The sequence below is a fragment of the Solanum stenotomum genome, chromosome 11 (assembly GCF_019186545.1).
Source record: "Solanum stenotomum isolate F172 chromosome 11, ASM1918654v1, whole genome shotgun sequence".
Taxonomy (NCBI): Eukaryota; Viridiplantae; Streptophyta; class Magnoliopsida; order Solanales; family Solanaceae; genus Solanum; species Solanum stenotomum.
In genome coordinates, this window is record NC_064292.1 from 43,501,821 (window position 1) to 43,569,725 (window position 67,905).

At 35.8% G+C, this 67,905-nt stretch overlaps 3 protein-coding genes across 3 annotated transcripts; all 3 read left to right on the top strand.

Annotated features, from left to right (window-relative positions):
* The first annotated feature begins 30,390 nt into the window (after nt 1–30,390).
* Nucleotides 30,391–50,630, top strand: LOC125843574 (uncharacterized). The gene is made up of 19 exons (XM_049522704.1): nt 30,391–32,004; nt 35,573–35,658; nt 35,872–36,255; nt 36,660–36,743; nt 36,896–37,276; nt 41,397–41,457; nt 44,031–44,157; nt 44,265–44,350; nt 44,431–44,676; nt 44,857–45,104; nt 45,236–45,454; nt 45,527–45,754; nt 45,852–45,905; nt 46,025–46,090; nt 46,176–46,316; nt 46,408–46,461; nt 48,137–48,196; nt 49,531–49,923; nt 50,069–50,630. Exons 1-19 carry the CDS (start codon nt 30,675–30,677, stop codon nt 50,234–50,236), a joined length of 4,416 nt encoding a protein of 1,471 aa, XP_049378661.1. The 5' UTR covers nt 30,391–30,674; the 3' UTR covers nt 50,237–50,630.
* A 1,152-nt stretch (nt 50,631–51,782) lies between these two features.
* LOC125845427 (uncharacterized) lies at nt 51,783–60,405 on the top strand. The gene is made up of 4 exons (XM_049524930.1): nt 51,783–52,040; nt 52,250–52,337; nt 59,460–59,612; nt 60,180–60,405. Exons 1-4 carry the CDS (start codon nt 51,908–51,910, stop codon nt 60,214–60,216), a joined length of 411 nt encoding a protein of 136 aa, XP_049380887.1. The 5' UTR covers nt 51,783–51,907; the 3' UTR covers nt 60,217–60,405.
* A 1,535-nt stretch (nt 60,406–61,940) lies between these two features.
* LOC125845947 (probable transcription factor At5g61620) lies at nt 61,941–62,591 on the top strand. Its single transcript, XM_049525430.1, has one exon. It carries the CDS (start codon nt 61,941–61,943, stop codon nt 62,589–62,591), a length of 651 nt encoding a protein of 216 aa, XP_049381387.1.
* The last annotated feature ends 5,314 nt before the right edge of the window (nt 62,592–67,905 follow it).

Here is a 67,905-nt window from a genome sequence, read left to right on the forward strand (position 1 = left end):
CATTACACCACCATTTGATATGCTCATAAGACGAACTCCTATGCGATGAAGTCTGTGAACATCCTTTGCTAGCTCTCTTCTTTCTTCCTCAACATGCACTACACTACCCATGGATAATCTGCTAAGAGCATCTGCTACTACATTCGCCTTACCCGGATGGTAATGCACACTCATATCATAATCTTTGAGGAACTCAAGCACCTTCTCTGGCGAAGATTAAACTCTTTCTGGGTGAATACATACTGGAGGCTCTTATGGTCTGTGAACACATCTACATGAACACCATACAAGTAGTGTCTCCAAATCTTGAGTGCAAACACCACTGCTGCAAGCTCGAGGTCATGAGTCGGGTAATTCTTCTCGTGTACCTTAAGTTGTCTAGAAGCATAAGCTATAACCTTAGCACGCTGCATCAACACACAACCAAGGCCGACTGGATGCATCACAATAGATCACATAACCATCTGAACCCTCTGGTAGAGTCAAGACAGAGCTGTAGTCAACCTAGTTTTCAATTCTGCGAAGCTTTTCTCACAATTATCTAACCATCTTCTGAGTCAACCTAGTCAATGGTAAGGTTATGGATGAAAATCCTTCCACAAACCGTCTGTAATAGCCCGCTAGACCTAAGAAACTTCTGATATCTATAGCAGAGGTAAGTCTGGGCCATTGTTTCACTGCTTTTATCTTCTGGGAATCTACTCGAATTCCTTCACTAGACACGATATGCCCAAGGAAGGCAACTGATTGTAACCAAAATTCGCATTTGTTAAATTTTGCAAAAAACTAGCGATCTTTGAGAGTTTGCAGAACAACTCTCAAATGACCCGCATGTTCTTCCTCATTCCTAGAGTAAATGCGGATATCACCAATAAAGACGATAACGAACAAGTCCAAGTACTGCTTGAACACTCTATTCATCAAATACATGAAAGCTCTAGCTTTAGCGCGCACCCTTTCTCCTATGAGAAAAGTTACTCTTTATCCATTATTTCCATTATAGAGCCAATCACACTGCACTCTCTCTTTACGGACGGTATGTAGAATTGTCGGAGCGAGCAAGAGCATTGGTTAGTCCAAATGACATGACTACAAATTTATAATGACCATACCGAGTTCTTTGATAACCCGATCTAAGGTCAATCTTTGAGAAATGACTAGCACCCTGAAGTTGGTCAAACAAGTCATCAATCCTAGGGATGGGATACTTATTCTTGATTGTGACCTTGTTCAACTACCTATAGTTAATGCATATTCTGAGAGAACCATCTTTCTTCTTTATGAACAATATTGGTGCAATCCATGGCAAAATACTAGGTCTGATAAAGCCCTTATCTAGAAGGTCTTTCAGCTACCTTTTCAATTCATTAAGCTCCGCTGGATCCATTTTGTAAGGAGGAATAGAGATAGGTTGGGTATCTGGAATGAGATCAATTCCAAAGTTGATTCCCCTATCGGGAGGGACTCTGGGAAGATCATCTGGAAACTCATTGACTATCGGGACTGACTCAAGAGTTGGGGATTCAGAACTATAATCCTTAACCTGAACTAGATGATAGAGATAACCCTTAGAGATCATCTTTCTAGCCTTAAGGTAAGAAATGAATCGACCCATAGGCGTTAAACTACTACCCTTCCATTCTAGGATTGGTTCGTCTGGAAACTAAAAACGAACAATCCTAGTTCTACAATTGATTGAGGCATAACAAAAATGTAACCAATCCATGTCTAGAATGACATCGAAGTCTGCCATTTCTAAGTCTATAAGATCTGCTGAGGTGACTTTCTGGGAGACTGTGACAGGGCAATTTATGTATACCTGTCTAGCTGTAACTGGGTCACCGACTGGAGTAGAGACTAAGAAGGGTTCTGAAAGAGTTTCTGGACTAACACTGAATTGGACTGCTATGTAAGGAGTTACAAAAGACAAAGTAGCCCATGGATCTAACAATGCATAAACATCAAGATCAAAGACTCGTAACGTACCAGTGACTACATCAGGAGTATCTTCCTGATCTTGACGAGCCTGAAGAGCATAGAGTCTGTTTTGGCGTTGTCCGCCACCTGTACCAGATGAGTTACCTTGCTGAGTCGGGCGACCTGTTGGTGTTGCTGAAGTTGTAGACTGAGCTCTACCATTATTTCTTCTTTGACCCTGTTTAGAAGGAAAATGCTTCAATCTATGACCAGACTGACCATACCCAAAACATCCTTCCTTACCTACAAGGCACTCGCCTGGATGGTTCTTGTTACATTTCGGGTAAGTTGGGTAAGTTTTGGTGCTTGAAACACTACCTTAAGACTTAGAGCCTGACGCCCTACCTTTCTGATCGTTACGAAACCTGCGGGATGGAACACTAGCTGATGAAGGGCTGGAGTCGAAGACTTCTGCTGAAACTGCGAGCGATTTCCACCACCCAATTTCTGTTGGGAATACTTGTAGTTACCTATTCTTGCTTTTTTAGTCTCCTTAGCATGTTCCCTAAGATTATCACCCTCAACCTGCCGAGCATGAGTTATGAGCCTAGAGATGTTCATGTCTCCCAACAACATAGCATTCCTGCCCTCTGTTTTCACTAAGTCTGACACCCCATAAAGAAACTTATTCATCTGAGCCTGGAATCAGCAACCATATGAGAAGCATACATGGAGAGTTGGTTAAACTTGAGCCCATACTCTTGGACATTCATATTACCCTGCCTTAAGTTTATAAATTCCTGGGCCCTTGCTTCTATCAACTTTATGGGGAAAAACCTATCTAGAAAGGTTTCGCTGAATCAATCCCAAGTAATAAGAGTTGCATTTGTACCCCTATTCTTATTCAACTGAGTATACCAGATATGAGCCACATCCTTAAGTTGGTAAGACGCTAACTCAACCCGATAATTCATAGTTACCTCTATCACTTCAAAGATCTTCTCGATCTCATCCAAAAAATTCTAGGGATCCTCACAAGTCTGCGATACTAAGAACCCAAGCGGATTCATCTTAACAAAGTCACGGACCCTCGTTGTTGCTGATCCACCATTTGTATTCACAGGAGCTTGAACTCGCTGATTGTTCTTGTTGGCCACACTCTGAGCCAACATATCTGAATGGCGTTCTTGAACTCTTCATTCGACACTTCTTGATCAGGGACTTGAGGAGCTGCGTTTGCATTCCTAGCATTCGCATTCCTGGCGTTAGCTATACGAGGAGGCATGATCACTGAAACGTAGAACGTCGAGTTAGAATGGATTTTAGATAATACCTTACGCACGATAAGTGTAACGAGAAAATAAAGATTTCCTAAAACACTATGTAGCCTCCCTCTCATTAGATGTGGTTCACTTCACACCCATGAAAAAGACTTTACTTAAAGCGACTTTTCAGACATCCTAGGACATTTAAACCTAGTGCTCTGATACCAAATTTGTCACTCCCCGAGACTACCCCCGAGAAGCGGACACGGGACTTAGGACCACAAGTAATCCCAAGCTAACCCTGCTGGCCTGATCATAAGCATACTAAATATATTAAAATTATGCGGAAGCCAAATCATGAATAAATCTGAAAAGATAGGGAATACCCATATACTATAACTAAGATAAACGATAACTGATGAGTTTAATACAAAGATGATATCAACTCAATACTAAGTTGAATCTAACTATGTCTGAAAATAGCCTCTAATTGATTAGAAATATTGGGACAGACCCTAGCTAAGTCTAGCAAAACTGAAACTAAATGACTAAAAATAATACTGAAAAGAGACTCATGACTATTGTCCTCAGAGAATGAGGACTCACCACTGATTTTGCTGAACTAGAGATCGGAAACTGATCTAAGCGTGATTTGGATGCTGAGAACCTGAACCTACATCACGAGAAGATGTAGCATAGAGTCTACGTCAGTACTTGAAAGTACTGAGCATGCGTGATAGAATACAGTTAAAATAACATATAGCTGAACAAAGCAAATAAGCAATGACATAATCTAAACATGATATATATACTGAATGCTGAGATAACTGAATACAATGACCAATTTATAACATGTTGAAACTAAATATTGGATATACTGATAAATGGTCAATGTAATAGAATCTGACTGAACTGTGGGAGATACTAATAACCGATAATAAAATCACATTAACTAAATGTGGAGTCCGATATATACGCACCATCGAGAGGAACCAATATACCCTTCCAGAGGTATAGAGGCATGCTGGCGTGATCACTGAAATGATGCCCACATAGGGGACTAACAACCTACGTGGCTAGTAGTTCTGGGACTATTAGGGTACGCTGAACCCTATTCCAACTCGGTATTATTCTACTCCCAATGGATTAGGTAATTAACACATTATGACTGAATTTATGAAAGTTACTGGATAGCTCAAAATTGAACATGCAAATTGAGAATGCAATAATTAATCTGATAATGATGCATTCATAAACTAAGGCATGTATAACTGAATACTGAAATATCTGACCTAACATGTGTAATTCAAGAACTAAAGAAATACATAGCTAGGGTTTTGGAATTCATGCAATAAACTGAATATTAACATATTAATCTGATTTGGAACATTTAAATAAATAATTCATGATGATCTGTTGAAATTCTAGAAACTCTAGGTCTGTTCATAATCATGGAATCAAGAATTTGACTGAATTCTCGGGACCTAATGGGCGAAAGGAACCCACTAGTGAAATCCCACATACCTGATGATGAATTCCACGGAGAAATCTTTCAATTTTGGGGGTGGAACTGATGGAACCTTCTTGCGTTCTTGAACTCGAGTTCTTGACCTCTTTTCTCCTCTTACGCTCTAAGTTTTTAAGTTCTGATTAATGATTTGATTTAGATAAGTTCTAGTTATGTTTCTAGGTTTAAAATCACTAAAATATCATAATTTAGGGCCTAAACGACGTAGCTTAGGGGTCCAACGAAATAGGAAAAGACCAAAACGACACTGACTTAAATCTGCTAAAGCGACCTACGAACTGATCGACGATCCATCATGTCAGTCCATCGATGACTTCAGAGACTAGGTTCAGAGGGTCTCGACCAACGGACTGATCGACGATCTGTAGATGGATTCACAATCCGTCAAGTTAATCTATGGTTCATGCCTTGGAATGATTTTTGCCTGAATTTCTGGGGATGGTTGCAGATGCGAACTGCAGACCTCCAACACGGGCCGTGGGTCACCTTACGGTCCATGGGTAACAACCGTGGGTTGTACCTGCAACTTTTGGAAATCTGTAGTAAGTTCTGTTTTCGGATACGGGGTGTTACAACTTGATTAACTTAGGTTAAAAAGAATATAGCCAAATTGTCTTACTAATTTGATAATTCGGCTAATATCTAGATAAGACGAGTAAATATTAATTAATTAACGAGCTTGTTAATCGTAACGAAATAAAATAATTAACTTATATGTAAACTAAATGATTTAAAAATATGAACTATTATATAACTAAACTAATTAACCAAATATTTAATTAAAATAAAGTCTTTTTGAGATGATTTTCGAATATCTATAAAATATGCTAATTACATACAAAATTATATAAAAAATATATATTATTTAAAAATTATGAAAATGATAAGATTAATTAACAATAACTTGAAAATATTTTGAGCTTTATAAAAACAATTATTTCAGATAGTTTGGAATTTAAGAAGCTCGATGATCAATTTATATTGTGGAGGAACAAAACTGGGTATCAACTACTGTCCCTCATTTGACTTGGATTGATGAAAGAAATATTAGGCAAATGAAATTGACAAATCCAATTTTGACACATCTTCATTTTTCAGAAAAGAGTTTTTGGTACGGACTTTAGGAATTATGGCTGAATCCAGGAAATGAGTTTCCTACATATCTTAGGCTATATGAGAATTCAGGTCACTTGTAGTTCGATACGCTTGATTTAACGCACGATTTTTGAAAAAATTCAAAATCTATCCCGATATCAAATTATGAAGAAATCAGGATGCTCAGGAATAAGAATTATGAGAGAATGTTAAAGTATACCTGAGTTTTCAACATGGAGTCCGCGTACCTATGCCTCAACTCAGGAATCAGGCTGTTTGTAGTTTAACTCGATTGGTTGAAAAGAAAATCTATTATGCAAAATGACCTTTAGTTCTGAAAGTGTGACAAATAAGTCGAGTATGAAAAAAAGGCTTACAACCTCTTAGCCATGAATGTGGTGCACTTCACACCCATAAGTAAGAACTAACACAGACATAATTTCCAAAGCTCTTGGAGCATTGTCACTCGGATTGGAAAGTTGCTCTTGGTGAAAATCAAAAAATTTCGGATGCAAAACTGAAACCGATAAGCCTAAAGAAAAACCCACATGCTTTCTAATAGGGGTGTGGTTTGATTGCAGTGGAAGTCATTCCTCAGCTCGCGTTCTAAGAGTTTGATACTCCTCTTCGGACTATGTCCAGTTTGCTGCTAAGAAAAAGTTCCACGATGTGCTGCATCCTTGTTGATGTCGTCCACACCTGTGGTTTGATTTGAGAATTCATCCTCTTGGATGCTCTCGACAAAGACTGAAATAAACTTGTTTGTTGAAACTGTAATTGAAAAAGTGGTTACATCTCTTATGATGCTTTTCAGTTATTTTCTTCCATGTTTATGTGGATAAACCCTCGTCTTGGCGTTTTACTAACACTCTTGCTTTGAAAGATGTTATATAGTCATGTTCAGTATATGTCTGCACACTCAAAGTAAATAATCAGTAGACATCGTGCTGCTTTAGCTAGCGACTTGAGTCAAAAAATAAAGAAAGATCATTCATATAACAAATGAGAATATCTTAAAGAATAGGCATAAATATCTTTTCAACTAGATGAGAAAATAAAGAAGTGTTGAGAGTAAAAGATAATGGATACCGCTTTCGAACATCGTAGTCCATTACAACTCATGATTTACTGAGGATTTGGAGATGTCATTGCTTGTTTTATGCATGGAAAACTCCAGTGATCTCTACAACGAGCTAGAAGGCTCGATGATTATCCAACTGTAACGAGGTGGATTGCTCAATGGTTCCAACTATAACGAAGTGGATGCTCAATAGTATTCCAATTATAACGAGGTGGATGGCTCGATAATAGTCTAACTGTAATGAGGTGGATGACTCGACGATTATCCAACTGTAACGAGGTGGATGGCTTGATAATATTACAACTGTAACGAGGTGGATGGCTCAATTATCCAACTGTAACGAGGTGGATGACTCAATAAAATTCCAATTGAAACAATGTGGATGGCTCGATGAATATCCAACTGTAACGAGGTGGATGGCTTGATGATTATCTAACTGTAACGAGGTGGATGCTCGATAATATTTCAACTGTAACGAGGTGGATGACTCGATGATTATCCAATTGTAACAAAGTGAATGGCTCGATGAATATTTGCTCTTCAGCTTGCATTAAGAAAAAGTTCCACGTTGTGTTGCATCTTTTTTTTTATCTTCCACACTTGTGGTTTGATTTGATAATTCATCCTCTTGGATGGTCTCGACAGAGAATGAAATAAACTTGTTAGCGAAGACTGTAATTTAAATAGAGAAGTGATATGTTTACTATATTCAAAACATATTTTTTTTTATAAATGTTCTGACTTCAGCCTCCATCGATTTTGATGCAGTAGATGATGACTTGATATGATGTGGATGACTATGCTTCATTGATGGAATGAGGATGATCCATTGGTAGGATAACGTTTTTACATGCTCGGATAATGATGATCTATTGGTAGGCTGATGTTGATGTCCCTTTGGGTGATGACGTTGATACTCCATTGATAGGATGGTGATTCTTCATTGATTATCCATTGGTAGGATGATGTTGATATTCCTTTGGGTGGTGGTACTATCTCATTTGATAATACTGTAAAAATGTCCCTCTGGGTGATTCACATTACCGCGTCGGATATCGAGGTGATTTGTGAATATTCTTCAAATGTTCTTGATGTTGACTCATGTTGGAAAGTTGAACGAGGTGTTGTTGCTCATATTCTGAACTGTTTCTTTTTTCTTCTAAAAAACTTTAATGACTTTCCTGCATCCACATAAAAGTTGTCAATTTTGGGAGCACCTCGCCCCTTTTGACTTTCCTTATTCATTGAATAGAGAAATATGATGATCTTGAGGCAAACATATAAAACTGCATCCACAAAAAAATTATTAGTTTTAAAAACAAACTGATATGTGTTGACTTCGTCAAACACTTGCTCCTTTTCTTGCTATCTTCAGTTGATCGCTCTGATCTCTTTCTTCTCGATAGACAAGACAAAACACTTTGTGCAAAAATATTTGAAACATATATAGATAAAATCTTTAAGAAGAAGGTTTTCAAAAAGTTGTAATTGAGAAAAGGTCACTTTCAAGTATCATATCATGTCAAGCTTGATGAATGCATTTGGGGTTGATGTTTCGAGATCTATCAAATAACTTATTGGAAAGATTCTGAATATTGTGGAAGTTTGGGCGATATGACTCTTCAATGTCAAAGATTGTTGAAGTTGACTTCTGATCTTCAAACAATATTAGAGATCACTTGAAATTACTTTTGAACTCCTAATCATGCCGAAGTTATTCATAGTTGTCCTAAATCTCTAATGAAGCCATAATGAAATTTTTTAGGTCATCGTCAAAAATTTCTATCCCAGTTAAATGCCTTAGCATATCTTGAACTGTCGATAAGTGAATTGCGGAATATTTGAGATCTTCTCAAAAATTCTATCCTAGTTACAGTTCTCAACGTAACTTTAGTCTTGACTCATTGGAAAGATCTTCTTCTTGAGAATGTTTGAGTCCCACTAAAAAATTCTGTCTCAGTTTCTATTATTAAGGAAAATAGAAATCTTACGGGAGATATGACCGAGCCGTTGTGGCGCCTACGTATCCCATTGAGACAGAAATCAGGTCAAACGTAGTTCCCCTTTTGCGGACTAACAAAAATAAGAAATTTTGATATGGAAACAATCGAGGCCGACACAGGCCGCCTACGTATCTAATTCTCGAGAATTCAGGTCGAACGTAGTTTAAGTACAAAGAGAAAATATTTAAAATATATAAATGGGTGACCAAAGTCGACATAGGCCGCCTACGTATCTCATTCTTGAGAATTCAGGTCAGACGTAGTTCATTACAAGAGATAATTTTTCTAACTACACAATGTAAGACTATTACAAACAAACGATGTGATTACAAGGGAAAGAAATAAAAGAAACTCTGAGTCTTCAAACATAATAGCGCTTGATAGCATCTATGTCGATTGACAACTTTAGATGAATGTTTCTGCTCAACTATGACATGTCATCCAACAAATGTATCGATGTATTGTCTAAGGATGAATTCTCTTTCCGAGCTTCTCTCAGATGGAACCTGATTTTGGCTTCTTTGACAAAGACATCATTTTCTAGATTTACAGTTATGTCCATATTTGACTTCTCTTGCGTCTCGAACTGTTTCAAATCTTTGACAAAGTGTTCAAATATCACGATCTCCTCATCATACTCTTCAAACCTATCTTGTTCATTCAACTTGTGACATGACATGATATTGACAGGGTTTAAAAAATTATTTTTACTAAAACAAGAAACAAAGACTTTTAGATAGCAGAATTAAAGCAAGTAAAATAAATTTTCGCGATAGAAGAAACTTTCATTGAAAATAAGAAAATATGAAATGTGGCTATGAGCATGGGCCATTTTGCCTTTTTCAAAATATTACGAGGGAAATTAAAACATAATTAGGCAAAATAACATAAAAGGTGAGTTCCGGGCCACATTCAGATTACCACCAATTTTAGAAATAACATAAGATTCATCTTTGTCTATCAAAATGAGAGGGGAATCAAAAGCGGAGTGGAAGTCCAATTACGAACTTGCTCCATTGGCTTGGCATTTCGTATGCTTGGTGTCTCGATCATCTTTTTGGGCGTAACATCACCTTTTTCACAAAGATTCCCAATTCCTTCTCCAAGACCGTCATCATTGCCATATGCCTCTACCAGAAAGGACTGGCATAAATGAGGCAAAGACTTTGGTAGAACATGATCAATCCCCTTCTTGTTCTGACCCTCTCTTGACATTAAAGCAAAAGCTTGACGGGGTGTCATGATCGTAAAATTGAGTTTCTCACTTATGCTTGGAGAAGCTACAACTTTCTCGAGGTTGTCAGGACCAGTTGAAACTATCGCCTTTACCATGCACCACTCATCATCTGTCTTTATCATATTGATAGTGGCGCTTTCATAGTTCGGTAGAGGATTACTATTGACGTTGGTGCAGTGGTCCTGGCCATTTTTTGGTCTATCAAATTCTAGATCTTGTGCTTCAAATTAACACAGTCTTCAGTATCATGTCCAACATTGTTGGAATGATACGCACACCTTCGATCAGCTCGGTAAAATTGGGAGCTAGTATCAACAGGCTTGGGCCCAACTAGATGAATAACACCTTCCACGGTCAATCGCTCAAACAACTTCGTTCGACATTCAATAAGCGGCGTAAAATTTTGAGCAAGTTTCTTCTCGAATCTTGGACGAGGAGGATCATAATATCCTTGTTGAGGGGGAGGTGCTTGAGACTTTGTGTCAATCATGTTACTAGTGAATCCTCAACGATTCAACAGTGAAATATTATGCTTCAAATTGATGCAATACTCAGTAGTATGTCCAGCATCTCCTGAATGATAAGCACAATGAAGATCGGACCTGTAAAGTCCCGAATTGACATTCACATTTTTTGGATCAATTGTTTGTATTAGACCAGCTGCTTCAACCTCTCAAAAAGTCGAGTTCGACTTTCAACCAAATGAGTAATGACTCGAGAAGGTTTCTTCAAAAATTTCTGACTAGAAAGATAATAATCATTTCATGATGATAGAGGTACTTGGCGGTAACTTAGAGGATTTTGGGGAGTAGATGTTGGTGTTTGGAAATTTGAGTATTGTGGATCTTGGTAGCTAGGAGGGGCATTTAGGTAATTTGGCAATACAGCTTGGTAATTTGATTAAACATTTGGGTAATTTGGCAATGAAGCTTGGTAATTTGGGTAATATGGTGGTGGAACTTCGTAATTTGGTTGGATGGGGCAAGGATTTTGTGGAGCTAAAGGGTAGGTTTTGGATGGTAAAAGTTTTTGAACATTGAGATCGGCATGTCTCTTTGAATCTTGGCTTGATTCAAATGAGATAGAGGAAACATCTTCCATTTACCTCCTCAATGGTCCCGAGGATTCATCTTGGGGAGTCCTTTGGATGATTTTTCCGATCTTGAGACCGTTTTCAATAGCTTCATCAATTTTAACTTCCCTCCTAAAATGAGCAACATCCTTTTGTAGTACTCCGGCTCTTGAATGCGCACAAAGAGTTCAATGATTTCTTTTTTGGTCATGGGAGGCCTAACCCTTGTTGCCTCTCTTCTCTAACGGTAAGTGTACTCTCGATAATTTTTAGTAGAATTTTGTTTGATTCTCTCCAAAGAGTATCGATCAGGAACGAATTCCATATTGTAACCAAACCTTTCAATGAAGTCTTTAGCCAAAGCGTTCCAACTTGGCAACTCCTTGATTTCTTTAGAATTAAACCATTTAGACTTCCCTTTTAGACTTCGACTAAAGAGTCGCATTAACAAATCTTCATCTTTCCCGACTCCCACAAGTTGGCCACAATAAGCCCTCAAATGAGTCAAAGGATTTTCAACTCCACTAAAAGTGTTAAATTTTGGTACTTTAAAACCTTCTGAAAGCTCCAAATGTGGATGACGACACAAATCTTTATAGTTCAACCCCACAATGTCTGGGGTGTATTGAAAGTCTTTCATTGCGTTCAAAACATCTTCTCTGATGCTTTGCTCATCATTTTCTTTTGTGACCTTCCACTCCTTCTCCTTTTTCTCGTAATGTTCGAGTTCAAAATGTGTAGTAGGAGGAGGGTATGATTATGGCGATGCGGTTTTTAGAGGTATGGGTTGAGTGGTAGGTGGGTTTTGGACAATTTGAGTAGGGGTTTGATGGACCGGACGAAAATTCTGGTAAACATTGGTATTTGGATTTTGAGGAGTAGGTAACTTTTTGTGTGATGAGCTAGCATGATGTGGGTTAGGGGTGGTTAAGTCGATGATGAGAGGTTTTGGAATGGTAGCGGTGGTTGAATTGTTTGGAAAATGTTCGGATGTTGGATCTCAAGTAGGAAAATGGAGCGGAGGTCTACCATTGTCTGGAGTAGGAGTATTGGCAACAATAGCTAGATTCATCAAATCTCGGGTCTTATCCATTTCAGTCCTCATTTCAGCAATCTGTTGGAACAATTGTGCAATCATCTTGTTATGTTCAACAATGATAGGGTCATTCACAATAATTTTATTCAAACCAGTATTCTCAGCATTTTCAACCACTTTTTCTTTGTCTTTTGACAAACATTGGTCAGAGAAGGAATCTTTGGGGTCTTTAGACCTTGTGAAGTATGGATGTTCTGCCATTTTCTCTACACAAATCAATTTTGAGTACATGACAAAAAAAACAACTCAAAGACAAATGTGTTAGTCTATGTCGATGATAAATAATACAAAATATTACACATGATCACAAACACATAAGAGTTGCTCCATTTGAAGATAAACTAGTCCACATGTATAGAGACATGACTAAATAGACAGGAATTTGTCTATTTGATTTTGAGTTAGGTGAATAAAAAAAGTCGATTGTATCTTTCATTGTCGTACTTCTGATTTTTTATTGAGATGCAACTCTAATTTCTTTGTAAGAGTTGGATAAGATAATATTTCTCAAAAATGGGGACCGAACCTTGAAAGGTTGCCTTTGTATCCCATGGAGGAGAATTCAGGTCTTACGTAGTTCGACTCTTGAATCTCTGTTCGATTTGAGATAAAGGGTTAACCTTTTTTTCTGAAATGAGAAAGTAACATTTGAAAATTAAAGTTCGAATTTTCTTGGGAAACTAAAGACTCGAAGAGTATTTGGACACACTTCCGATAATGACTTGATATTTGTGCTTAGGGGTTCTATAAATCATTTGTAGAGGAGTGAACTAGAATATCTCCAAATAAAACAACATATTCACACATAGACAAATATTGCACATTTTAAACAGATATGTGACCAATTTGTGGCAAGGATAGGCCTAACGATTTGAAGGATGTATACGTCATTTGAAACATTCCATTGCCCCCGAAACCCAGATTATACAAATTTTATGAATAAATGAATGGGGATACATAATGAGAATATGGGAAACAAATAATCAGTTCCGCGCAGGGGTACAATCCTAAACTATGCTTCCATGGAAAGTCTTTCGTTCTTGATTTTTTGTCATCTTTGGATGTCCACATTTTTGTTTGAAATGGTAATCTGATCCTTTTTCGACTCGAACAAACTAATAAACTCTCAATCCCAAAAGACAATGTTTTACCAAATGATGTATATATATCCTTCAAATTTAAACACACAAGTATGATTGTCTTTTATTGACTAATGGACCAAATAGACACAAGGTGTACTTCTAATGGGCCCAACACGCCTTGGGTGTTGGGTCAACTTAGTTCAAAATGCGCTAAATTTAGGACTTGGTTCCGCTCTATGCTAGTTGACTAAGAGTGGCTTTTGAAAGAGCGAAAACACAACCGGACAACTTAGGCTGGAACTCACGACAACCATTGGACGCATGACGAACCAATAAATTGTTGATCATTTCGAAAAAGGGTTGAGTATAAAAAGTCTGGTTGCGGTTTCGTAAAACCGTTTTTTAATATACTATGCATACAACAAAAAATATCATGAATGCAATAACAATTATAGCAATTTAAACACATTAAGGACAAATAAACAATTCAACAATTAGTCAAATAGTCAGATGTTATGGTTAGAACTTAATTAACTCTCCAGTAGAGTCGTCATTCTGTTTTATTTAAAAAAAAGATTGGTTTAAGACTCGCCACTTAATGTTTAAAGTAAAATTATGAAAACTATTTTTTCCAAAAGATTAAAACAGAAATCTAATGAAAATATTAAAAAGAGGTTTCGGGTTCATATTAGCATTTCGGAAAGGGTTTGAAAGCACCCGAAATATCCGCTAACACGTTGTTATCCGATAATTAACTATTTGGCTAATTATTTTAAAGAGGCATGCTTAAACAAGTTTGGGAAATTCATAACTTAAAACTTAAAATTATTTTAAGGGGAAGGAAAATAATATAAAGGATTACTTAAGTAAAATATTTCAAAATAATTCAAGTGATAAAATAAGTAAAATTATTTTGTCTTTAGCAAAATCTCGGAATGACTATCTTTTGGGGAAATCGAATTAGGACAACCTTAAAATTGAGTAGCAAATAAACAGTTAAACAAATACGAAACAGATAAAATAAAGAGAGATAGTGTGTATTTTTGGGGACAAGTCTGGTTTTCTGTCTGCCTGTGCCAGTACTTGGGCCTAATTTTATTTTGGGCGTTTTAGGCCATTTGCACCTGTCCTAGACTATCAAACTAATAATCAAAATAAATGGGCCTTTGGCCCAATTATTACCAAAAAAAAAACACAAAAAAGTTCTTCGGTGACTTTAACTCGAAATAACTTTGGGCCTAGGTGGCCCAATCGGTGATTCAAGAAAAGGATTTAGGCCCCAATGGAATCCTCCACAGTTGCTTGCAATAAACAAGGGAAAATAAAACTAGTTAGCAAGGGAAGAATGAATCTAAGATAGTTAAGAAATTATTAATTCTGTGAAATCTATTCATAGGAAAAAAAGTAAGAGAACACAACCAACTTTGCACATGTTTTCAAAATAAAAAAAATAGCATGGAATCAATATATCAAAGCTAATCATATACTAATAAAATGGAGCAGCAATATTGATAATAAAATCATTCAGAACCTACTTCACCAAACGAAAAACAACAAACAAGAATAATAATCAAATCAACCGAAAAAATTGAGTTAAACGAATCACCTAAAATTTGAACCTAGCTTTTAAGGACGTGGAGAATCCAACTAGATCAAAACAATAAAATAAACACAAATAACATAAGCTAAAAGAAAATATAAATGGCTAGATTAAAAGAAAACAAAACAACAGTAGACATTCGTTAATAGGATAATATAACATCAATAGCATACCAAAAGAAATAGACAACACCAACTATAATCTGTAAACACACGTAAATATAATAATCATACAAAAACAGAGATAAATAAAACAAAAATCTAAAGCCCACACGATCACAAAGAGGAATAGAGAGAGAGCAACACCATAGCTTCAAAATATGTTGAAATGGGAAGAAACTCTCATGCTTTTGTTAGACCCTACAACCGACTAGTTTACTTATTTTTTCGAAAAAAGAAATTCCAGCCTAAACGAGTAACTCAAGTAAGAAGAGAACTGAGTGAAGACTTAAGACAAGATGAACAAGTAAGAGAAAAATATACCTTAAACATACATGAAAAAGAACACAAAAACAGTCCATGAAGTTAGACAAAAATTGACTCATTATAAGACGCAACATACAGTAGAATGGTCATGGCATTTTGAACAAAAAACAAACTTATAGTAGCAAGATGAAAGAAACTCTAGATGCTAAGAGACCATGAGAAACATACCACGAGTATTCAACGACATTCAAACAAGTGAACTTGAGATGAGAGATAGCGAAATAACCTCAAGATATACACAGAGAAGCATTGAATCTAGGCATGAGAAAGCAAAAATAAAAAAACCATGCTACTAGTAGACAATGAAATAGCTAAAGAATCACAGATGCAACATATCATTATGTCAACTATTGAAATCGATTCCTAAAACCTTTGGTAAGCTATTTTATAAGTAAATTATGATTGAGTTCTTATACCCTTTCTCGATTTTCTTCCTCACTTTTTCCAACCCTTGACAAATGAAGAAGAGGGGGAATTTATAGAAGGGAAATTAGGGTTTGGAATTGGGGGGAAAGTTGAGGGCAATTTCGGGTAAGAACCAAGGAATTTTGGAATTCAAATTCCAAATTCTATCCAAAATTCAGAATATTCCCAACGATTATCAAAACTTGAACGAATTGAAGGCTAGGTGGAGGGCCTGGATTGATCGACCATCCTTGAGCGCGACGTGTCTCCATCTCGCAACAGCAAGGACAGAAGACGTGTGCTTTTTATAGCTGAAATTCGTGCAAATGGAGAGAGACGTTGAGGAAAAAGACAAGTAAATCGTACTGCTTCTGCTGTACGCGCCCAAGGCGTGATGTCGTCGTGTTGCTTTCGTCTATCTGACGCTGTAAATTCTTCTTTTGTGAACGTTGAAATTGTTGTTTGCACGCTTCTGAGGTGCTATTGAGACGTCATTTTGGGGATGAGCGTGAAGACACTGCTTGGCTTCTGTTTGAAAGTCTGGGTCTCTTTGTTGAAGAAAAATAGTTGGGTCGGGTTGGTGTATGAATTGGACTGCTGGTTTGAATTGAAAAAATAGAAAAGGAATTGGGCCCAATTTTCTGGAATTGGAGGCATTAATGAGCTGAGGGAATTAAGAATGGGAAATTTGGTGGGCTGGAACGTATGTAATGGGCGACTGAAAATTGGTTTGAGGATTGATTATGTATTGCTAAATATTGGTTAAAGATGACTCATTTAGGACTTGATCAACTTAGGTTAAAAAGAAGATAGCCAAATTATCTTATTAATTTGCAAATTCAGCTAAAATCTAGATAAGACGAGTTAATATTAATTAATTAACGAGCTTCTTAATCTTAACGAAATAAGATAATTAACTTAAATGTAAACTAAATGATTTAAAAATATGAACTATTATATAACTAAACTAATTAACCAAATATTTAATTAAAATAAAATCATTTTGAGATGATTTTCGAATATCTATAAAATATTCTAATTACATACAAAATTATATAAAACATATATATTATTTAAAAATTATGAAAATGATAAGATTAATTAACAATAACTTGAAAATATTTTGAACTTTATAAAAACTATTATTTCATATCATTTGGAATTTAAGAAGCTCGGTGGTCAATTTATATTGTAAAGGGACAAAATTGGGTGTCAACAATAACATCCGGAAATTTTGATGCAAAATCAATAGATCGTTGAATCGGAGTAATCTTACCCTGACAGATATTATGTCCTAAAAAACTAACTTCTGTTTGAAACAAACTCATTTTTGGTTTGGAAATAACTAAACCATTTTGTATAACAATTTTCTTAAAGATATCAAGATGCTTGATGTGTGTTTCAAATGTTTTAGAGAATACTCATATATCATCAATGTAAACAATTATAAAATCAAAATAAGGATTAAAAATATCATTCATTATTTTCTGAAATTCAGAAGAAGCATTTTTTAATCCAAAAGGCATGACATTCCATTCATATTGTCCAAATGGAACATTAAAAGCAGTTCTATAAGTATGCTCTTTAAATATCTGAATTTGTCAATATTCTGATTTTAAATCAAATTTGAAAAATATATTAGCATCATATAATCTTGAAAGCAAATCTCTTTTATTGGGGATAAGATATCTTTATCCATTTTAAGAATATATTTAAAGGTTTATAATTTATAACTAATCTAGGAACACCACGTTTCTTTTCAACTGCATTACTAACCTAAAATGCAGTACAAGACCAAGGTGATTTTGAAGGTTTTATTAAATCCTTTTGTAATAAATTATCAATTTCTTTTTTTTTTGCAGAATTCTACCAATTCGGTGTTCATCTGACAAAGACGAGATTTAGTAGGAATATCATTCTCAGAGAATTCATCTTCATATGAGAGAGTAACAATATGCTTTTTTCGATTTCAAAAGGCACTAGAATGATCGGCACAAATATCAACAACAATTTCTTCATAAATTAATTTCATTTTTTCCTGTACTTTGGTGGATTTCAAAGTATCAAATATATTTACGCTAAATAATTCTAGATGCAAAGAATTAGCATGCCTATTAATCAAAGCATTAATATCACGAGAAATAGGGTCAGTGATAAAAGTATAATTTATATTTCTATTTTCATAAGTAGCAGTAAATCCTTTAGCATTTACGCTAGTAAATGGATAAATAACATTTATAAAAGGGGTTCCAAGTATGATTGGAGGGTATAACTGATTTTTAACCAAGAAAAAGAAATGCGGAATGCAGACTTTATTTTGGCAAATACATGTATTAGGTAATTTATACTTTATATCTAAAGCATGTCCAGAAGCAGATTTAACCATATGAGTTGTTTTTTCAAAGTATGTAGTAGGTACAAGACCTTCTTGAATACAACTAACATCGGCTCCACTATCAATCATAGCAATATCAGTTATTGAAAAACTATTATCAATCATGATGGTGCATTTAATAAACCATTTATGAGTAGTAACTATTTGCGTCATTCCTAAAAACATACCTTGTCTAGGATCAAGATTAATAGGTTTTGCAAGAGTATTTTTTTCAACAGTATTTTTACCTTTGTTATTAACAGTTTCTATATGAGTAAGTCTATGATCACAAATCATTTGATTTTATTTAAGAGATTTAATCTCATTTTTAAAATTTTCAATTTCATTTTTTAAATCATCAAAGGAAGAATCTCTTGTAGGAGTAGTCTGTTTATTAAGTCTGTTATTAATTTCAGACAATAAATAAGGTGCAACATATTCAAATTCAAAATCATTCATTTGTTTTTCTGAATTTTTTGAAGAAGTTGAACTAGCATTATTATTTGCAGCTAAATGAATAATTTTTTCTCGAAGATCATTATCAGTGACTTCTTTTAGAAGTTATATAACATTATCAGAAGTAATAGTATTTATATTTAGATCTTGAAATTGAGATTGCAATTTATAAAATTCATCATTTTTCACAAGAACATATATCACCATGATTTATTTCATTGATGCTGACTGCCGCAACATCTTCTTCATCAAATTTTTGAAAGGCAGTAAAAGTGATGCTTGTATTATTTGGTAAAATAAAAGATGACTGAGTTGGATAGACAACCTTAATAATATTACCAGATCCATCTTTATAAGATTGTTCAAGAACGTTGATTTATAAAGGTAAATAAGTGGTTATAAACCAGGGTACAAAATACATAATTTGATTATGTAGAGCACAAGTTTCATAAAATTCTTGAGAAATATTATTCAAATCACTAGCACTATAAGTGTCAAAAAATCATGTTTTAAAACGGTTCTCGAAAACTCTTTCTGAATGTACTTTCTTGCCAGTGAACCTGGACTAAAATCTATTTGGTGTACATTCATCATTAAGTCTTATTAGGATCAAAATCCATTTCGGATACAGAAGGAATATCCTTATCAGAAATATCAGAAAAATTATCATTAGCTTGAACAATATTCGTTCAAGGATCAATTTTAATAATTTTATTTTTTATTTTTAAATTATTTTGGGTTTTTGTATTATTATTTTACGTATTATTTTTCAGAATTAGAAATAACAATATTTTGCAAGACTAGAAAAAAAAGAGAAAAAAAAATAATTAAAGATTTCAACCCTCCAAAAAATCTATAATATTGATTGAAAATTTGTATATGAATATTTTAATTTAATAAAAATGAAAATTTAATTTAATTTTTGTAATAGATATTTAAACTAGTTTCTCTCTATAAAATAATCTTAATATTAAAAGTACATTTATACTTGTCATTTATCGTAATTTGACTCTCAAAAATACTTCTTAAAAAAGATTAGTCAAACACAATTTGCTTGTAAAAAATGAAATTTTCAAATTAATTAGTCAAACACAAATTGCTTACTTTCAAAAGAACTTTTCTAAAAAGGTATTTTTAAAAAGTGCTTCTGAAAATAACCAATTTTTAGCCGCAATGCCAAACAGGCTCTAAATTGGCTCAATTGAAGACTCTCTTAAAATGGGTTAACACTTGAATGGATTGAGGTTTAGGACTTCCTCGGTGTTGATTCACAGACATATAGCCTTTTGAATTCCCTTTCCATAATTGATACATTACCAGTTAACCTGGATGATACAACAAGCAAAGTAAAGGCGAAATAGTCTGGTGGACCCTTGTACTTGAATCTGTTTGTATTCTGGACCCTTCTACTTACCCTTTTGTCATCTGGACCCCTAAACCCATCCAAACTCAATATTTTAAACACAATTTTTGATGTGGTATGATGCGTGTTGCACAAACACGTACACGTTGGCAAAAAAAAAAATTTAATTCACGTATGAATATTATTTTCCACGTACGTACTAAAAAAATAGTCATTATTTCCAAAAAAAAAAACCTAAAGATCTTTACTCATCAGATTATTCAAAAACAACAACAAAACAATTAGACCACAATAAACACATCACAACAATTCACAAAAACAAGATCTGGCCAGGGACAATAAAAAAACCCCAAATGATAAAAAAACCCTCAAAATGATTGAGAAAACACATTTATTCCTCCTTTACAGAGAGATCTATGCAGCAAAACTCTCCCTCCACAAAAGAAAAATCAAAATGGTATTCAAAACACAGAAGAAAAAAAGGTTATACAAAGCTGTCCAAATATGAAAAAGGGGTACACCAAAAAGGGAGTGAATAATTGGAGTAATGGGGTTGCAAGATTGCATATTTTGGACCTCCCCTTTTTCTCTCTTTGCCTGGAAAATGATTGTACTGTAATTATTTTTATAATTTTTTTATATTCTTTTTTTTTGTAGATAAACAAAGAGACAGTATATATATACAAAAATGAAGAACAAAAAGAAGAAGAAATTCAAATAAATTTAAATATTTTTATGGAAACAGAGGTGTAGAGAGAGAAACTAAGGAAGAAGAAGATATTGAAATTATGAAAAAAATTAAGTCTTTGACAGATGAAGAAGGGAGGCACCGACCATTCTTGTTTTCTTTTTCTAACATTTTTTTTTGTTGGTAAAATAGGGTTTAATCAAGGCTTTGGAGAAATGTTAAAGTTGTCATCACGTAATTTATATTAGTCTTATTTGAGTCATGACATTAGCTAAATACTTTTGTCAAGATTAGGTTGACTATATCGAGTTGTCATCATGGAAACCAACAAAAATACAATAGAATCACACACAAAACAAGAGATGAGTAACTCGAAGGAAAAAATAAGATAAAAGAAATTTGAAGAGACAAGATCGAGAAAAAGACAAGAAAAAAAGCTCAAATTTGTCCAACAATGGTGTTGAGTGAAAATAAAGAAGAAGAGATGGTCTTTAAAGGTAAAAATCTGACTTTTACTGCCTTTTTAAGGTGTCCCACGCTCTTGTTTTGTGTGTATCACACGCTCCATATGGAGTCTTTCAACATAGGATGCCACATCAAAAATTGTGTTTAAAGTGTTGTGTTTGGATGAGTTCAGGAGTCCAGATGACAAAAGGGTAAGTAGAAGGGTCTAGAATACAAACAAATACAAGTACAAGGATTCACCAGACCATTTCGCCCAAAATAAATAAAGAACCTCTGCCCAAGATTGGCCAAGAACTGATACCATATTCTTCACGGTAGAGCATTACGCTGAAAGAAAGGAGCGAGTCTTGATGCATCATGATCCTATGGATGAATCAAGATATGGCAAAAAATATGTCACACTGTCCCCTCTAAAAAGACCTACCAAAGGAACTTTTGAGGATTCAGGTATTGACTCTGACAATGTACAAATAAATAAAGTTCCAATCCCAGCCACAGATGCTAAAGTCAGTTGAAACTAATTCACGTACCTCGCGTAAGTGCACCAGTTCTAGACCTGGTTGACGTCATTTTTCAGCTCCAAGATGGTGGATGGATCAGGAGAAAGGCATTTTGGGTGGCGAAACAGGTTTTTCAATTGGGAATGGGTGATACATTTGATGACTGAATGATTGGGAAAATCCAGCGTATGCGTAGGGGTGTAGTAGTTGCTGCAGACATTAGACGTATTGAGCAGATTTTATGGCCTGATGGAATATTCATAACAAAGTATCCAAGTCGATAACATTCTACACCATCTGCTAATCAATCTGTTGGTTCTCCACAAAACCAACCTCCTACTCTATCTGCCAGTTCATCCTTTGGTTCTCAAAAAAATCGACCTCCTACTCTATCATCATCACCAATGGTGGAGGATATCCGAAAATTGGATGAGATGCAACAGAAGGAAGTTGAACATCGTGCAAACCTTGTTTATGAGTTAATGATGAAAAGCCCATGTTGTTGTTGTCGGACTAGTTGGTCACAAGGAATATGAACAATGTGCAAAGGATCTTTATTACTTCATCTGGTCATCTGTGTGTCTAAAACTAGTGGTTGATCTTGTTGAGCTGATACTGTTGTCTGCTTTCCCGGAGTTGGATGGCGTATTCAACATATTGCATTTAGAGAAGAAGAAGTTTGGAGAGCTTAAAATAGATTAGTGTGAGCGAATTTCGAGACAGTTAGTCCATCTTTAGAGAAAATTATATATAAAAAAAATCAAAAAGTTTTTTCTGTAGTATTTTCTTTCGCCGTGTCCCTCCTGGGAACTGATTTCTGCATATATTTTTCTTTCCCTTTGGCACTCCCCGAAATTTTTTTTTGCATACATGTCTTGTACGCTAGTTGTTAACTGGAGTGGAAAATTTTGTTTTGTGGAAAATTTTTCTTTAGAAACCCAAACTGTTAAAGTTGAATTTTTTTTATATTAAACCAAATTCAAATTATCTTGAGCCCCAACACGTAAAATTATGGGCGAATTGAGCGGGTTACCTGTATTTGGGCTCATTTTAACACCCTTAGGTACAAATATATTCTTTGTTATACTTTATACACGTATAGTACCCTTGTCGTTAATTTTTTGGTTGTGTATACCATTTAGCCAAACAAAGAGGCATGTGGCATCATCCTAGGCATTTATCCTATTTTAATTTATTTACCCGAAATTAAAATAATCCACCCAACTATCAATTTCCAAAATCCAACGAAAGGTATATGCATACTATTTAAGATAGTTTAGGAATATATTAGGCCTTTTCTGAATTTTAAATGACCCAAACTTTGATCTATATACTTTTAGATGAGTCAAGTTCAGATATAACTTTAAAATGGATTGTTTTTTGTTATTTTGTTCCCGATAAGAATTGTTTTATAAAATGACTTTCATAAGAGGTGGTTTAGATTTTTTTGACACTATTTGACAATTGGAGCCAAGACTCGGGTTAGAACAGTTGGAGGAGACTCAGAACATTTCCCAGTTGAGATGGGGTTGCACCAGGGATCAGTCCTAAGCCCTTTCCTATTTGCTTTGGTGATGGACGAGTTGACGCGGTCCATTCAAGAGACGGTCCCGTGGTGTATGTTATTTGCGGATGACATAGTACTGATTGATGAGACGTGGGACAGAGTTAATGCGCGGTTGGAGGTGTGGAGACAAACACTGGAGTCCAAAGGGTTTAGGTTGAGTAGGACCAAAACAGAATATTTGGGGTGCAAATTTAGCGATGGGTTGGATGAGACAGATGTGGAAGTGAGACTTGCCGCACAAGTCATTCCTAAGAAGGAAAGTTTTAGGTATCTTGGGGCTGTAATCTAAGGGAGTGGCGACATCGACGACGATGTCACACATCGCGTTGGGGCTGCTTGGATGAAATGGAGGCTTGCCTCTGGAGTATTGTGTGATAAGAAAATTTCACCGAAACTTAAAGGTAAGTTCTACAGAGTGGTAGTTAGACCGGCCTTGTTGTATGGAGCGGAGTGTTGGCCAGTTAAGAACGCACATGTTCATAAAATGCATGTTGCGGAGATGAGGATGTTGAGATGGATGTGTGGACACACTAGGAGCGACAAGATTAGGAATGATGTTATCCGGGAGAAGGTGGGAGTGGCCTCTGTGGTGGACAAGCTGAGGGAAGCGAGACTGAGATGGTTTGGACATGTGAAGAGACGGAGCGCAGACGCCCCAGTGAGGAGGTGCGAGGTAATGGTGGTAGAGGGTACGCGGAGGGGTAGAGGTAGGCCCAAGAAGTATTGGGAAGAGGTGATTAGACAAGACTTGGCTATGCTTCACATTACCGAGGACATGACTCTAGATAGGAAGGAGTGGAGATCGCGTACTAAGGTTGAAGGTTAGTAGGGCTTGCGTGTGTCTTCCCTTGAGAGGGTTTGGGTTGTTAGCGTTTGGAGTAGTCCTTACCTTATGTTGTTTACTGCGTTTCACTCCCTTTATCTTTCTTGATGTTATTGTCTCATTTGTTGATTATACGCTATCTTTTGTATTGGCTGTTTTGTTTTATATATATCTCTCCTGTCACTTTGAGTTGTTGTTCTTGAGCTGAGGGTCTCCTGGAAACAGCCTCTCTACCTCCACGAGGTAGTGGCAAGGTCTGCGTACTATTTACCCTCCCCAGACCCCACCTAGTGGGATTTCACTGGGTTGTTGTTGTTGTTGTTGTTATTTGACAATTTTTATTCATACGACAAATATTATAACTTTTACTTATAAGGCAGACGCTCATTGACCAAAAGTTGTCTTATAGACAAAAGTTAAAACCTAGGTATGTTGCCCATTAGACATATGTTCTAATTTTTATCGTAAGTCGTAAGTTATAGAGTACCCCATAGTTAGACTTAGTGAAATAGTATAATTATTGTCTGTGAGACATAAGTTATTTTTTATGCCCTTAAGCTATGTTTTGTCCTTAAAGCAAAAGTTATAGAGTACCCTATAAGTTACACTTAGTGAAGTAGTGTAAATTGTTGTTCCCATGACATAAGTTAATTTTTGTAAAGCCCCTAAGCTAAGTTTTACCTTTAAGGCAAGAGCTATATAGTATCTCATGAGTGTGTTTGATATGTTGGAAAATATCTTCTAGAATATGTTTTCCAATTTTCTCATATTTGGTTGGGCTAAACATCTTAGAAAATGTTTTTTTCAAATCAACTTATTTTCCTCAAATTTACGAAAAATGACTTACCTTTAAAAAGTAAGGAAAACATTTTCCAAAACTCATTTTTCAACCTCACGCCCTTTAGTTTTTTTTTTTTTTTATCATAACTCAAGTCTAGGGTATCAATTCTCGATACTAATTCAAGATCCGACTCCTAATTTTCAATTTGATATTCGACTTTTGATCTCGATTCGAGAGCTAACTCTCGAATCATAAATTGAGTCGGGGTCAATTTTCAAGTTAAGATTAGAGGTTGAATCCCGAATTAGTTGTCTAGGTCAAGTCCCAAATCATGTGTCCGAATAGAGTTTCGAGTTGGGTGTCAAAGTCAGATTTCAGTTCGAGAGTCGAGGTTGGGTCCTAAATTAGGTGACGAGTTTGGGTTCCAAATCAATTATCAATGTAAGGGTCGGTTCCAATTTCATAAGTTGGGTTTTGAGTCAGGTGTCAAAGTTAGGTTTTGGGTCGAGAGTCGAGGTCAGATCCTATATCAGGTGTCGAGTTTGGATCCAATTAGGATGTCGAGCCAGTGTGATGAATCAGGTTTGACTTGGTGTGCTAAGGTTGTTCATGTTTATTGTACATATCAACTAAGGATATTGACTTGATGTCCGAACTTTGTTATTCTTGTGATTATAATTGTATGTTATCTATTTTGCTAAGTGATGGTTACTAGGTCAAGCTGATGATAAGGGTCTGGTGCACAATTTAAATATTGTGACTAATTATGATTGTTCAGTGTTTAGAACATATCTAATGAGATTTGAGTCAAGGTGGTTTTACTAAGAGTCTCACAGGTGATCCACCAAATTGGTCAAGGGTTAAGGTATTGGCATGAGAACTTGAGAAAGAGTAGTAGGTTGGTTAACACCCGGAACGAAGCCCAATCGATTCGAATCAGTTAGTCGGACAAACAAAGACTATAGTTCGCGATCAAGTTGTTCGCTTCTATAGCCGTTCGAAATTCCATTTTTCTGTGTAAAGTTGTTCTATTGATCCATCAAGAATATGAGTGAGCAGGGGTATAAATAGGGCCTTCTCGGATGCAAAGGTTATCCTAGCAATAAGATCTTCTGTAACACCCCGAAATACTAACCAAGAGTCGCATGTCGATTTACCGTTGCTTAATTACTACAATATGTTTTATTCTCGTTTTGAGAACTTGAAATTTTGTCATATTTGCAAACTTGCTTAACATAAATTGAGAAAGTCATTTAAGGGATTGTATTGGAGTATTTACGTAATATTTTAATTAGAATTATGTATAATTTGAAATGAGGGTTATACATATAGGAATATATGTATGCATTTTGGGCAGCCAACCTTTTTTTGGGCAGCCACATTTTGGAGACAGTTGTTCATGTGATGAACATCACTCTTGAGACTATATTTTGACACCTCCTTTAGTGAAATTCGTTTCCCCTGAAGTTTAAGAACCTTAGAACATTATCTAACCATTTGTTCTTCAAAATCACAAAAGAAAAACTTGGTCCTTTTGGCTGGAATTCGAGACACACCCTTCTCTTTGGTAAGTGATAAAATTTGTTTCTGAGCTGGGTAGTGTTTGATATTTTATACATATCTCGATCTCTAGAACTTCGTTCAGTGAAGAAATATAATTTGAAAAGCTAATTTGTATACCTACAACTCTTATGTTTACGTAAAACTCTAATTTAGTTGTTATGGATTTGAAATATAAGACGCAACATAGGACAAGTTCTGTCCAGATTTCAGAATTTGAAATCTTATATGAACAACTGTTAGTGTTTTGAATATATCTTTTTGTACAAAATATATTTTGCGATGATTCTTAGTTATTTGCAACCTTAAGAGATGTACCTACATCTTTCATGAAGGATATAAAGTCCAATTTTGCCTTTTTCCTTTTCAAATCTAAGTCGCGACATGATGTACTAGATTGACCAGATTCACTGTTTTGGGAGCATAGTCGTATTTGTATAGGCGAAGCTTACTTGTGATGATAGTCCTATTTTACATCAACATTATTGAGCTACTAGGAATTTAAAAAGTTATTTTATTTTAAGGTTGTATATACTCGTGAACAAGTTGAGGACCTTGATACGTTGGTTGGTCTATGGTTTGAACTCTTGAAGTTGTGTTGGATTGTTTCTAAGCTAAGCACTGAGGTTTGTGTATAAACTTGTACTTGTACTCTTTTTACCTACGGGTATATCTGAAAGTTTATCTTGGTACCTTGGTTACCCCTTGTCAATTTGCATTGTCGTGGTGGTATCCTTATGACATTAAAGACGTTTGTGTAACTCGCCCACTTGTACAGATTGTTTGATCACTTGGCACTCTAGTTGGGACATTGTTCTTCTCGTGGCTGTGACTTTGTCACTATTGGCATACCTCTTTATTCAGATCATTTGCCATCTTGACTCTGGATTTTAGTTCGTCTTAAGAATGGAAGTTGTCCACTTTAAGAACAAACTAGAAAGCCATTTTTAATATGGTTCTTGGTTCTCTTGAATATTGGTCTTTGATCCTTCTTGATACAGGGCGTCAGCCCTTCTTGATACCTGTTTGTGCTTAGTGTGACGACATGATGTATATATTGAGCGAGCCTTGTTGTTGAATCTCTTGGAAAATGATGCTATGAGTGTTCTTGACATTTGGATCTCTAAATATCAAACTTGATACTCTTTATATATTGTTTACTTTATTTATTTGTTATGTTTCAATTGAGCTGCCTATGACTTGAGAAAGGTAGCTTTGTGAATCTGAGAGCTCAGAACCTATAGTTTTTACACCACTAAGTTATATGCTTAGCGATAGTTGTTTCTATCGTAGGGAATGATCGACAGGAGGCATGAAGCTGGCCATTGGAGATGGAGATTTTGAGAGCTTTAAGAAAGATCACATTTGCATATAGACATCTATATTTTGTATAAACCTTGGGACTTGTACATGATCTACGTGTTGTACATTTACATGAGCTTTGAAGGCTAATTTGATCATGTCACTATGGGTTGTAATATAAGTGTGACTATATGTTTTGTTCTTTTTGGGGGTGTTTAAACCCAGGTCTTGTAATATACTAAATTTACTATTAGTTTGGATGTTTGTGTGAAGCATGACCGGCTAAATTTGGTACTCGGAAGTTGATAATATTCTTTTTATATCATTTTTAAGTGTGAGGATAATATATGCATGAAAATCTCGGAAGTTATTTGCTTAGATTATTTTGGAAGGGTTTGTCCGCCATAAGTTAAAATTCTGCGCAATATCAATTTGACATCAAATAAATGTTTAAATGGGCAGGATGCACATCCTTAACTATTCCTTTTTTTNGGTCGCTACATCTTCTCTGTCTCAGTCCCATTCTTTTAATCTTTTTCGGAAGTCGATGATAGAGTTAGTGTGGTCTTGTATTCGGGAATCTATATGATAGAAGGGTTAGGTTATAATCTTATATATGAAGGTGACATAACACGTAGGCTTAGGAAGCTTTAAGGAGTGACATAAAAGGTAGGTTTAGAAAGCCTTAAAGTGGCAAGAGAGTCGAATGTTTACTTATTAGAGTTGATAGCGAAATGAGGTAGAAAGCTGGATCAAAGTGTCCTAGTTATGAGTATTATACCTGGGATGATAAAAACATGTGGATAAAAACTTGGATTGGTGTAACTTTCATATTACATGTTTTCTTCTAAATGTCTACTTTTTATTAAAAGGTGGATTCGCGTCTATCAATGATGCATGTCTGTATGTGTTGTTTGTGTTGATATTACTCTTGTTACACTTGACTTAAACTTGTTGCATGAATCAATGGTGTTTTATAGGTGAAGATGATTATGATCTCCGACAACTTCTACTCCTTTTCTTATTTGTGTGTTATTTCTTTAAAAAATTGTATTCTTAGAAGCTTTTGTACTTGTTTAGACTAGTTCTTTGAGGAGAGAGATCAATGTACAATTTCACAAATTGTGAATATTTCAATATATAAATAGGGTGCTAGTTATACTTTGTTCATTTCCACATGTTATGATTGAATTTGGAGTTGAAAGTTTTCCTATCTAGATGTTAGAGTAAGTACCTGCACGGTCCAATGGGTTGGATCGTGACAAGTTCAAAATCGACTTCTCACAAATCTATACATAATATATTCACGCTCCTCTTCTATGGAAAAGAAGAAGAAAAAGTTCTCTATATATTGAAGTGCCACGGAAAAGAATAATGAAATAAACCTCAAAATTATTGAGAGGAAGTTGAATTGAAAGATGCTACAAGGCTTTTCCAATTCAAAATGCAAGACGTGTATTTAATATAGGAGAATGTGAAGCAAAAATACCAGTTTGATGAGCCTAGATGAAATACTCTTTATTTTCTTTAAATTTAATCTACAATACAGACTTACTAAAAATTTCTCGTTCAATCCAAGCAATCTCAAAAAGCATTTTTTTTAATGAATACAAAGTAGCAAGGGATTATTTGGTGAATAAATAAAAAATTGGGTATGAGATCAAATTTTTATTATTTTATTTGATCTTAGATACAAATTTAATTCCAAATTTAATTATGAATATTCATATCTGTATAGAGTAAAAATTTACAAGATGTGTGGTCATTAAATGATGACACATGGAAGAAGAAAAGGACAATGCAAATATATCAAAATCAGATGATACAATTCGCTTTGCACGAATATAATCGAAAAACGTCGAGTGTCCGAAAGTAAAGTCAACGAAAAAAACTAATCGTTATAAAATCGCCACAAAACAATGCCACACATTACCTTTTTATCCTTAAGTGCCATTTAATTAATCATAAATTAAGAAAGAATCATTCTTAACAATCAGATCCATAAAATTTATCATTATACAAGGAATGTAATCTTCAAATTATACTGCATCGAATCTTTAACTAATTACTCATATTTTTCTTTAGCAATATCATTTTTGTTCGTCAATTTTGAGCATTCATCAAGTTCGTCCAAAAAAACTTCTACGGTGGATTTATTGGAATCAAATCAACACATTGCTACTTTTGGCTTTATATTATCATATTCAGATTTTGTCTTAAGCTTTTTTTAACACATAATTTTACTTACGTATTTCGTTATTCAAATCGATCCAATTCACATAATCTTTAAATTACCTCACATATAAATTCAACGATATATTTTTAAGGTTAACAATATTATCTCATTAAAGTTATAAATTAATATTACAAAAAATTATAATCTCGTGATAACTTAATTTGCGAACCAACCAACCAACCCTATTATTAATATTAAAGGCGGTAAAATTAAAGAATCCGAATACGAATTCTTATGCAAAAAGGTCAAAAAAAAATATTCGTCCTCCTACCCACTATATATGCCATTTGCCACGTCTTTTTCTTATTTAAAAAATAGCCCCAACTATATTTATTATATTTTATATTTATAACTACTTTAAAACCGACACTAAAATTAAAACATCACACTTCTCTCTCTAACGTTCATCCGAAAATCCCGATTCTTCCAAAAAAAAAAAGAAGAAAAGCAAATCAAAAAAGAAAAAAAACGGATCCAAAAAACATGCCCCGATAAAAATAACAACAAACCCTAACCCTAGCTTTCCTATTTCGCACGCACGAACGAACGAACGAACGAACTCTTCTCTCTCATCATCAACAACATCTTTCTCTGTTCCTTCTCCATACGAATTACAAATCTCAGAGCTTTTATCTGTATTGTATCGCTGTAGATTTGTTAAGGTTTTCCGGTTGTCGGTGGTGGTGGTGATGTATGTTGCAAGGGTGGTTGTGGAAGTGGATGGTGGCGGCGGCGATGACTGGTGGTGATGGTGGAGGGAGATGTCAGCGGCGGAGGAAGATGATGGTAAGGATTAACGAAAGGGAGGAAAAGAAGCCATGTTCAATATCTCTTGTACCTAGGGTTTCGGAAAACGAAATTACAGAAAAGCCCTCAAAGTTGGAGAAAATTACGGAACTGCCACAACAAGCTAAGGAAATTGAGAATGGGATAGACTTTTATACACAGGCAAGAAAAGCTTTGTCTCTACGTTGTCCTTTTGATTCTGAGGATTCTAATTCTCAGTCACAGCCATCTTCTTCATCTACTCTGCACCTTACTTTACCTAATAACTTAGCTCAGTTGTTAAATAAGAATTCTGATAGTAGAAAACGGCATAAGAAGTCTCATGCAGGAACTGAAACTAAGAAGAAGTCGTCTTCGCGGCAAAAAGGGGGTCGGAATAGTGGATTCTGGGATGATGTGGAGGAATACTTTCGTGTATTATCTGTGGAAGATATTGATAGATGGTCTAAACTTGGGTCTTTCGAGTTTTTGGGTAATGATCAGAAATTATTGTACGTTCCTACATCTGACAATGTGGGCAGTGCAGTGAATGATAGTGGGGTGACGGCTAAAGAAGAGAAGGAGAATGAGCAATTTATGGACGTGGACAGTGAAGGAGGAAAGGAAACTGAATTGCCTAAAGAAGAAAATGATGGAAATGTGAAGCCCTGTTCGTCCCCCTCTTTGCCTTTCAGTGGGTTGGAATGGCTATTAGGTTCTAGGAATAAGATATATATTGCCTCTGAACGACCTTCAAAGAAAAGGAAGCTTTTGGGTGGAGATGCAGGGTTGGAGAAGCTTCTAGTTGCTCGCCCTGTAGAAGGGTCAGATTCATTTTGTCACTATTGCAGTTTAGGTGACCATGGTGATGCGCTGAACAGACTGGTTGTTTGTAGTTCTTGTAGTATCCCTGTTCATCAGAGATGCTATGGTGTGCAGGATGATGTTGATGGCACTTGGTTGTGTTCTTGGTGCAAGCAAAATAATGAGACGGTAAGTATTGACAAGCCATGTGTTCTTTGCCCAAAAAGCGGCGGTGCTCTGAAACCTTGTAGGAAAAGAGGTCTGGGAAGTGAAGAATCTTCTGGACTGGAGTTTGTTCACTTGTTTTGTTGTCAGTGGATGCCTGAGGTATTTGTTGAGAATACTAGGATCATGGAGCCGATAATGAATGTTGATGGCATAAAGGATACACGGAAGAAGTTAATTTGCTATCTGTGCAAGGTGAAACATGGGGCGTGTGTTCGGTGCAGTAATGGTATGTCTTGCTGCTTCCTTACTTTACCATTCCTGCATTTCTTCGTTTGATGATTTTCTCGAAGATGTTTGGTTTGGTTAATTGGAAGCTACTATTTGACATAGATAAACGTTTTTCTATTTATAGTCAGTGACTTCGTTGGCATGTGTATATACAATTCATCCTGTATTCTTTTACAGAAAAAATGTTTGCATATTTGACATTCTTGTATATACTTATATCAGTTTTCTTGGGCTTTCATCTTATTTTATCAATCATTTGTAATTGTGCAAGAATTAAGAAGAAATAAATCTTATTTGGTTGCAGTGTTCATTCTTTTTTGATTGCCATGTTCATTCTCCACTTCGTCCACTCTGTTCCTACAACTCATGAAAAAGGTTGTAGATCTTTCCTTATGTTCTCTTCTTGAAACACGGCTTTGGAGTTACAATGTAGGATAGCTGGAAAGAGCGACACCGATGTGATTCAGTTATGAACTTGATATACTTGTTATTTTTCTGAAATGTACTTGGGGCTGTTGACTTCCATTGGTTAAGAGAACGTGGAAACTTTCTGCAGATTATACTTGTTTTGTCGTAGTTTCTCTTTCCTTTCTGTTTCCCATTTTCAGTCTGGGGGGAGTTGGGGTGCTTTTCGCAAAAATATATTTGGGTCATTAGAATATGAGGAGGTCACTGGATCAGAGATTTTGATCAGTAAATATATAGGTTACAGCCCAAAGTTGAAGCTGTAGTTGCTGATAAACTTCTAAGCAGTCCCTAGAATAGCTTTACTGGTTACATCATTCTATGTAGAGAACTTTCTTTTCAGTGATGAGAATTTGTTTGGTGTCAACCACTCAAAGACTTTCTGCAATTTGAAGGGGATCTGTAGTAGTTTCTTCTTGTTGAGATGGTTCAGAGATTACAACAAGAACATACCCAGTGTAAACCCACAAAGTAGGTTTTGGGGAGGGTAGAGTGTATGCAGACCTTACCCACTACCCTAGAGGTAGAGATGCTGTAGATGGTTGAATAGAGGCTATAAGTTTAAGGTCTGCGTACACTTTATCCTCCTCAGACATCACTTGTGGGATTACACTGGGTATGTTGGTGTTAGATTACACCAAAAAGTCAAAAGCCATAAACAAATGTATTTAAGCTGTTGCACACTAACGATTTCTCTTTAGAGCATCTCACATTTCTTTCCTTCCATGTATTACAACATATAGACACAGGAATGCTGCACCAAATCCTTTTTAATGGTTTATTAATACCCTTGGAGTTTTAGTAGCTCTTTGACTGTGTTTGGAATACCAATAGTGATCTTGAAACAATAGAAGAATAATGTCCAAATTTGTCCTACCACCGAGCAATGCAAAAACATGTGGCTGCCATTTTCCACTCAAGGATTCTCGTTTAACTCAAGACACTTTATAATTGTGAATTTCTAGTTATTAACTAGAGAAATCTTGTTTATTATCATATCATATGAGCCTGCACTTGAGCTTAGCTTTGTCCTAGAATAGTAAGGAGTTGAGATCGTTTAACTTGAGCTTGGATGGTTTATGATCATGATCAATTTGTATTGGATATATATACTCATTACCCTGTTTGAAAAATGTCCAAGTTTGTGCTTGAATTAAGTGAAATGGTCCAAGTATGCCTTGTGAATAGTTAGGGCCAGCTTTGCTCTTGTTGTTACATAAATTTGCCTACATATGCTCTTAGATGCAAATGGAGCATTAGTTGGATCTGAATAGCATCTAATCATTTTGATTTGCAACTTGGACTCCACGATTCCTTCACATGGGTAACTATTAATGCAGGGCATATCTACCACTTTGCAGAATTTAGGGACAACTTTTACCCTTTTTCCTTTATTTTTTCCCTTCAAGTTTTTATCATTCACTCTTCCAAAAAGGTGAAAAATCACCTCATCACTTCCTTATCCAAGAGATCTTCTCCACCGCAAAACCAACACCTTTAAACAACCCCCTTTTATCACCCATGTCTTAACTCAGGTTCTTTCTCGAACCATCTCCAACCTACGTATTCAAAGATGGTGTTCATAGTAATGTTATTTTTGTGCCTTTTTTTGGTGGGTCAGGTTGATGAAGGTTGTTTTTGGTGATGAAAGTTTCCTATGGTGGGTTCTATTGTAGTAAGAAGGTAGTTGGCGATTTTTTTCTCTTTGGGGAAGGCCACTGGTGGGGTACGGTGATGATATATGGTGCTTGTTGGTTGGCTAGTGGTACTTTTCATGTGAGGGGTGAGGGACCACAGGTGATGGTGAGGGGTGTTGTTGTTTTTGGGTTTGGTCTCTAGTGGAGCTTTTTTCGTGGGTCTCACGTGGCCATTTTCTTAGAAGGGTTCTGGACAGGGGGAAGAAAGGAGAGTGGAAGAGGGTTACTGGTGTATTTTTGGCCCCTTTTGAACCAGTTCCCAGCACCTCATATTTTTTTGGGGTGTCCAAAGATTCGATTGGGACCAGTGGATGAATGAGGTTATGGAGGATCTGTGGAATGGATGTGAGAGGCCAATGCTTTTGTTGTATACTGGCAATGGAGTGAGAAAAGAGAGATGGTGAGAGCTTGCTGCCTTTTCTCTTTTTCTGCTAGTGTTGTTTTTAGAAAAGGGGGGGAGGGTCGAGGAGTTATTTTGTGGTGGTTTTTGCCTAGAAGGTGGCTCTGTGGGGTGGTTTTTTTTTTTTTTTTGTTTTGAAAGATGAAACAATGAGTGAAAGGAAATAAGGGAGAAAGGTGTCAAGTTTGCCTTTAAACTTTGCAGATGTTATAGACGTGCTCTTTGTTAGCCATGTGGTAGACCAGTGTTGTCCAAAGCGAGAAGCGCCAAAAAGCTCTAAGGTCCGGATGGGGATTTAAGTCCAAACCACAAATAAAATGAGGGCTTTAATGGAAAGAAGCCGCAAATAGAAAAAAAATACAAATATATATATGTTTAGTCCAAGGCTAATAAATATAAGTATGAATAACAATCTATGGACAAAGAAATTGATTTTTTCACAGTACAATGAAATACTAATTGTTTAGCGTCATCGCTGCAGAAAACACTCGTTCACAAGGAAAAGTTTTTGTTTTAGAGCCTTACTGACGACACTGAAGCGCACATTTTGCAGATGGCGTTTTACATGCCTTTTCTGTAAAAATACTCTCATGGTTTGCTATCCTTAGAAGAGTTTTTGATCAATGATGTAATGTAATTTCAAACTACCAAGGCAAACTATTTACACAGCAATGCAATTTCAGCAACTGAGACAATTTAGTTTCTATCCGGCTTAGTCAGTCACTGAATTTTGTGTGCAATTGGTGATTAAATTTGTCCAGTTTCATGTGACATTGCTATATATTTTGATAGTGAGTCTTGTAGAGGTGGAATATAAAAAAAAACTGCATTATGAGTCTACCTTTGCCCCTCTTCTAAAAAACTCCTATCATGTACATTGCTTGGAGAGAGAAGGAAAACCAAATAAACTGAAAGATTCAGTCTGACAAAATCTTTCGTTCTACTCTATTTCTATAGACTTCCAGGGTTTGTTCTTTGTTAACTTCTTTTCTTAATGATTGTAGGAGCTTGTAGGACTTCTTTCCATCCTATATGTGCCAGGGAAGCAAGCCACAGAATGGAGATATGGGGGAAACTTGGATGTGATGATGTGAGCTCTTGTTTTCTGTTTTTGAAAATTCTTATTCTTCCTGTCGTGGCTCTTTTTACCTGTAATATTCAACTGATAGTCCTTTTCTGATTTTGGTTTTCGAATTGATGTTATTTTATACTAAATGTACTTTGATCCTTCATGTTGTAACATCATGTTGATTTAAAGTGTCTTCCTCGTTACTCTTTACCTACTTATTTCCAATGCTTTTAGGTTGAATTACGTGCATTCTGCTCGAAGCATTCAGATTTCCAAATCAGCAGTAGCAGTCAACAAGGTAAAGGCACTGCAGTAGACGTTGTTTCTTGCTCCACAGATAACAATCAGTTGGCTGCGTCAGTCACAGCCAAACCACACAAGTTAAAGCTTGGCTTAAGAAATGGAGACAGAATGGTGTTGCACACGGACAGTTCCACCTCAGGTTTAGATAAGTTGAATGATGATGGATTGCAACAGGAAGGGCTGCTGGAGAAGGGCTTGAATCTTAGACACCAAACAGAATACGGTGTTTCACAGCAGCCTGTTAATAGGGACTTGTGTGAAAACAAAGATGGTGATGTGGCTGATCCAGTAGATTTCACCATGATATTGAAAAAGGTATTGTCATCTAGGCAAAGTAGCAACTGTACATTCACATAGTCATAGATCATGTTGGCAAATCTTGAAAACTGTGATGAAATGATACACCGATATATTAGTCTTTGCATCATTGCATGTGTGGTTTTCTCGGGTATATATACTCTGTGTATTAACACAATTCAATGAATGCCCATTGGAGGTGCAGAAATGTCCACGTAGTTATCAGATTCTGTCAATATGAAAATTAAATAAGATACGATGGTCTGTTTGACCATGGGTGACTGATTTTGTTCTGGAAGTATATACCCCATAAGATTTGGTATCTGTACTTTTAATCTGGAGAACCTTTTTTTCTTCTTTGATTCTAGTTTTATATGCCATTTAAATTTATAAAATACTGAATATATTCATTCTTTTTGTAGTTAATAGAGCAGAAAAAGGTTGATGTAAAAGATGTTGCTGTGGAGATTGGTGTACCTTCAGATTTGTTGGCCTCAATGCTCAATGTAATATTTTTTTTCTAGTATTCTCCTCTATACTTTTCGTGTATTATGCACATGATAAGAAACTCAAGAATTCTGTCTCTTTTGAAGATGAGTTGATTTCTTTTTGATAATGCACTGATACTTCTCTTGATCTACAATTCTGCTAATTGCAGGATGGTAAAATGGTTCCTGACATACGGTCCAAGGTAGCTAAGTGGTTGAAGAATCATGCTTATATTGGAAGTTTACATAGAACTTTAAAAGTCAAAATTAAATCCACAAAAGCCCCAAAAGTTGGGGCTGGTGTGGTGGATGATTTGGATTCCATTAGAGTAACCGAACCTGAGATTACGGACTTCGTACCCGTGAAATCTGTACCACCTCGAAGAAGAACCAAAAACAATGTCAGGGTTGTGAAAGATGGTGAATCACTTTATTCATCTAAGGAGACGGTAAACATTGATGGAGTAGCAGCAGATGATGCTAAAACTAGTGTGAATGGAAGGGAAGATTCAAGTTGTCCAAGAGAGCTTCTGTCTGCTGGTGTACAGAAGGTATGATAAATACTCATAAATATTTTATGATTTTGTAGATCTTGATTATTTAATTATATTTTTCATTGAGATCAGTCAAATAACATGTGATATGAGATCAGTTTTACTGAGTTGGTTATAGGCTACCTTAACTATTTGATTTTCTTCCATGTCTACAATTAAACCAAACATATTGGTTGCTCTAGGCCTCATTTGTTTTCATTAAGATTGAGATGTATGAATCTGAATGCATATCTAAATATTAAGATTTTAGATGTTTGAACATTAAGATGATGTATTAAGATGCACTACATAATTACGACTATTTGTTTTCTCTACATCTGAATATATAAAACTTGTCTTTATTTAAAGCTCAATGAATATACAATTTAAATAAAATACTAAATTAATCTAATACTATATCAATAAAATATTTTAAAAACATTATATCACAGTTATAATGGTGGTTGGTGGTGATGATTGTAAATGATGGTAACAACTCACTATGTGTCACTTTGGTGATTGGTGGGGATTGTGGTTTTGGTGATCGGTGGTGGTGGTTGACAATGTTGGGCGATGACAATGGTGGCAGTTAGAGGTGAAGATGGATAGAGTGGTGATGAGCTGCATGCCATCTTTGTAGAGACCTTTGAACAGACATCTAAATGATATTAAGGCATGTATGGACTTGATTTGAAATCTGATTGATTTGAAGTTGAAGTTTTGTTTGGACATGCAATTTGGATCTCTTAAGTTGTATTTTTCTCATAAACATGAAGACATCACAAGTTGTGAAAAATATCAAAATTATTCCAATTTTTAGACAATCTTACCAAATGAGTAAACCATAGTTCATAAATAAGATATTAGTATGTCTAAGGTGCCGCTTTTATAAAGTGCATATCTCCACGTTCCTCTTCTAAATATAATAAATGTTTGGGATTACAAACTTCCAAATACACATTAGTTTATAAAGATCCACTAGTCAACAATAGTAGTAAATAGGTATTCTTTAATATAAATCCTTTGACATGGTACAAACAATCTCTTCACGCCAAACATGTTTTTTTTGTTGCAAAATATTAACTTATGGGTCATGTTTTACATTTTAAAAAATTGAAATCACAATTTGAAATCTCAAATCTTTTTTGGGGGAGAATTTACAATTTGAAATCTCGATTCCAAGTCGCATGTCCTAACACTGAATTAAACCATGATCCAATTCGCATGTCCAAACTCCTACTAAGATTTTGTTTCATGATCTTGATCATTCAGATCTTTTAGACACATAAAGTGATTGCAAAGTTTTAAAAAACAAATAAACGTACTTAATGATTAAGATTCAAATGTTCAAAATAGAGATGTGAGAAGTTTTGCTTTTGCTATAGACTGACCGTCCTGTTAGCAGTGCTATACTAGATTGGCACCCTAACTGGTACCTATACAGCTACTCCTTGTCATACCGTTGACTCTATCTATTCATGGAATTTTCTTTATTTCATTTTCTAAAACAAACAAATTTAATGACTGAAATCTTAATGATTAAGATTAATACCTTCATCAAGTGCAACCAAATGAGGCCTTAGTTTGGTTGGGCTGAGGTTGTTGCACTTCTGCCACCTTTTGGCAAAGTAGGCACTAAGCCAATGAGCAATCACCATCCTTTTGTCAGCTCGACAATGAGCAAACCCCATCCTGTCGCCAACTTGATAGCCATGGGAGGCTGGTAGAGATGATTTACTTTCTTTGGTAAGCATTAACCGAAACGAAGCCAGAGTTTCATGATTGGCTTTGATATGAGCATTTAGCCTATGAGCAAGTCATCACGTCGTCAGCTCGTCAACGAGCAAGCGAATGAGCAAGGCCAATCCTGTTGTCAGCTTGATGGGGGGTTGGTAGAGATGAATACTTTCTTTGGTAAGCATCAACTAAAAACAAGCCAAACTTTCATGAGAGTGACTTTGACACGACATTCATTTGAGATTGACCATGTGTTGTGTGTTAAGGTTTAGGAAACTGCACATTAGTTGCTAAAATATAGGTTCTTTTTTTTTTCCAGTTTAGGCTTTGGTATGAATGGCATTGATAAGGCATTTCAGATTAAACATTAAAATCAGTGAATTTGGTAACTGAAAGAGAGAAAAGACTGAAGGTGCAAAAAGGAGCGAACCTAAGTTGTGAAAAGTTGTTACCTATTGAGCATATGATGACATGGCTCAGAAATGCAGCGCTGTAGAATGATATCCTTATGATTACAGTATTCTGATTTGTATCATGATCTTAGGGCTCAAGTTGTTGGGGGCTGGCTGTTAAGCGTGGACAAGATAATCTGAGTAGGAACCATTAGTGTCTTTTACATTTGATGGTAGCTAGCTATAGATGTAGTTTGAGTCATCCAATTTTCTTTGGAAGGTTATTTCCTCTTTTCAGACATCTCTTCTGGTTGTCTGCACTTCAATAGAGGCACATGTGAGCGTTGGTGATGAGTGATTGATATCATTGAAGATGCATAGTGATATTATGTTGTTACTCTTTCTCTTATACCTTATTCTGAAAAGGACGATGGGGTCTTAAATTCAAGGGTTAGAGCATGCAATACTTGTTGGGAATTTGGGCATTGTGATTCCTCAAGGTTTTTGAAATAATATTTTGGAAACTACTTAAAAAGTACTCTTACCTCACAATATTATTATCTTAAAATGCTTAGGACATGCTTGAAAAAATGTTGTAGAAGAGAGCCAAAATAATAGAAGTGTCATATTATAATGATTTTCTATTTCTAATTCCTCATTGTCAAGAAGAAGTATAGTGGCGCTTTCGTTCTCCTTCTGATTCTTCGCATTGTTCAGATTTCGACTGTTTCCGCCACTGATGTTGGTAATGCTCATGTTGAACATCACAAAGGTGAAGACCCACAGGTTGGATGACTGTCTTTTAAAGTAAAAAACAATAGTTTGATCTCTATCCTACCTGCAAATTTGCACGTGAGGTCAATATACGATATCTCTCACCCTAATTTATAATTATCATCAGTAACCAATTCACCACAACTCTCGCACTGTTCCTATAACTACATCAGTAAGGAATGGATATTTTGCTGCTCACCAGGAGGAGACCAATTCTTTGAATGTTAACAGATTTTTTTTAAAAACAATTCTTTTTGGCACCTTAGTACTCCACATTGCCTTCCACACTTCTCTCATGTTGCCCCCTTTAGTTTAACCTGTGTTATTGGAGCTCATTGTGAAGCATCTTCCCTTGATCCTCTCCAATCTGTCCCACCCTTTTCCTGTATATTGCAGGTGCATTTTTTTTGTTGGAAAAACCATTGAACTTCCTCCCTTCCCTAATCCTATTTGTTCCTCTTGAACCTTGTAATCCCGCACCCGCTAAATGCCTTGAAAGTTCCTCATCTGGTTGGATACTATCATCTCACTATCAGTGGAGCGGACACACATAGGGATTCCTTGTTCAGTGATACTTCTGTTCACCGGTGGTCATACCAAGTCGTATTGCCATTTTCAACTATACAGTCCACGATCTCTGGAACTCTTATTTTTCTTGATAATTCCTTTCAATGGGCTCACACATCGTATGGATGTTGCCTTCCGAGAAAAAGATACATCTCTGCTCTTCCCTATTTTCCAAAATAAATGTGTTGCGGACATGTAACAACCATTTTCCATATAGCACCTTCATGATTCTTGTCTGGATTAACATGATGAGATCAATTTTGAGACCTTTGACCTCTGCGGAAAATTCTCCTGATGGGTCTACATTCTCATTTTTTGCCATTGTAATTTTTTTCCCTGCTTAGGTATCTGTAGTGTGGGTATTTGGCTTTTAAAATACTTGAGAAATAATTCCATTCGAACCTGGTTAAACAGAAATTGCCCCATTTGGCAAAGATCTTGGTTGAGTCTTCTGATAATCTTATATTTCTTTACTTGTTTGGTATTCTGTTCTGTTGACCACTCTTTTCTTTGCTGCTCTTTTGATGATTTGGATCTTCTCAAGGGACACCTAGATTTTGTGACCCGTTGAATGATTTAGTCAGTGATTGGTCATTTGTTCTTGTTAAGTGGTGTAGCTTTTAAATAGTTTAGAGGTAATGTTCTTTCTTATCTTGTCTCCTGTACAGGTTATGCTCGCGACTATTCCCTCAAAAGCAACTCTAGCAGGCGATCCCAATGATGATGAAGGTTTGCATTATAGATTACTGATTTTTGTATGCATGTTAAGAATATGTAGTTTAACCTTCATATTTCATAGAGGCATTACTGTTCTTTTTCATATATTATCTTGCTGAAATGTGATATCAATTGTCAAGATTCTTGAGATGGATAACGGTCTTTATTTACTTATATTTGTGGGCAAATAGAGAATACCTATTGTAGAGATAGACGGCAGTTTAAACACCTATGAATGATTATGGTTTCATAAGCAACTTGTGTACATACTTTTGACACTGGTTTGGTGTTTAGTAATGGAAGTTTTGAATTAAAAATGACAAAAAATGAAAAAATAGTCTGGCTTCCAATGAGGTTGGAATCAATATAATGGCTTGAGTCCTCGCAGGGACAAAAAAGTTTGGTGATTTTGTCCCCCCTAAACCTTGGTGAGTAGAGTTACAACGTTACATGGTGGTTGGCTTAGTGTGATGTGCAGGATGACACCAAGCAATGAATCTTTGAAAATGATAACTTTAAAAATGTTCAGGTCACATCTGGTCATCTTGTTGGATCTTCTGAAAGGCCTATTTTAGTTTTTAGATAACAGTAGTATATGGGAACGGGGGAGGACCCACCCTATGTCGTGGGGTGTTGACCGACACTGCTTCGTTGAAATTTTTTAGTATTATATATCTTAAAAAATAGAATAAATAATGTTAATGACACTTCTTGAACAACTGAGCTTCTTGGCTCATTGTTGCAGCGCGAATGTAATGGTCATTCGCCCAGGCGCAGCCCGATTTCGAGCCCCGATGAGGCTGAATTCGGCTTTTATTTTTGAAACATTTTTTCAGAGAAAAGTTTAATTTTAGAGGGATTCAAATCTCCAACTTCCTATTTATAATCAAATTAGGCTAAATTAAACCAATTGCACTAGAATATTTAGTACTTAGTACTATCTCCATTCTCCGATGAGGCTATTATCAATACATTTCAAATATGAAAACTCGTCGAGGAAAGTTTAGTAGTTTACTTGACTTACGTTTTATTAGTATATTTTAAATAGTTTTTATCAATATAATGTTATTATATTAATTATTTATCTTACTAAAAATCCTGCGTACGCCACTGTGCCACTGTCTGGGAAATCTATGTGCACCTCGACTATTTCACTGGGTACAGGCATTCCTGTATCAGCCATCACTACATATTTTTTTTGATGAACTAAATAATTCATTGAAGGCATCAAGAAGATGCAAATTACTTACAAAAGTAGAAGTAAAAACTGGTGGAAAGAAATCACCTAACCTATTTTCCTATGTGGGGATATGAATTCTTGTCTCCTATGGTCTTCTATCTAACTTCATCGACTGCTATTGCACATCTTTGTGTGCCTTGATTCTATTTTATATTTCTTTTTAGAAAGACCTATTTCTAATTTATTCTAAATTTAGGCCAATTTTGTAAATGATAACTAATGACGATTAAGTTAATTTTAGTTGGACAAAATCGTATATTCATATTTATTTTATGTCAAACTCATGTAGTAGCATATCTATCATATAATATTGTTGAAAGAGTATGTTCTTCCAGAATAAAGATGAAATATTAAAGAGAAACCAAAATATGGTGTAATGGTTAATAGGTTTAAGATAATAAAAAATAAAGGGAAGCAAAAGAGATTTTTGTTTATCTATCTTCTCATGTATACTTCTTGTATATTGGATTTATCCTTTCCCCCTTGGGTCTCGGACCATGGAAAATAGGTGGTTACTTGTGAGGCTAATGCATGACCTTGCCAGGTGGGTCCTCGATAAAAACTTACAAAGGCTGTCATGCTACCAACTAAATTCACAACATTTGCTTAGGGAAACTTCCCACATTAGATGTTGAGTTGGGATAGTCTAGGTGCATCTTTATTTTTTCGATGGTCGTTTATGAGTTGGGAACCTAATCCACTTATGATAAAATCTGGAAAGGTGACTGTCGTTGCATTTTCTTTAACAATTTTGGTAATTTTATGTTAATGAAGTGGACCTGGGCCTAACTTAACCTGAAGGCTAGCTCATGAGAGGAGGATTGCCCAAGGCCAGAGTCCATGTTCTCATCCCAAAAATGATGTGAGACTCCAACAAGACCATATAAAGAGACCACCCAGACTGTCATGAATGAAGAATCCCACATCGGTGATGGAAGAGGTCCTGGGTTTCCTTATTATGGCTTGAACAATCCTCACCCCTTGAGCTAGCTTTGGGTTGAGTTAGGCCCAAGGTCCATTTCTTTATCATAGTATTAGAGACAAAGCAAGACCCACCCCAATTCATCGTTTCTGTGTTGGGCCACCCGTCTTTTGTTGATTGTTGTCCATGCTCAAATGTATGGTGTTTTATTGCCACATCGCTTATGGGATGGGAACATGGACTTTTTATATGGCCTTGGGCAATCCTCCTCTCATGAGCTTAGCTTTTAGAGTTGAATTGGCCCAAGGTCCATTTCTTTAACAGTTTCAATGTCATTGACGAACTAGTATTAAGCACTAACTGCATATTTTACTGCTCTTTTGCCATCCTCAAAAAGTTAATATGTGAATAATTTGGCTGCAGTGCCAATCCATTGCCTTGACAATGGTCAAGTGGAGCAGGGTGCTTTATCTGTACAGAATCTTGCGACAGTTGCTGATATGAGTAGCACTAGCTCTTCGGTTTCTTTCAATCACTTACCAGATGTCCTGTGAGCATTCTATATTTTATATCTTTTGTCTGCGACTTGTGGCTACTTTTGGGCTACAAATGTGTTAACTAATGGACCTTACCAGCATTTACATTTTCTTCATGCAGTAAGCAGGAAACTTTCCATAGCTCTCACATTCACCCTTTTATTCAAAATAGGTTAAGGCAAATGGAGAGCGGGGTCCCTTTGGATGGTAATGTTTGTGATTTTATGGTAAAAGCTTAAGGATGTAACTTATATATTAAACATTCATGTTATTTATCATGCTCACAGATTTGAGACAAGGTGAGGTTTCTCAGATTGAAGCATCTTCCAGTTCAGGAATCTGCTGCAGTCAACATTCGCAACATTCAACTTCTGGCGACCTCTTCAAAATGAATGGTGCTTGCTCTGAACAGTTGGTAAAGGCGAGTGCTATGGGCCTGCTGGAGCTTTCACCAGCAGATGAGGTGGAAGGAGAGCTCGTTTATTACCAGCACAGACTGCTTTGTAATGCTGTTGCAAGGAAACGTTTTAGTGGTCTCTTCTATAATCCCCCTTTCTTAATATCGTGCATGTTAACATTATTGCTACCTTCTGTTGTGAGTGTTGTCTGAGGACCACAGACTATAACTTGCACCTATTGTTGTGCTTTTACATGCGCTAGAACTCATGGATATTGTTATTGAATTAACTGATACTCATTTAATTTCTTTGCAGATAATTTAATTGTTAAGGTTGTGAATAGTCTCCAACAGGAGACTGATGCTGCTAGGCAACGAGAATGGGATGCTGTGTTAGTTAGCCAGTATCTTTATGAGCTTAGGGAAGCCAAAAAGCAAGGAAGGAAAGAAAAACGACATAAGGAGGCACAGACTGTACTGGCTGCTGCAACTGCTGCAGCTGCTGCATCGTCTAGGATTTCATCATTGAGGAAAGATAATATAGAAGAATCCGTGCATCAGGAGGTTGTAAATCTATTCATGTTAGGACTTATGAGTCACTTAAGCAGTATTAACAACTATTTCATAATTTCAGTTGTAGTTTTCATCATACTGAATGTGTTTGTTTTTTCCCCTCTGTGCTGGATGTTTTGAAGATGAATGCTACCAACGAAAGACTTAGGCTTTCTTCCCAACAAAATCCTCGGGTCAAGGAGACGCTTTCAAGGCCGACTGCTATGCGCATATTACCAGAAACGAACTCTGATCTTGTCCAGCTAAGTTCAGATATTTCGAAAGACCATGCCAGAACTTGTGATGTGTGCAGACGGTCCGAGACCATTCTAAATCCTATCTTAGTTTGTACCAGCTGTAAGGTAGGATGCGCTACTCCAACTGTGTTTATCCTTTATTAATCTTTTCCTAAGTTCAATTTTCCTTGTTCATAGGTTGCTGTTCACTTGGATTGCTATCGAAGTGTAAGAAACTCAACAGGTCCTTGGTACTGTGAACTATGTGAGGAATTATTGTCATCTGGGGGCTCTGGAGCTCAAGGTTCTCATCTTTGGGAGAAGGAGAAACCTTGTTTTGTCGCAGAATGTGAGTTATGTGGCGGTACTGCTGGTGCTTTTAGAAAGTCAAATGATGGTCAATGGGTTCACGCCTTCTGTGCTGAAGTAAATTATGATCTTCATGTTTGAGTATTCATCATTCCGCACTAGCTTTATAAATTTATTGCATTGATGATTGCTCTAATTTCTGTTTCTTCTGTAGTGGGCCTTTGAATCAACATTCAGAAGAGGACAAGTACATCCAATTGAGGGTCTGGTATGTGTTTAACAGAATTAAGAATGTCTTTTGCTCATTTCGGTTGTGTTTAGGTCTGGAAAGCTGGACCAGGATAGTCACTGTAATAGTTACTGTATTACTTATTGTGATAATGACAGGCAACTGTCCCCAAGGGTAATGATGTCTGCCTTGTTTGCCAGCGGAGAAAAGGTGTATGCACTAAGGTAGAAGATGTGGAAGGGCCTTTTTCCTTTTGATGTTGTGTTAAGCTTAGTCTGCTTATTTAAATTCTGCTTTTGTTATTTGCAGTGTAGTTATGGTCACTGTCAGAGCACATTCCATCCCTCTTGTGCTAGAAGTGCTGGCTTGTTTTTAAGCATGAGAACTAATGGTGGCAAGCTGCAGCACAAAGCTTATTGCGATAAACATAGTTTGGAACAGAGACTTAAGGTTGGTCTTGTCTTTGTTAGTGGAATGATTGCAAGTTTCTTTAATGACTACTACTTGTGTCGTATGCTCATTTTGTGTCAAATGTGATCAGTCCGAGATTCAGAGACATGGGGTGGAAGAATTGAAGAGTCTGAAGCAAGTCAGGGTAAGTGATGATATTCACCTGATTATTTATCATGTTTCAATTTGCAGCAGTTGTCTTGCTGTCCTGTTCGTTTCGTATAATATATGTTCTTTTTCTTATTCAGTTTTTCATCTCCATGGCTAATTGATTCTGTGCTAAAACTAAATAGTCTATTTGATGTAGTGCTCTTACTTAAAGTTGATGGTTGAGATGGGACATAGATATCTTCTGCATTGAAAGTTTAAATTGGAGAATTGAGACTTCATATTACCAGTTCAATATAATATTCCTATGTTTACTTAGCAATAGGTTACTCTTTAAGAGGGTGGCAAAGTGACCAGGTGATGGTTCTAGAAATTGGAGACTGTTTGGGTTGTAATAGATGAAAAGATCCCCAGTTTCAAAAAAAAAGAAAGGATAGGTGAAAGGATCCCCAATCTTGACCTTTTGAACTGTAGTCCTCTTTAGTTATTCACTTGCTGTTTTGTCCTTATAACTGTGAATAGCTATTTTTGCTACTACATTTGGTTTCTGCTTAGCATTATCAATAACCTGTTAGCATAGAATGTATCAAAAGAAGAGACCGTTTGGAAGTGAGACGTGTTTGAAGTCTTTTTAATATACAGATGCATGAGCATAAAAGTTACTGGAAACAAAACTAATACTTTCAAAGTAGAGAATCTATAAAATTCAGCTGGACCGAAGAAATATGAAACACAAACAATTAGACAAACCATGCCAAAGTAGAAATTGTGTGCAACCCTTCTCTTTTTTTTGATGAATTAAGAGGTTGTATTAAGCCCTTCTCTCTTTTTTTTTTGATGAATTAAGAGGTTGTGTTAAGAAGCATCAAGAAGATGCAAGAATTTACAGAGAGAAATAGGTTATAATTCCATGGCAACAAAAAATATTTAGGTTCTGGGAGTTAAAACCTAAAGCAAAAACTCTAGGCTGTTAAGCCATTGAGAGGGAACTAATGAAATCTAAAAGGGGAATGATATCATTTACAGGGGAAATGGTGCTTTGTGAACAAGTTAACATTGAGAGGGAACTAATGAAATCTAAAAGGGGAATGATATCATTTACAGGGGAAATGGTGCTTTGTGAACAAGTTACCTTTGTGTGATGTAGGTTAGCTCAGGTAGCATGCTGGAATTTTGAATTCAGTCATTTACTGGATAATATTTGAACCTGAATCAGGCTGTAACTTGCAAATTTCCCATTGATGTTTAAGTAGTTGAATTGGGTCCTAGAAATTTTGATCATTGTTCCTTTTTTGTTTTTGCTGAAAATGAGTGATTCGATTAAAATCCTCTTTGAGACCTGGAAGGTGAATCACCTCTTCATTACTTCCTGCTGTTGGGCTTGTTTCAGAACATGGAGTTGAAATCAAAGAAAATGAGTACTTAGAGTTTTCCTGTTGTCCCCCCCCCAACCCCTTCTTTTAGGAAACTTGTAATAACATTGTATTCAGGGTTTGGGTGCCATTCTGAAGTGGGAATGTTATGTCTTGGCTTCGTAAATCCTTTGTGGTTATTCCCAGTCTGGGAAGCTCGTTTTCATAATATGCTGCAGTTATGAGTTACTGTTTGCAATATGATATTGAAGCATTCTATTTCTGTCTATTACCAGCATGAACATACTTTTGTTTTTAGAATGGCCAAAGATCCTAATCCTATCAAATCCTCCTGTGCAGGTTGAATTGGAGCGATTACGGCTGTTATGCGAAAGAATTGTCAAGCGAGAGAAGCTGAAGGTAGCCTTTGTTTTCTTTTCCACACTCTTTGCAGATTATATGGCATAAATAGTCGTGAATACTGTTCTTGCATTTTTTCTGGTTGATATCACTATTAGCCGCTGCCTTGCCAAACTCATCACTTTTGTTACATTGCTGGTACACACTATTTACTTATTCCATTTATTAGATATTGTTAGGATGGTGTCTTGTAGTATTGCAATCTTATGACTTCATTGACTTTCGTTTGATGTGAATCAATTGTTTTCTTGGTAAGAAGAAATATTTTATTTGAGAGAAGATGAGTATTATTTATAGATATTGCATGAAGTGTGCATGAATATTTACAACAGTCATACGGCCTTCACATCAGGGTCCTATCTATCATAGTATGGATTCTGATGTGTTTAATGAGTGGCCCTGAAATACCTTTTTACGTATATTTACAATGGTAATACTGCCTTCACATCAGTGTTCTATCTGTCACAGTTTGGATTTTGATGTGTTTAATCAGTGGCCCAGGAATACCTTTTTTATGTATCATTGGGAGGTGCATTAACATAATAAGGTAGGTAGTTAACCGGCAATTAATCTGATTTTCAATATCAAAATAGATCCCATTCCTAATCCTGAGTTATTAAGAAGTAAAAACAGATGAGATTATGGAAGTAAATATTCTTGCATTTATTGCTACTGCACTAACAAAAGACTAAGCATAGAAATCCAATCACTAGGATGAAGACTGGCGCCTACTAAAATAAAGGGGAGTAGGTTATGAAGACTAAAAACAATAATTAAGGTGGATAATATGTCATCATTATACTTTGTCATTTTACGTAGTTATAAAGTTGAGCATTTGTTTAGTCAATTTTAACAGCCCAGCCGATGTGCACACACCACAGCTGATGCGTGCAGCCCTTGGCTGATGCTGCCTGTCGTTGGCCGACCTCGCCTGGCCGATGCGTGCAAGCCACGGTCGATGTCGCCCAGCCGACCAGGCACTACATCATAGGCACATTGAGAGTGGAGATAATTGTACCCATGGATTCTGAATCACTAGCTAATTCCTCTTTACACCAAGAAGAACCATGGTAGGAAGAAACATTGTGAGAAATGTCCATGAGAAATAGCTTCAAAGTGGATTTGCATCCTCTATTACAGGGTCCTTTTTTTCCCTTATATCGTAGTGGGACTTAGCAGGTGAACGTCTATCTGCTATTTGGTGTATGTGTTACCTGGCAGATATATGATGATATGCTTTCCATGCTTGAGAAGGGGGAAGGGTTCAGCTTCTTTTCTTTTATGCTATATGTTCATCTGGTGTCATAGCTGATGGACGGTTCTTTGATTTGCAGCGTGAAGTAATTCTTTGCTCACATGATATTCTGGCTTCTAGTAGAGACAATGCTGTTTTATCTGCTCTGACTCGACACCCTTACTTCCAACCTGATGTTAGTTCAGATTCAGCTACTACGACTTCCATTAAAGGCTACACTGATGGCTATAAATCAGGCAGTGAAACAATACAAAGATCCGATGACATAACGGTAGACAGTGCTGGAGCAGGAAAACGGCGCATTAAGTTTCCCGTGTCTATGGACAATGATCAGAAGACTGATGATAGTTCTACATCACCCAACCCTGTCACACAAAAAACTGCACGAGCGTCATTTTCTGGGAAGCAAATTCCATATAGAGCTTCTTCCATTTCTACAGATCACGGGGACATGCGATTGCGATACAGAAAGGTAGAGTTATGTTTGATCTGATTTATTAGAATGACATACTTTGTAACAGGGAATATCCATGCTTTAGTTGGATGTATTGGTTAAATATTTGATATGCATATTTTTAGCTGGAATTTCAGTCCTAACCAGTTTGTTGCATAAACAGCATATGGAAACTTTTGAGAAAGAGCTGGTAATGACTTCAGATCAAGCCTCAGTGAAGAACCAGCGATTACCTAAAGGGTACGTCTATGTCCCAATCCGGTGTCTTCCTAAGGAGGAGGAAGCTGCTCCAGACGAGTGTTCTGGAGAACCACTGGATCCTGATGGATAGGTTTAGGCAGAGTAATTGTAGGATTTTGGCACATGTGTCTAGCATTTTGCTGCTGGTACACCATTTTTATCTGAACCATCGGGAAGGATGCCCTATTTAAAGACAAGATGATGACAACAAGCACCCCTTCCAGGAGCCATCGAGATTAGGTTTGATTGTTGTATATTCAGAGCTTACTTACTGTACAGTGGATCTTCAAGTGGTTTGAATGGCTCTGCCACAATGGTTGTTTATTGTGAGCTGATTGGTGGCAAGAGCTCTGCTTCTTGTAATTGTATACAGTAGTTAGAAGATCTCCCCTACTACTCAAGCTTTGTAAAGTTATTGTAAATATTCTTGCAATATTAATTGATAGCAATTAGCGCAGAGCAATGAGTTTTTAAATTTATCATCATATTTTGAGATTCTTTTAGTGTTCTCTTGTACTGGTTTCAGGTAGCTGCTGTTGTGTGAATCTAGGAGTTTTTCATGGTTCTCATTAGTGGATTTTGTGCATTGCCGCGCCTTACTACCCAGTCTGATATGAGTTTGTGGCATTGCGTCCTTCGCTTCATATCCTTATTATGGAAGCTACTTTACTCTGTTTAATGTTTTATACTTTGTGCTCTCATTTTCAGTTTCTCTTGTCATCTGCGTCTTTTATTGATTTGTGAGAAATTGCTGGTGAGAATGATGTTTAGACTCTTTTGACAAATCTCTACTCATCTATTTTCTGCTATTGTAATATTTAGTTCTCTGTTGATATCTTGTTAACGGTACCATTGTTTTGTTTCTTGTTCTTTCCTGTTATAAAGGTCAGTGTTTGAATATAAAATTACGTGGATAAGTAAATATATACTAATTAATTAGTTAACATAGTTACAATTTACCTTAATTACAATTTACGACCTACTTTTAGCTATAATTACACGGCTCAATATTTTAGTTTTGTATAATTCACACATTTGTGTCATTCAGAATTTGTGTAATATAATTTGTATAACTGTTTAAAGTTCAAATGTTGTGTTTGTATAAATTCGTTATTTCAAGTTTATACAAAAATATTTGAATTATACAAACTCACCCGTAAATTATACAAACCTGCGTATTATACAAATCTATGAATTATACAAATGAGACAGTTTGAACTGTACTTACACCCCACAAATATGCAAACTATAGTTAAGTATAATTAAATTTATTATGGTGACTATTTACAAAAGTATCCCTATAAAATTTCATAATTTATTGCATTGATTAATTAACGTGTATTTTACTTTATTAATAATAAATTATATTAATTTGATATAAATATTCCGTACGAAGTTTTCATTGTTATTCGAAGTCTGGTAAAAAACATAATATTTTTTTATTAAAATGAAAGAAATATTCTTAATTAGTCAAATTTTGGTCAAATTAAAATCACTTCTCGTACTATCAAACCAGTAGAATATTTTTAGAATTTAGGGACACTGTTTAAAAAAAACATTATGCAAAACTTTTTTTTTTTTTTTGAAAAGAAAAATTAATTTGTCTGAAAAGCATTAAGAAAAGATAAAATAATAATACAACTACTGTAAAAGTGACATTGAAGACAAGACCAGGAGAGCTCACGAATCTGAAGAAATCCCTCTTCTCAAAGAGAATTTCTGATCAATTTACACTTTTTCTATCAATTTTCTTGTTAATTTAATGGATTTTTCAGAGCTATGGGCTATATTTGGACCTGGGGTCTCCGGTGCTGTCTTCGGCGCCGGATGGTGGTTCTGGGTTGACGCCGTTGTTTGTAGCTCCGTCAAAATCTCTTTCCTTCATTATCTTCCTGGTACTTCTCTTTAATTTCCCTCATTTCTTGTGGGTGTGCGTTAATTCTTGATTTTTCTGGGTTGTTGATATAGGGTTTTACTAAGATGGTTGATTTTTGACTTGATTCTTGACATGTAGGTTTTTGGATATGATTCTTGATTTTTGATATATGGGTTTTGAGTAAGGTTTTTGTTTTGTTCACCTTTTTTGTTATTTGGAATATTGTAGGTATATTTGCATCTTTGGCTGCTTTGATGTTTAATTGCGTCAGAAAAGAGGATATTGATTACTCACCTTATGATGAAGGAGAGTGGAGGTATGAAAATAATGTATTCTATGTGAATGAACTCGTTTGTTGTTGAGAATTGGACTTAAATTTGTTCAAAGATCGACCCCCTTTTTCTGGGTGTTGATGTTTCATTGGCTTGAACATTGATCCTTCTAGCTTCTTGAGTAGTAATTTGTATGTCTTGTTCTGATTGTTTCGCCTGAGATAGAGATTACAGAAAGTGGTTTGCTATTCAGGATTATCAATTGTATCGCTGTAGTTTAATTACACAATAGTGGTGTAATTGACTCAATCAAGTGCAACTAAAAGAAAAAAATGTTTTTATTGGTAATTTTTGAGTATGTTCAATGTATTACAGTTACTTCGACTACACTAGTTCACCTCAATCTTTTGATTTGCACCTGCAATCAAGTTGAAAGGTTTAGGTGTGAGAGTGGGATGAGAAGGAAGAGAGAGAGAGAGAGAGGAGCAACAAAGGTGTCCGAAAATGTCAATTGATCAACTCTTTTCCCTCCAAGTCTTGATCTAGTGTGCTCCTTTTTTCCTCGCAGTTGATTACAAACGGCTAGGAGTAATCTCTTCCATCTATCACTTCACACGCCTTTTGTTAGAGAGCATCACAAATCACCTCTTGGATTAAAGATTGTCTAGTTGGAAAAGAAATTGAGAAAATGATTGGTTGGTGCAATAGAAATTTGACATGCACAACTGCGAGCAAAGGAAATCAAGGTTAATTTGAGTCTTGGAGAAGGTTCTTGTAGTTGTGCTGGACTCTTACTGCTCATGCTAGACCATCGGAGGATGATGTAGATGAGCCATTAATTGAGTCCCATGAAACTTCACCATTAAGTAGGATGTGTTGCCGGCGTTTATTCCTTCACCACTGTATATTGAAGTTGGGGAAAAATATACATTTGCGAAGGAGTCAATTGCAGAAAATAAGTCATGCTCACTGTGTTTTTTTTTTTGATGAAGTAAGTAGATTCATTTCAAGGCATCAAGAAGATGCAAGCTTTACAAGGATAGATCAGTTAAGTTCACAAAAAAAAGGATTTGTAGCCTCTTTCTAAGCTTGATGGGTTTACCATCTTATTATTTGTATCAATAGCTGTGCTAGGTAGTATCTCTTAAATTTAACATCTTGTGTAATCTTCACAACAGGTGGATCTCCTTAAACTGCACAACTGTTAAATCCGTGGATGAAACTTCATAGGATGTCATAATTGGCTCATCAACACCTTCTTCCAATGGTCTATCTTGAACTGTTACAGTACTGTGTTTTTCTAGCATGAGTACTAAAATTTCTCCAGAACCTGAGTTGCCCTAAGGATGCCAATACAGTATGCAAGCTATCCAAATCATTTTCATTAAAAGCCATTACTTCGTATTTTAAAGCGATCTAAAGTGATCATCATTTTATGAGTGAAGTCATGGGCTTTAAGTAACGATACACTAAGGTGATCTTAATGAGAAGAGACAGTTTTTGAGTATCACCTTTGAGGAGTTGGGTTTATATCGACATTTATTTATACTGAATGTTGAAATTAGTTACTTTATTTGCAAATTTTACATTTATGTCTCTATTTCCTATCCCTATAAGTGGTGAAAAGAATAGATGCATTTAGAAGGAGCTTCTCTTGGCAAGGATACACTTATAAAAGGAAAATCCATCTGGTTAAATCGGAAACTATCACAGCTAGTAAGAAGAATGGGGGATTCGAGTTAGGCATTAGGAACTTAAGAATGCAGTATCAAAGTTTACTGATGAAATGACTATGGAGATTTTCAACGGAAGGAGAGGTTATTTGGAAAGATGTAATCAAGGCTAACTATGGGATGAAAGGAAGATGAGTAACAAATGTTGTCCAGTAGTCCTTATGGAGGTGATTGTTTGAAGATTTCCTTCTGGAAAGACAAATGAATAGGCAAAGGTGCCTTGGAAGAACTCTTTCCTGGTATTCATACTTTATGCCCGCAACAAGAAGCAATTGTGGGGAAGTATGGGCAAACAATGGCTGGAATCTCTTTTACCTTTATGGAAAAAAAAACCAATGGCTGGAATCTCAGTTTCAGAAGGCAACTCAATGATTGGGAGATTGTAAGACTAAATTAAAACACAATGGAGCACAAAGGAGTAGCTTTAGGTATACATGCTAAGTTCAAGCTTCATCTACTTCATGAACAAAAGGAAGTAAACATATGATGCATGCCTGTGGTGCTTGGTTATTCTTTCCCATAAACGAAGCATAAAAGCAATTCCAGGTGAATATTACTTCCTTGAAAATTTGAAATTCACACATATTAGCAGGCAATGGAATTGTAATGCCCACCACCAAAAAGTCCCAACTATGTAATAAGGATGGATTCAACTGGAGGGCATATACCTCTCTTTTTTCTCAAGGGCATAATATTGTTTGGCCCATTGACTTCATAGTTGCAATAAATAAATAAAAATCAAGTACTGAAACCATAAAACGCTAAAGCTTCAGTCATCGAAAATTTCTGGTTGAACTTTTTCTGTTTTTGCATGTGTGGAAATGTAAATCAACACCGAAGAGAACTAAGTTCAGTTCGGTCAAATCAGTTTAAGGCTCATCCTTTTCAAGTTGAACATGCAGCCAAAAAAGCTCCCAGACCAATTTTTTTCAAGTTTTGTTTATTGTCACTCTCCCAATTATATGTGCAACTGAGTCCAGCCCACTTAAGTGTAGCTCACCCAGCTTTAACGGGTATCAAGTGGCACTCCAACTTAATCCGGTAAACTTTCAAGCCCCTAACCAGTAACCAGTTCATTCCCCCCAACCTGAAGCAACACGTTCAGAAAATGCTTCACAACAACAAGAGCAAGAAGTTGGCAGGCTGGAAGAGACAATATCTTTCATTGGGGGCCAGTGTCACTCTGATCAACAGTGTGCTCAGCTCACTTCTTCTGAAAAGATTGGACGGATTGAGATGAAACTTCCTTTGGATAGGAAATAAACAATCTAATTCTTTCTGCCTTGTGAATGAAAAGAAGTCACTGGAGACAAGGAAAGGCGGTCTTGGAACTAAAAAATTATAGAGACATAACGATAGCATGTTGATGAAATGACATGGAAGGTTCAACAAGGAGGTAGATGCACTTTGGAGGAGGGTTTTGGTGTAAAATATCACACTTGAGAGTCCCTGGATTACCGAAATCTCAACAATACCTCATGTTACTGGACTGTGGAAGCATATCCGAGGACTGAAGCTACTGGAACAAATTCAAGTCACATATGGGCTTTATTCTCGGTAATAGGAGGGAAATTAGGTTTTGGGAACACACATGGCTGGTTACGCCCCTCTGAAAGACCAATTCATGGATATCGTCAACTTATCTTCTCATCAAAAGGGAGAAATTGCGATGTTTTGTTCAACACAAGAATGGAATCTTGTTCTAAGAAGAAATATTAATGATTGGGAACTAGAAAGACTTTGCCAATTGCTTCAGTTGTTAAGCAGCATAAGACTAGACCACAACAGAACAGATTCCATCAGTTGAAAAAGCCATCACCAGGGACTCTTTTCAGTAAGAGATTGTTACCACATGCTAGATTCTAGCATCGATAGGGTCTTATGACTCTTGGATAAGATTTGGAGAAATAAAGCACCTTTGAAGGTCTCTTGTTTCTCTTGGACAGATGCTATGGAGGCTTGTCTCACACAATTGAACCTGCAAAAGAGGAAGATTCAACTGTGCAGCAGATGTCCACTGTGTGAAGAGCACTCGGAAGAAGTTCACCACCTCTTCCTGCATTGTAGGATCACGAGCCGGCTATGGAATATGTTTTTTGTCATTCTAGACATAAGTTGGACCATGCCTAATTCCATTATTGAGTTATCTCTAGGTTGAAACAGAGAGGGTTTAAGAAGAAATCTCTGAAAATTTGGAACACCATACCTCAGGTCATTTGGTGGACTATCTAGCTCGAAAGAAAGAATATAATTTTTGAAGGCAAAAAGAGTAACATGCACAACCTTAAACAGAGTTGTCTTTTTTGGTAGTTTTTTGTTGCAATCTGGTTATCGTAAATGATGTAGATGGAATGTTAGACATAATAGAGAGATTGCACAGCCTGTAATTATGCCTATTGCACTGGCTTAGTGCACAAATTTATAGAAGCATTAATTACTTATCCAAAAAAAAAATACATGAGCAAGAAGAGAAGGTTCATCAAGGATGGAACTTTAGAAGAACTAAGTCTCCGAGTCTGCTTTGATATTCGAAGTTTGTCGACAAACTTATCCACTGCACACAATAAAATGGAACATTTTCTCAAAAGGCCAGGGATGCAAACATCATATTGATAGAAGAGTTCTATGTCAACATTCAATATGTGTATAAAAATGATCTGTTGAAGATGAGGCAGGTGGAGTGGAGCATGGAGTTTGATATCAACCCAGGCAAGATCGATGAGCACTTTAACTATCCAGGTCAAAATGAACTTGATTATGAAGTTGTTGATGCCCCGATATGCAATCTGATGCAAAAGCTTATACGGCGCTAACACTTCTAAAGTTGAACATGGCACATTAGTAGGACAGTTCATGACATAGAGGACACGAGTTGACTTTGATTAGGTATCTTCTGGAGTTATGCCTTGTTTGTATGAGACTAATGTTCCTTGAGATAAAGTCCTCCTGACTTATGCCATGGACATTCATGTGGAGAAGACCATCCAAGGGGTGAATTATCTAAGGCATCAAAAATAGCTTGTGAGTTGTCTAAGGCATCAACAATAGCATCACAATCTTATAGGTATGGTTACTTGCACCAAAAATAGAAAAGAACCAGACAATTCATCTTCAACTTTTGTATAGAGCTACATTTGTCCTTTTCTCTTGAACTGGTTACATAACAATTTGTATTAGAGCCTGTAGTTAGATAGTACTGAAAAAATCATATTAATAAAAGAAGAAAGAAGCACCAAATACAAATTTGAGATTGTAATCCTAAACAGACTCTAAAACATCTAGAATTGTTTCAGTGTCTTCCGAATAAGCCTTTGTACACCAAAAGTAGAATAACAATATACAGTTAAGCTTGATCTTCTGCACATTGCTGCTCCTATCTTTAAAACATCTGGCATTTATCTCTTTCCCAGATGGTCCACCAAATATATGCTGGGATAATTCTCCATCTTTCTCTGTTTCTTGCACTAATTCCAGCTTCCTCCCAGCTAAAAAGAGTGTCAACAATCTTACTAGGGATTATCCATGAGATGCCTTTGCGATCGATAAAAATCTTTCATGGCTGGTCAATGACTATGTATTACAGGAAAAGATGATTAATTGTCTCAGCCTCACTATCACATTAATAACATCTTGTGCATAGGGATATTCCCCTCTTTGATAGATTTCCATGGGTTAGGACCAGCCTCATTAGCTAAAAGCCAAGTGAAACAGGTCCCGTTTAAATGCACTTTTACTTTCCAAATGTGCTTCCATGGTCTGGTAGTGATCCATGGCTAAGCTTAATTTGGACTCTTGTACCCCTCCCTCACCTTGTAAATACCTTTGCTATTCCGCCCTAAGCAGTCCACTCCACTTTGTGGCCCTTGAAAAGTTTCCAAAAACTTGTAAAAATTAGATTGCCTTGGGATCTCCCAATCATTCAAATGCCTTTTGAGGATCAAATTCCATCCTTGATGGATCCACGCCTCAACTATTGTGTTGTGTTGATGTTGGGCCGCAGGAAACAATTCAAGAAATAACTTTTGTAGTAACCCCTTGTCTGTCCAAAAAATAGTCTTGTTGCTATTGTGAACCTTGATAGTAGACTGACTTTTAAGCAAAGGCCAGTATGGCCTAATAGATCTCCATAGGGTTACACCACAAGGTGTAGTAACTTTTTTAGAAACCCAATCATCCAGCTCCCCTTACTTGGTTTAGATAACACTACTCCAAAAAGCTTGGGATTCCTAAGAGTATTTCCATAACTATTTCACCTGAAGAGCTTTGCTCTGGTTCTTACGATTCTTGATGCCCATCCTACCGTCTACTTCTGGTAAGATTTTTCCTTTTTGACTAAATAAAAACCTCTTTTCTCCTTTCTCCTTATTACCTAGCCAAAGAAAAGATCTCTTGATTTTATCCATCCTGTGCACAATAGCCTGGGGGATATGAAAATGGGACATCATATAATTTGGTAGAGCATCTAAGACAGAAGTTATCAGGGTCAGTCTACCTCCAAATGAAAAATATTTTGACTTCCATCCGGAGAGCTACATTTGTCTTCAAAACGCCTTTGATTTCTTTTTCTTCTAATTGTACACCAAATACAAGCAGGGATAATCCACCATCTCTCTTTCTTACAGGATAGTCTACCCTCATTGTTCCAACTAGCTCAAACTTCAATTATTCTTCTTGGCATAGCCCACCTAATTCCTCTCATGTTTATAAAAAAAATTCTATAGCTGACCAGCCATTGTCTCTAACGACTCCCCACATAGGTAACATCTTGGGCACATAGGATAGCCTCTCTTGCTGAGGTTATCGTGTGTTAATACAACCTTTTTTGCTAACAACCATGTGAAGCATGCATCTTTATATGGAACTGGCTCTCCATATCATCTTCCATGGTCAACAACCGATCTGGTAATTTGAGGTGTTATATTCACCATTAACTGACTGCACAGAAAGTTGGCCTTGCTTATTTCCTGTCCACTTCATATAATCTTCATTTGTCTTAGTACTCCTATAATTTCATGGGGATGAGTCATGATTTTGGGTAGAGACGCTTTTTGTGAGGCTTTGTTGCTTCTTTTGAGCAATTCGATTTTGGTCGCCTGGTCTTATCATCTTAAGGGTTTGTTGCCAAGCTTTAATTAGTTATTCAGTCTCGTGGAATGAATAGAATGATGCTTGATCACCATAATTTGCATTTGTTATCGCTTGTGAAAGAGCTACGGAATCCTTTCATGTTTTTTCCTCCCTGTCTGAGGCATAATGATAGTTATTATTGGTTAGGTATTGTCGTTTATCTTTGATCCATCCTTGCACATTTTATTTCTTTTAATAGATGTATCATGTATGCTTCGAGATTATCAAAAAATTATAGATTTCTGATTCTATTTGCTTTTCCTTGTCACATTGAATTGCTCAACTGTTTCAATGTTGACAATGCAGGTTGAAGCTGTGGCTATTTATTGCATATGTTGTATCCTTCGTGTCATTGGCGGCATCAGTTGGTCTATTGATACAAGATGCACTGGGAAAATCTGGTCCTTCAGCTTGGACAGGAGTTGCAGGTGTTCTGCAATGTGTGTTTGTCTTAATCAGGTAATTTGCTTAATATTTATTTGGTTTTGCTGCCTTATAGAGCCTTCGATGTCATGCGAGAAAGGGTGATTGTTGCATAAAGGTTTTTTACTTAAAGGTTATTTTTATGCACTAATTTTTAGTTGAGCGTTGTTGTTCATCCACCTGTCCTCTCTGCCTTCTCCTCTCTTCCCCCTCGCTGTATACATTTATTTTTTGCCATAATGGTGCTTGAATAGAAAGCAATGGTTTTGAACCAGTGTCTTACCAAGAATATCAGAGTCAAGTAGGTTTACTACGTGCTTTCAATGTAGTGAACCTCTCTTCTCCAGTGTTGCTAATAAAGTGGAATGCTCGAATTAAAATTCTAGGTAGCTTTCTACTTCTTTTCTTGTCCCATTTAAGAATAACAAACAAACACGTTCTCCGGTTTGTACATGAAAAAGAATACATCACATCTATGTTGTGTTCAGTTGTGTCATGTAGCTCTGCTTAGCCTGCATTTTTCACATACATTATGAGAAAAAAGAGATCATGCTTCTGGTCCTTGTAAGCTAACTGTGGAGTTTACTTTTTGACATATTTCAGCGGTCTGGTCTATTGGACATCACATTCAGAATCTTGAGAGGACACTCGATGGGGTCTTACTTGGATCCATTCTGTCAAGAAAGAGTTACAGTTACTTGTATAAATGTGTGTTGGTTGTGCAGTGAGGCTAAGCACCAAATATTGAACGCTCATCGCTTCTTTCTACATTATGATTATTATTAACTTGATATTTCATTGGAAAGCTCAAGGAAATATGTCTTGTGAAGTGGTTTGTTTCAAAAGACTTCGATTAGTATATCTTTTACTTAAAGCATGTCATGCACTGTTTCATCCCCGACACCTCAGGGGCTGCAACGAAAGGGCAGTTTCGTAATGTTTTATGACTCGAGACATGTCTTCCATTCACGTTCAAACGTCTTTCACGATATCCAAATGGTTTTTTTTGGCCTCTCCAGAAGTGAAAGATTTAGCTTCAATGGAATTTCAATATTCAGTTGAAGTATTAATGAAGGAAAAGGTGTACAAAATATGATATAAATAGTTGAGGCTACACTGCAATATTCTTCATCATCCCATTACTAAACTTGATGAATCATTTTTTTAGTTATTATTGTTGATTTTCTTGTAAAAACAATTTTTTACCTTCTAAATTTAATTAAAATATTTTTAATGACCATATATACATTGTTTGGGAGCTAGACTAAAATGCAAGTTAGTGTTATTTCAGATAGGAACAATACATGAATACCATATATACATTGTTTCAATAACAATTTCTAGTGTCAGTCTAGAGACCCCAACATAGTTAAAAGTAGTTGTGTCGTTCAACATTTGAAGTTTATGAGTTTCTATAATAATTTATAGTTAATACATTAAAATAATAACTAGTTCACAATGAATATTTATGGTTATTTAGTACTTAGATTTTATAATCCGGGCAAAAATTATTGAGTTTAGTGAATCCAAAATCAGATTTAATTCACTCCGAACGTTTCAAAAGCAAAACAATTTGGTTAGTTGACATCTTACTTTTGCAATGAAATAACAAGATCTATTGATATTTACGAAAAGAAATATAAAATCTACTTCCAAATCTAATATTAGAGAAATCTTTTTACTTTCACTATGTTCTTTATTTATCGCACATTCCGTTACCTCCTTCCCATAAATACTATTTGAAATATTTTCCTTAGTCCAAAGACACATTTTCCCTTTTTTCACTGAATTGTAATAAATGTAAAGTAACTTTTACACCAGCATGAAAAGGTAAACTTTTAATATCAGATAATGCAAAACATTAATCATACGATGGTAAAATAGTACTTCATCTGTTCACTTTTAATTGTTATGTTGCGCTTTTCGAAAGTCAGTTTGACTAATTTTCAAAGTGAAATTAGATTTTATCAATTCGATATTTTAAGCAAACAAATTAGATATTCAAAAACTATACGAAAAGTACTATAAATTGCAATTTTTTTTGCATATCAATATGATGAAAAAATACATCGTAAAATGTTAGTCACAGTGCTTATCGTTTGATTTTAAAAAAGGAAACCATAAAAATTAAAAGTTTGAAGAAGATGGTAGTAAATTTATTGATTAGTAACCTAAAATAAACAGTAACTAATCTGCATAAATAAAAATATAAATAAAATAAGAAGTACTAGTAGTTACCATAAAAGTGAAAAAACACGCTTTCCCCAAATACCTCTTACATTGCATAAAAAAGGAAACTTTCCTCCTTATATATACACTACTATTCTTCTTCATTTATCAAATTAACAGAGTTTTCTTTTAGCAATGGATAGGAATTGCAGTGAAAATGGCAAAATCATCAAATTGTTTGGTTTTGAGATCACTACAACGACGATGACGACTAGTTCTGATGCTGCAATAATATCTGAAAAAGATTTCATGGGAAGAAAAATCAAGAAAGGAAATCGATGGACAGAGGATGAACAGAGAGCATTTTTGAAAGGATTGGATTTTCATGGAAAAGGAAGTTGGACTAACATTGCTAAAGATTTCGTGCCTACTAGAACGTCCACACAGGTTGCTAGTCATGCTCAAAAGTACTTCCTGAGATTATTGGATGCTAATTCCAATGAGAGAAAAAAGCGCAAGAAATCAAGTGTTTTTGATCTTCGTATTGAAAAAACAGAGCATCTTGAAAAAAAAACAGAGGATACTACACATCAAGCTATTGTTCCATTGGGAAATAATCAAGAAAGTGTCCAAGAAAGTCATAATGTGCCAAGTTTTGTACCAAATTCCATGATGAAAAGTGTTCCAACAGTAATGCCTCTTACTTGGGTTCACATGTATCCGTATAATGATCATTATGCCTCTACGTCAATCAGTACTACTACATTCGACAAGCCACTTTCTGGGATTTCTTCGTCTTCTTCTTCTTCTTCTTCTTCGGACAATAATTTGGAGTTAAAGTTGTAGTCAAGAAGATATACACAAAACTACTTATTCTTTGATGTTTTGTCTTTTTTTTTGTTTGTATGGATATATGAAATGAAACCATAGTTAGTTCTTGATTCTTTCATCGTCTTGTTGTATTCCACATCGACATTAAGTGACTATAAATCCATCAGTTGGGAATAATGAAAACTAGGAGTTGTTTTACTTCTAGGTTCAGGACTTAAACGTGAGCCTTTGACATCGGTGACGACTCTTTTGCCAAAATGCCAATAGGCTATTATACATGGTGTCATGTCACTTTCTGCTGAAAAGGGTGGCAATGCTTTTGCTGAAATGACATTCATCTGTAGAAGTGATAGGCTACAAATCAAATATGCTTAGTTGAAAATTGATATAACTCTAAAGGAAAAATTGTTCCACCAGAAAGAAGGATCAATTTTGAGCTCATTAATCAAATTCTTCCACGTTTCCATGCTTCGGAAGGATGTATCAGATGAGTCACATGTGAGATTTCACTTGATTTTGTGGTATAGATATCGTGGATAGGCAGGTTCGAAAGCTAAGGACAAAGGAGATTGCTTCAGTGAAGGTGCAATCAAAGCATCGTTCGATCTGGGAGGCTACTTGGGAGACAAAGTCAGGTTTGTGTGCACGGTTCCTTCCTTGCACATTTTAGTGCGAGAAAATAAATTATAACTGAATACCAAAAAAGCTAATTACAACTGTTTTATGATAATGAACTCATAGATGAGAGGTTTATCTTTTTGAAATTATAACTAACACCCTAATACATCTTCTAGGGTTATAATATTGGTGAACTAAATAGACTAAACACTAAAATCTATATATTGAACCAAAAAAACAAAAAGTAGAAAACTTTTTGCTAGGGTGTAATGTATGAAAATGAAATTTGGTGCAAATTGCAAAAGATAAAAGTGGCTAAACTATTTTCCCTGTGGAGATAAAACCAAATGATTGCTCTTAGACATTCCAATCCAAGGCACCAGGAGATCATTTCTTCATTTAGTAAAGGAAAAAATAAAAAGGCAGGAGTTACAGAAGACGAACAACTCTTGAAAAAAGGGTTTAAAAACTGAAAGACTTTATTTCTTAATTGCCTTTTAATTGAGAAATGAATATCAGCAAATGTTTTAAAATGCAAAATGAGAGATATGTAGATTAAAAAAAAAAGACAAAAAAACATAAATATAAATGCAAGGGTAGTTTGGTAATCCCACTTTTAACTTTGACGCTTCCTATTTTTAATAATATACTAGTCCTGGACACGTGCTTTGCGCTTGAGTCCTGTGAAAGATATGAATTACTGTCAAAATCACATTTTAATCAGTATCACAAGCTATTCAAACAAAAAATATAATTTAAAATCGATGAACAATCAATGTATTGAAATAACTTCTTTATTGTATGTCAAATGATTAGACGTTTGATGAACCTGCAAAATTTAATTTGGTAACTAAAATAATGAGTTACACTTTTACGTTATTAGGTCCAAACATATGATATATTAGTATGTGCAAAAATGAATAACAAAAATGATTAATGGTTCTCATTTAAATGTACAATAAGAAAATTTCTACATATACCTTAAATTGATATCTATACTTCAAGTCCAAACCCATACAATTCTCAATGCTTCATGGAAGAAAAATTCTATAATGGAGAAAGAAAGCAAGAACAAAGTTGAGGATATTGTAAAGAAAGTCCTCATGCTCTGAAAAGAAAATTTTGTTATTGTTAGAAACAACATATCAACGTAAGACTGTTCACTGTTTAATACTACACATGTGTATTAAATTTACTCTCTTTTTTTCCGCTTCTATTTTTTCTTCTTGATTACCAATTTTCAGCATTTTTTTGGTTATCCTCACTTTCAACTTCTAACTCTCTTATCTTCTCATGTTGAATTGTGCAATTTCTTTAATTCGATTTCCTATTGTGAGCTTCCATCTTTGTAAGTTGGTTCTTAAATAACATTAGAAAATGACCCTTTAAATTCAAATTATAATTTTGAAATTGATTTCTACATTAAAGTGATGAATGCCTTTCCATATCATAACTTTTCAAATTCTTCCATTATGAGATTTATGATTACGATTAAAAGCAATATCAATGTACTCATTTATCAAGAAAATGATAATTTAACTATTAAAGGGCTTAAGGACTTCAAATTCTACCATTATGTAATTAATTAAAATATTTATATTTAATCAAATTTTAATTTAGTAGAGGGGCAAAATGGTAATTCAACTTTTCACTTTGGAGCTTCCCATTTATAATAATAATAATAATTATTATTATTATTATTATTATTATTATTATATTATATTATTATTTATGATTTTATAGGAAAAGAATAAGGCCACTTTTATTTTTTGATAAATATTTAGAACCAAAGTTGCCTCTTTTTGGGAACTATCATCGGGCCGTTTTTGCATCATGTATTTATATAAACTAATACAATTTATAAAATTAAATGAGTGTATAATTTATAAAATTAAATAAATATGGACTTTTATCTAGTGCAGAGCACATAAGGTATAATTGTCACGATCCAACCCACCGGGCCATGCGGGCACCCATCTAACACCTAAGTAGGAGAACCCTCATATCCCAATAGTCAAACATGCGGAAAAATTAAAGAAAACAGATGTAATTACAATAACATGATTTTATAAATAATATCTTTAGACACCCTTTTTAGTTAAAACTTGTAAAGTAATTTAACAACTCCCATGAATCTTGTCTAAATAGGTACAAGAGCTACTAAGAGTACATCTGGACAAGATAATTTATGACACAACTCCCACCATGCGGAAGGAAGAATAGAAGCTATAAGAGAGTTCTTCATCTTCACCTAATGAAACGTCACCAATCCTGCATCCAGACTATGTCAAAAGACAAAGCAAGAGTAGTATCAGTACAAAACACGCGTACTAGTAGGCATCATCGGTCAACCCGACTCCCACCACATAACATAAGAAACCAACTAGTAAGATCATGAAATAAACCACTCGCTTCTCCACCTTTACCCTTTCTTGAAATACCTCCAAATTACACTAGCACTCTAACTACTAACCACCTTCCAGTCAACCTACTTACTAGGTACTTGATCATAGCCTAACCATTCTAACATGTAGAAGAATCCCCCAAATACAACCACCAACATTGCCCAACCATAGTCACAAATACCTTACATCAAGCTCCCTTAACACTAACCCAATCTCTTTCCCCCAAGGTGAAATCCACCTAAGCGTATTTACATTACGACCACTACCTCTGTTTCTCGCCATTACAACACACGAACAACCATTACTATCTATTACTCTCCCCTTGAACACTTTGCCCTTCCACTAAGTACAACATAAGCAAGTTAATACAACACTATACTCACATGCGCATATCAAACATATACGATATCATCAATATTTACGAACAACAAACAATGAACAACTTCACATTTATATCACATTATTGGTCCTTTCATGGAACCCAAACCCAAACAGTTAGCATGCCGGAACGTGACAATCGATCCAAGTTAGTTATGCCGGAACGTGACAATCGATCCTATAGTTATGCCGAAACGTGGCAACCGATCCAATAGTTATGCTGGAACGTGGCAACCGATCTAATAGTTATGCCGGAACGTGGCAACCGATCCAAGTTAGTTATGCCGAAACGTGGCAACTGATCCATTCAACACTTCACAATCCAATCACAAGTATATCTTCAAGATCATACATTTAAGTCATGATTCATGGCAACCATAGTTCACCCATATCATTTACAACAAGTGTGATCAACAATGAAACATTCATATACATACATTAAATTGACTATACTTAGCCCTAGTTCATCATTTAAGGCTTCTTTCTAGGGTTTAGTCACAATTCATCATAAATCCTCAATTCAATCACTCCAATTTATGATCTAGCATGCATTCGTAAATCTAGTTCCATTTATGATTTCATAGTATTATTCTTGAACCAATTCTATCCATGATAACAATTCTAGAGTCCCTAACAATTCATTACTTCTCAAAGCATAAACCCACATACTTTGGTTTCTAGGGATTACTCATGGAATTTACTTGGTGCACGAAGGTCTACACATAACCTTACCATTGATTTCCATATATTACGTAGTAAGCACATATTTATAACTACTCAATTCATAAACCTAACCTACCGAGGCGCCAAGCAGTTGCATGAAGTTTTTGACCTCGATTTCGATTTTCCAGGCCTCGTGACGGTGAATTTGGCCAAGAATCCGCAAGATATCACCATCCTCATGCTAGAAATCTCCTTCTCATTCCTTCCCAAGCTTAGAGCAGCTTTTCTGAGGTTTGTAGGGTGTGTTACGACTTATTTAGGTATTTTAGAAAGATGGAGAAAATAGGATTTCTCGTAATTTACGTTCTGCCTCGCCTATCCCGCCATGGCGCCAGCTTACCCTGCCCTGACGCCGCCGCCCTAGAGGCATCTGGCCCGCTATGGCGGGACAATGGCCCAGATTTTTCCTGAATTTTGTTTCTCCTAAAATAACGACAGTTTCGGGTTGTTACAGTAATAGACATATATGGTCTAATTGGTCCAAAAATTATATAAAAAAGAAAGAGGAAATACATAATTACCCCCTGGAACTTGTACCTTTTTTTTAAGTAGACACCTTAAGTTTGCGGGGGTCCTATTACCCCACGAAACCATCCAAAAGCACAATAAATACATCATTTTGACCCGTTTCAAACCCATAAGTGTTGTCACACAGGTTGGGTGTGTCAAGGAATAAAAAAACAACATCTAACCAATGTTAAAACGCCATGTGGCATTCCCAATTTAAATTAGCTTCTTCATTAAATAGACCACCTTCCCAAAATTCTCCATTGTTAGCCATTGGAGATCTACAATTTCTCATTTTAATTACTTTTTTTTTGTTTAAAATCTGTGAAATCAATTTCCTGTGATTAGGTTTTGAGGGAGAGATGTCAAATGCAAGACAAACGAAATACGCATCAAACAATGTAAAATAAACTAATGACTAATCACTACAAAATTCACTTACAATGTAAAATAAACTTTTTCTCAAAGAGTTTTCAAATAACTAACCTATGAGCCTTCATTTCTTTGTTCCGACACCACTATTCAACAAATTTCAACCAGCAATGTTACCAACTAGCTTCGCCTCATGAAGTTTCTTAGGGTTTTGATTGGTCAAAGAGAGAGAGATGAGGGTAGGTGAAAGTGAAATGGGTTGAAAATTTCTTAGGGTTTGGGTTATGGGTTAAAAAATGAATGGGTTAGGATAAAACCCGGCAGTT

Coding starts and splice junctions, on each gene's coding strand:
- LOC125843574 (XM_049522704.1), top strand. CDS start 30,675: ATGTTGCAAGGGTGGTTGTGGAAGTGGATGGTGGCGGCGGCGATGACT. Junction 41,458..44,030: donor CGATCCCAATGATGATGAAG/GTTTGCATTATA, acceptor ATTTGGCTGCAG/TGCCAATCCATTGCCTTGAC. Junction 45,755..45,851: donor TTCACGCCTTCTGTGCTGAA/GTAAATTATGAT, acceptor TTTCTTCTGTAG/TGGGCCTTTGAATCAACATT.
- LOC125845427 (XM_049524930.1), top strand. CDS start 51,908: ATGGATTTTTCAGAGCTATGGGCTATATTTGGACCTGGGGTCTCCGGT. Junction 52,041..52,249: donor TTTCCTTCATTATCTTCCTG/GTACTTCTCTTT, acceptor GGAATATTGTAG/GTATATTTGCATCTTTGGCT. Junction 52,338..59,459: donor TATGATGAAGGAGAGTGGAG/GTATGAAAATAA, acceptor TTGACAATGCAG/GTTGAAGCTGTGGCTATTTA.
- LOC125845947 (XM_049525430.1), top strand. CDS start 61,941: ATGGATAGGAATTGCAGTGAAAATGGCAAAATCATCAAATTGTTTGGT.